Here is a 72,089-nt window from a genome sequence, read left to right on the forward strand (position 1 = left end):
TCTATGTGATGTACTTGTTGTCATGATTCGTCATGTTATGTTTTGAGATCCCTTTGTTGTATGTTGTTGGGATACTCTTGTTGTCGTCATGCATGTTTTTGCATTGAGATCCCTTTTATGCCACGTTGGTGGGATGCTCATCATGCATGAGTTTTATGTCATACTGATAGGAGTCTTTTGATTGAGAGTTCATGTAGCGGAACATCTCTTAGAGCCACTCCTGCATGAGGGCATTTTTCCTTGTATGATATCGACGTCACCTCTATGTACATCATCACTATTGACAACACTTAATGTAGTGGCCTACACCATCTTGACACTGGGGCCTGGAGACGTAGTCCCTCCTGCACGAACTCCGTTATCAACGGGTTATGTTTTTATGTCGCTGATGATTGTTATGCTCCTCTTCTTTTCCGCATGCTGATGTATTCATTCATTTTCTTTTAAAAATTCAATTTAACACATCACGAAAGTAAAAGGTCTTGGAAGGGTCCTTCGTCACAACCAGACCTAGATCAGACTGAGAGAAGTGTTGGATATTTTTTTTCTCTCTGTTGGGTAAGGTAGTTTGACACCCTGTTGTACTGAAGAATTGCTGAATAATAAAATCCTCGCTTGTTGCACCGATTTTCTCACATTGGGTTTTTCCAGGGACTGTTGTCCAAAATATCTGTGTCAATGTGTTGATTCATGTGCATGTGTTTGTTTCTGTATTATGGTGTGATATATGTAGAAAATTTTATTTTAATGTTTATTTAAGGAATTTCATAAATAACTTATTGGAAAATAAGTAGGTAAAATAAATTAGTTGTTGCAGTGATAGACTTTTCCCATGGTATCAGAGCAAGTTATCAGAGATAGGAAGGAAAATAAATTATGGGTTGATACCATGATGTAGAGCCATCTACGTTAGAAAAATTTTCAAAAAATTGCACAAGAGAAAGTGATTTAGTTTTCTCTATGTTGGCTTCCAGGTTGGAAGAAGAAGTGGCTTGTATTACTAGTTCTACATCATCAGAGGTATGGTATATAGACAGTGGAGCCTCTTGGCATATGAGGGGAATCTGGGAATGCTTCTCAGATTATTGGGAGGAGAAGATAAACTTTTAGATCACCATGGGGAACAAGGAAAAGTGTACTCCAGTAGGGACGGGTACCATAGCTTTTCAAAAGGAATTGGGAGAGCAGTTCCGTGCTAGCAATGTGCTGCATGTACTAGGATTGGGGATGAACTTACTTTCCATGTCACAACTTCAAGGAAAAGGCTATGACGTCTTCTTCGTCAAGGAGAAAGTATACGTCAAACACCCGAGCTGGAAAAAGAAAGTGCAGATCGGGATCAAAAGTAACAGGTTGTATAGGCTACAACTAGAATCACCAATGGCACTAATATGCAGTCATGGAGACAAAGATTTGAACGAACTATGGCACAGAAGAATGAGATAAATTCACCATGGCACTCTGAGAATTCTCAAGAGCACGGTAACAGGAGTTCCGGATCTTAGTATGGAACGAGATGATGTATGTAGAGGATGTGCTCTAGGAAAGTATGCTAAAGAAGCATCTCCTAGAAGTAAAAACAGTGCCAAGAGTGTACTAGGATTGATACACTAAGATATCTGTGGACCTATGTCCACTAAAGGTTTTAGTGGTGCCAAGTACTTCCTTACCTTCATTGATGACCACTCAAGGAAAACCTTATTTTTTGAAAACCAAGGACGAGGTTTTTTGTCGATTCAAAGAGTTCAAGGCTCTGGTGGAGAATCTGATTGGGAAGAAAATAAAAGTTTTGCACTCAGATAATGGTGGAGAGTATGTTGATAAGGACTTCACTGGTTTTTGCGCTATGGAGGGCATCAGAAGAGAGTGCACAACTCCTTACAATCTGGAGCAGAATGGAGTAGCAGAAAGGAAGAACGTGACTATTGTAGAAGTAGTTAGGGCCATGATGTATGATCCAGATATGCCAAAATTCCTGTGGGCGGAAGCATGCAACACAACAGTCTATGTTCAGAATAGGACTCCTCATCGGGCATTGGGCAAGATTACTCCAGAGAAAGTTTTCAAAGGGAAAACACTTGAAGTAACTCATTTCAGGATATTTGGGAGTTTAGCATATTGTCACGTACACGAGGAAAAGAGGAAAAAGCTGGATCGAATTATGGAAAAAGGATATCTAGTGGGATATAGAGAGAACACTAAGGCATACAAAATCTATGTTCCAGGGAGCAGGAAGGTAGTGGTTCGATGAGATGTGAAGTTCACGGAGGACAAGGCTTTCAGAAAATCTCGTGAAATGCATTCCGAGGAGCAGTCAAAAGAGGAGCCATTGATTAAACCTCTTCAACCAACAAAAGTAAATAATTATTCCTCGGGTCAGGAAGATTCACAGGATGAGGAGGAGGTAACAGAATCACTTTCTGGCAAAGGAAGAACTAGTAGGGAACTTTGTCAGATTTTGCGAGATGTAGAGGACTTCATCGGTGTGCCAAGAAACAGTAAGAGGGAGTGAAAACAACCATATAGATATTAGGTATTAGTGGCTCAGGATGGGGAGCCTGCTAGTTTCCAGGAGGCAACTCAACATTAGGCTTAGATAGATGTGATGGTAGAGGAGTACAACTCCATAATGGTGAACGATGTCTGGGAGGTTGTTCTAAGGCCTCAAGACAGATCAATGGTAGGTTCAAGATGGATCTACAAGATCAAATACGCTGCAGACGACAGTGTAGAGAAAGATAAAGCCAGGTTTGTGGCTAAGTGGTATGATCAGAAGGAATGGTTTGACTACGAAGAGACCTTCACCCCGGTAGCTAGGTATACATCTATTAGAACCGTGATATCTCTTACAAGACAGATGGGGTGGGAGATTCATCAGATGGATGTCGCAACAACATTTTTGAACTGGGTAATAGAAGAAGAGGTATACATTGAACAATTAGAGGGCTTTAAGACACATGAGAAGAAGTCTCATGTATGCAAGTTGAAGAAATCCTTGTATGGGATGAAACATGCACCTAGAGCATGGTATGGTCGAATTGATGTCTATTTGGAGAAGATAGGATTTTTCAAGAGTGACGTAGATCCAAATCTCTACTATCTGGTTGTAGAGAATAAGCCGCTAATCTTAGTATTGTATGTGGATGATCCCTTTCTTACAAGATCATCCAAGCTCATCGGGGACTGCAAGAAGAATATAGCCACAAAATTCGATATGAAGGATTTAGGACAAATGCATTATTTCCTAGGGTTGGAAGTTTGGCAGCAAAAAGAGAAATCTTCCTTAGGCAAGGGAGATATGCTATAGAAATCCTGAAGAGATTCATGATGGAGGACTGTAGAACCATGGATACTCCAATGATCACCAACTAGAAGAAGATTGATGCATCAGAAGACAATGATTTTGATCCCACCTTATACATGCAGCTCATAGGGTCCTTGATGTATCTGTTCAATACCAAGTGAGACATTTTCTACGCTATCAACATCCTCCATCAGTTGATGGTGGAACTGAAGAGGGCACACTGGGCAACAACCAAACATGTTCTCAGGTATTTACATGGAACAATCGATTATGGATTCTTGTACACCAGGACTAAGGATATCATATTGAGTGGATTTATTGATGTAGATTGGTCAGGAAGTTCAATGGACCAGAAAATTACCTCTGGGTACTGTTTCAACATTGGATCAGGAATGACCTCCTAGTGTAGTAGGAAACAAAAGTCCATGGCTCTGACCTCATTTGAGGCAGAATCTATTGCAGAAAGCACAACTTTGTGTGAGGCCATATGGCTTAGAAAACTGATTGTGAACCTATTCTGAAGAAAAATGGAGGTGACCAAGATCATGTGCGTTAATCAGAGTTGCATCAAGCTCTCTGAGAATCTAGTGTTTCTTGATTGGAAAGCATATTGATATCCGGTGTTACTTTGTTAGAGACTGTGTCCAACGAGAAGTTGTACAGTTGAGCTACACTCCTATAGGAGAACAGGTGGTAGACATCCTCGCCAAGGCCCTTGGAAGAACAAAGTTTGATTATTTTAGGGAAAATATGGGGATGATAAAGAATCCATTTTAGTAGCATAAATGGGGGTGATGTTGCAGTGCGATAACATTTAGCAGTAGCACGGTGTAACGTGGCAGAGGGAGTTGCAGTGAAAATGCAGTGTTGGAAGAAAGGACTAGCAGCATCAAGGATGCAGAGGGAGTTGTCATACATATGCAACAATCACAGTGGCTGGACCATGGGTAGTAGTACAGGATGTAACAGTGGAAAGGATGTTGGGAAGGGAGGCCTAGCATTAGTACAGGGACCAATGCTAGATGACCAGGGTGATACTTAGTGAGGAGTATTACTAGAGTACAGTCCTCGCTAAGAGGGAGTGTTGATTTGGGTAGCATCAGATGTGCTCTAGCCATGAAAATTGGTGGAGAGGCTAAAGCACATGAGATCTCCAAGACCCAGATATGGTTTGGGAAGATTCTAACTGGTTTTGGAGATACGAAAATAATTAATATTTTTAATGGAGTTCTTAAGTCTAAACTTAGGAAAATTAAAATATTAATGGGTATTAATATAAAACTGGGTTAGAAGGGTCCAAAAGTCATGGATCAAGCCAAATCTAATCTTAGCCATTGATTAGAGATTTAATCTCGACCGTTGATGGATCAACGAGAAAAGTATAAGAAGAGGCTTGAGGGTTAGTTGGAGAACACGCTGAGGAAGACCAGTCAGTTTGATTTTTGGAGCGGGGTTAGTTGAGAAATTCGAACTAGTGGTCTAGAGAGAAGCAGGATGTAGTAAGTATGGAACAGAGAGTCTGGAGCAGCACCAGAAGAACAACGCAGAGGTTGGAGAGGCAGACACAGAGGAAGCAATAGACTGCGCAGACACTAGAGGGCCTGCGTGGGTGACGCAGAGACGCCCAGTGCTGACGCAGAGAGGCAGGTACTGATGCAAAGTGCCAGGGAGATACACAGAGGTCAGCTAGGATGACGTTGAGACTAGGAGAAGTGCTAGAGAATTTTTTCTCTCTATTGGGTAAGCCAGTTTGGCACATTGTTGTACTGAAGAATTGTTGAATAATAAAATCCTCCCTTGCTACACGGATTTTCCCACATTGGTTTTTTCCGAGGACTGTTGTCCAAAATATCTGTGTCAATGTGTTGATTCTTGTGCATGTGTTTGTTTCTATATTATGGTGTGATATATGAAACAAAATTTATTTTAATATTTATTGAAGGAATTTCATAAATAACTTATTGGAAGATAAGTAGGTAAAATAAATCAGTTGTTGCAGTGATAGAATTTTCACACCTCCTTCATTTATTAATACAAAAAGCACTTTATTTTCCTATACTTGTGTCATGTTGATGCTTATGTATTTCAATTCCATTTGAATCATTGATTAGAGACATTATTTTATGCTATGTGGATATTGTAGTTCTCTTGCTTGTTTTAGTCATTTTGCAGGTTCCATTTATAACACTTGGAGTTAGAGTTGGAGCTTACAAGCAAGGAGAAGAGGATCGTTTACTACAAATTCCAGTTAGGTCTTTCTTCCATATTCTAGTTTCTCTAATGAAAACATAGATATTTTTTCTCCTATTGTTTCTTGATCAAGACATAAGATCTAGGGAGTTCACTTTTGTCTGCAGAAGAGAATTTTCCACATAAAAACTTGGCGAATCCATTGGGGACCGAGATTTCCCTTTAGTGGTTTCCTTGGCCTAGTCATTTTTAACCTTTCAAAGCGACCTAAATTGACTTGCTCAGACAATGATAGGCATTAGGAAAACATAATTTTGATGTTGGTAGGGTTTTTTGTATCGTCTTTTGAGGAAATTATCCCCAACACACTCTCTATTCTGAGACAGAGTAACCCAGCGCAACCTCTCTTCTCAGTAAGTGTAAAGGTTCACATTGGTGCCCATTATGCACATGCGATGGTCCTTTAGGATGTAAAAAATTGCATTTTTTATGCCTTGCTCTAAGTTCTGATTTGATATAGTGGATTTTGCTAAGTCTTTGAACTAGTCATTGTCTCTGTAAAGCCATCAATGTGTTTACATTTGAGTTTGATTGTATTTTGATGAGTGTTTTTTTGTTTTTTTCTTTCTTCTTGTTGATTAGGAGCTCAAAATATGCCAAAAGATCAAAGTGTCATAATCTTGATAAGCATAGCTTTAGATCAAAGAGCTCGTTATTCTGAATCCAATGGTGTGAACGACACTCAAATCTAATCTCGTATGTAGGAGTTAGAGAAAGTCAAAGTTCAGGTTTGACTTGTCCAGGTGGCAAGATTGGATGACATGCCAAAGGTTCCAGCGAATGGGGAAGAACCAAGTGGCAGGTCAACGTTAAAGAAACAACCCCCAGCAGTGCCGATATGCGATATCACATATCGCATATTGGAGGTATTACATAATCGACCCCCGATACAGATAGGGTTGGGATGTGATTGCAATCACACAACGCTTAATGTTAGGGTAATCAGCCCCTGGAGAAGTCAGTGTTGTGATGTGATATCACATATCACAATCACATAGTCGGGTTGCAATTTGCAATAATTGCATATCGCACAGTTAACCCACCGATATATATATATGTTACCAAGGTTAACTCGCCAATTGCGATGAAAGATATGTCACGAACATGATATGTTTTCTGAATTGTAGTTTATAACTCATCGGGTCCACTACATCATCATATCGCATGTCGCAATGCGTTAAGTCCTGTGTATAAAAATCACCCTCGACAATGGCGATTGCGATTGCGATATCCGACAAAGCTGCGGAATTGTAGCCTTTTCTGCCAGACCACCACTTTGTATGTGAACCCTCGACCTTAACGGTGAGATAGGCGGGAAAGATGGCGGGACCGCTGATTTTGGCAGAACTGCTAGTTTTAACTGCGGATAATGAATTTAACTGACAGTAAGCCAGATTTGGAGGAGAAATTGTGGAAAAACTGACATAAGTCATAACTAAGGAAATTTGCGACCAAATCGGATGAAAAAAGAGGTCAAATAGCCATTTTTGGACATTCTGAACTGATTGGGACAGGTTTTAAGATCAAAGGAGCACTTCTGCATAGGCTTTTTGAAAAGTGAAGCCTATGGGTGCCATGGTAAACTAGAGTGTTGATTCAATTTATGGAGTATTAAGATGGAGATGACCTTTCAGGGGTCTTTCAACCTCCACATGTTTTATGCAGCAGCCATTACAACAGTTTTGTAGCTTTATTTCTTCTTTGCTCTATATGTGTTTGGAGAAAGAGACTTGTTTAAGTGCTTCAAGTGGATTGTAGTACTGTTAATGCTCTTGGAAGTTCGAGTATGGGGCCTTGATTTGAGAGCCCTTATCTTACTGATTGTTTCATGGCTAAGTATAGGTGGTCGTGTGTTTAGAGTGAGAGTTCTTTGCAAAAGAATGTTTCCTTGAAGGGGAGACTAACCACTCTTTTTGTCAGCACACTTATGTACTCTTTATTACTGAATAATTTTGAGCATAAATAGAAGGGGTCATGCATTTCAAGCTGATCCAAGGAGATGTAGCTCAGGAGGGGTGAACTCCTTTGTCAATAGCTGGTGTATTATTGATTGATACATGCTTCCATTCACTGTTTTGGTTTCATGTTTTAAGTTTTCTTCATGAAACTAACTTAAGTAAACACACATAAAATTCAAGTTTTTACTTGCTATTTTGGAGTACAAACCTCACGCACATTTTTATATTCTGAATGGGGAATTATCAGAGAATTACTAATCTGATCCATTTCAGATCACTTGTCAATTAGGATTTTTGAACACTTGTCTTGATTGCCAATATTCTCAAGAATCTAGGTGTTCCCCTGAATATGGACTCACATAGAAGTCCGAAACGTTGGGTTTAATTAAAAACTCTAAATAGGTTATTCCATAATTTTTTGTTTTTATAGATAAAAGAATTTTTACATTAAAGTTGTAGTTTGTGTGAGTTCTTTTAGTCAATGATCTAACTTTGTTTTCATTTTCATTGCATTTGAAATTGAAAAGCAAAAGAAAAGAAAAAATTCCATTTTTGCATTGCATATAGGGTTTTTAAATTGCATTAGGATAGTACATTGAAAGATATGCTTAGGAATCTCTTGTTTGCTGCATCATTTATTGTTACATCATTTATTGTTTCTTCCTTCCTGTAGATATATCTTCATCGAAACGAAAGATTTTTTTCTCATACTAGTTGCATCATAGGGAATTCAGGTGAATTCGCATTGTGAGCCTTGAAATTGAAACATAATCGAAGATCAAATTTAAATTTTATTCAATTCACTTAAGGAGAAATTGGAACACTAACGACACACATAGAGTTCTAGGCTAGAGACATGTTCCAATGTATTTAAATGTAGGAGTTGTCGTTACTTGTTTGAGTTACATTAATGGGGTAGTCGGTATTCCACGTACATAAGTATATAATATCATTCTCCACATACCCTTAGGCATATCGGATGACACTCCATGTATGAAAAGTATATAAGAATACTTCCTATCGAATATGACACATTTGACAATACTACTAGGGATTGCGCTTCCACGTACCTCCGTGTATATTTTGGAAGTCCCCTATAGCATGCTATCCTACTATAGGTAACTGAGTCAATCACCTTGTCTACTGTGATACACCAAACACAATATTAAGGGAGATTTCTTGTGCGTACTGGAAACAATATATTGCAATTCACAATGACTTGGTAAACCCTTTTGCCTAGTTACCATTTTATATTATTTTTGTTTTTGTTCTAAAATCATTTAATCAATCACATAACAACATCCTCCCCTTGGAACAACTACTTAGTATATTTAGGTTGAGACTAATGGCAACAGTCCTAGAGTCTACCAGTTAAGGAATCCCCTCTGATGGGAATCTTGGTCCTTTTCTTCCTTTTTGAAAGATTGGTGCTCATTATATGGAAATTTTGTCCCTTCTTAGATTTACCATTGGTTTCCCAGTTTGGTTATTTTCAATCTCCTTGGTTCTAAATGTCCAAACTGCTCCTCAACCAAGTAGTCCTCCTCTTAAACAACATCAACCTCAAGTTGATCCTCACATTGACCCTTTGCCTTCTTCTCCTATTGTTTCTTCATCCCTTTCTTCCTCCTCGCCTGGTGAAAGTATTGATTCTAGTAACCAGGAAGCTAAGAAGAAGAAGAAAAGGATGAATAAGAAGAAGAAAAATAAGCAAGGGGGAACCATGAAAACATTTCCATTAGTGCAAATGATGTTGAGATTCCTTCCAACAAGCCTCGTAAAGTTAAATTCCCTTACATGATTTGTAAGGGTGATCACCTTCGTACATATTGTCCTAGTATTCCACAGGTGTTATAAGTGTGGTCCTCAGGCTCACATCAACCCTTTTCATCTGTCTCTGGAGATAATACTGGTGACAAACCATCAACTAGTGATAATAAGGTCCATAGAAAGAAGGGTAAATTTAGGTTTCCCTATAATTTATGTGAAGGGAATCATCCAATTCACCTTTTGCCTTGTTTGGATGAAGCTTCCAAACTGTTATAAACCCTTACTACTTCTCAACAACAACTTCCAATTGGTTACAAAAAAATTTCCACGAATCCTCCACTAGTTGATGAAGTAATTGACTTGAATCCATCTTCAGTCAATCCCACTCTCTCTAAATGTGAATCCCATGAGTCTGTTCTCAACCAACCATTGGTTGAGAAAGTAATTAACCCAATTTCACCTTCAGTCGATCATACTTTTCATGTAGAGAGTGACGTTCATACCACTCAGGTTCTTGTCGTTTCTTCTGATTCTACTAAAATAGGGGGAATTTATCCTATTTTCATGGAACTCCCTCCAAGTAATGAGGCCATCACATTTTTTTAGAATCAATTGAAAGAAACTCATATCCCTTCTTACATTCCCAACAATATCAAGGATACCTAAGCTATCAAAAAAAATCCTAGGACTGGACAACCTAGTATGGGTTATCCTAATTATCAAAACAATCCATATCAAGGTGGGATGTGAATGCTAGTTTCCCAACCCATCCTGTCCTATCTTGGATATCCCTTACTAGTAGTTAAACTTCCCCCACAAGGTTACTGAGAAAACTTAGGGTTCATTCTCCATTCACCAGGTGAATCCTGAGAAAAACCTAGTTAATATTGAGGAGACCATACCCCTTTGATATGTATTCCTTTCAGAGCATAATTCTCCCATCTGATGAGAACCTCTTGGAATCCATGGCCTATTGTAGGCCATGATCAAGCTACCTAAGCAGAGTTCATTTTCTTGTGTCAAGCTCGTTAAAAAATGAAACAATGTCCTTGTGCATAGTTCCTTTTCTTATGTTAAGCTTGTTAAAAAATGAAACAAGGTCCTTAAGAAATGTTCCTTTTCTTGTGTCAAGATCGTTAAAAGTGAAACAAGATCCCTTAGCAGAGTTCTTTTTCTTGTATCAAACTCTCTAAAAAATGAAGCAAGGTGCTATGATCACATTTCTTTTAATGTGTCAAGCTCGTTAAAAAATGAAACAAATCCCCCTCCAATTCAATTTTTTGAATAGATCTCGTAAATGTTGAGTCAGTGTTTCAAACGAACCTTCATTCCATCCGCCTGTTAGTAAACAATAGTATTCATAGGTGAATGAAATGAAGCTTGGGGGGCATGTACCTAGCATTGTGTTACTATGCAGGGGGCTTGAAAAGCAATCTCAAGAATGGTTTCCTCTATTTTAAGCTTGTGTAAAAATGAAACCAATTTCAAGAATAGTTTTTCTCATGTTTCAAACTTGAGTAAAAATGTAACCACTCATTCTTTATCCCTTGTGATTGCCATTTTTTATCAGCTTGTGTCTGCCAGATGAGCCTTGGTTACTCTATTTCCATCATCACCATCTGATTGGCTAATCATTCACTTTCACTTATTTTTTTACTCCTTCTTGAGGAATCTCTATGATGAGTGGTCTTATTAGCCTGCCTCTTGACCTCTACATGTTTTCAACAGTTCCATCATGAATGGAACTAATCAATACCCTTTATAACACTCGTTCACCTAGGTAGATCCTCTTTGAGCTCTTTTCAGACTCCCAAAACATGCAAATATTGTCGAGTGCTTATCTTTCCGAATTCGTTAAAGTAAATGAAAAGACATAAGGCTAGTACAAATTTAACCCTTTTTCGAATTGGGATAGAATATTTATGAAAAATGGGTACTTTAGTTGAACATGACTAAAAGGTTCTCCTGAGTATCGTTTTATGCCTTTTCAGACTTAAGAGAGTAAATCATCAAACAAAGTTGGACTTATCAAACATGACGAGATCGAACCACGCCTTCTCGGGTTTTTTTAAATATAGTTAGAAGGATTCATCTGAAGGATGAAGTTATAGATCAAGCATATGTTATCCTCCTCAAAGTTGTAAAAAATAAATAGGTAATAGCCAGAAATGGTTGGGAAATTGAGAAAATATGATACTAAACTTATTAATGGCAGTGAGTCGCTCTTTAACATGACACTCTTTCATTTCATATCTGTTATTTTTGGGTTGGAAAATATGCTTGTCTCTTTGGTTAATCACACCATGCTGAAATCCTTCATAATCAGTTTTGATTCAATGCTACTAACTCCATAAAGTGTCATCGATATGTTCAAGTGAAGTCCCTCAATTGACGTCTACTACAATGCCCTTAAGCCTTACTTCATGTTTGGCTCTCTTGAACCAGCTCTACATCACTACATTCTGTCTCAGATCTTGATACCTGTTTTGTGTCATCGATGTGGGATACATCAAGGCCCTCCTGCGACATGTCACTTCTTGTTAACATCAACTTATTATCTAGGAAGTTGATTTAGAAACTCCCTTTAGTGCCTTGGAACTTGCATTCCTTAATGTCAAGTTTCCTTGCTTTCGGAAATAGTTTCTCATCATTGGTCTTCAATCAGAAGATTCTGTGTGGTGTTCAACTCTAGCTCATTCATTCGTACCACATAAATTGTACTATATTAATTTGAGAGCCATTATCATTATCGACAGTTTCTCTCGCATTTGATAATGACTGACATCATTGGTCGGTAATCATATAGTGTCTTTCATGTTCGACTCCAACTCATTTATTCGCAGGGTTAGACTCATACTATCGAGTGATAAGGTAGAAGACCCCAGATCTAATTCCATCCATCTGGGATGTGATTTCAAGTTTCATTCAAGATTACAAAGTATGATAGATATGATCATTCAGACAGTCATCTGAGCATGGGTTCACACTCTATCATCCTTGGATGAGACTTATTGATTATTATCCATGTATATTAGCTTATATGCTGAGTATGGGTATGCCCTCCTAAAAAATGATATCATGATGATAATATTTATTTTAACAAATGATGATCTCAACCAATCTATTATTGATCCAAACTTGTCACAAGGTAAAGCACTTCAGACCTTAGCCACTGCTTTTGACTTTGTACTTTAGGGGGAAATCTGTTACAGGTCATTTTTTCGCAATCACTCAAAAGGCTTGAAAACTAGATCAATCAACATCATTAACACCTTTTCATTACCCCTTTGCAAAGCCCTAAGCATTACCAATCCAAAAATTCTGAGTTTATGGGCCAATCAACTCAAAAACTATGTTTTTGGCCCAAAACGCACCCTACACTTCAATCCATATGAATCTTCTCTTTACAAAAGCTTCTAAGGTGGTTTTAACCATTTTCTATTGATTGAGATATCGAATTTCTACTCTAGAGGTCTTATCTCTTATCCCTATAGCTTATCCTCCTTCATATGTGGATACAAGTCCTAGATTGGAAAAACCAAAACTAACCTATTGCTTCTAGATCATGCCACTAGATATAGGGAGTTCACTTTTGTCCACAGAAGAAAATTTTCCACATAATAACTCTCATCCTATTAAAGAGTATCAAACGTAGATCAACTGGTTATTTCAAATTCATAATGACTTATCAGGCATTAGAAGAGTACCAACCAACTTTATTAGTTGACTTGGTCTTAGTTAAAGATGATTTGAGTGTTTGAGTTTCAGATTTGCTAGACCTTTCTCATTAACTATGGGTTAGTAGGGATAAATGATTTTCAAAATAAGAGTATTCCTCACCTATTATCACCCTCAAGACATGTTTGTGGTAGGTGTTAAGGCCACAATGGCCTATGGTATATTGTCAACACATAATTGCCTAAAATATAACTTTGTTTGGCTTATTTATAGCTCATATGTTTTGTCCCTTTAGGAGGTCATCCCTATCTAAGTTCCACCTCCCATATCAAAAAATTATGTGTCAACGTTAATCAATTTAAAATTCAATGTTAACCTTTTTCACTATTCACTAAGTGGTTCTATGTGAGTTGAGGGTTTCATAGAATATAAATGAATGAACATTTAGTGCATATATCCTAGATTTCTTGAAATGAGATTTCAAATGAGCCACCATTTTTCCAAATTTTATTTGTATGCCTAGTCTATGAAAGGTGCAACTTGTACATCTTCTATGTGGCCAAATTCCACATTTATGACTTTCTAATAAGATTCTATTCTAAATTTGACATAGAGAGAAAATCAGTCATGGTGATAATCTAGGGCCATCTAAAACTCATCCATTGGCATATCACATTTTTAATACCTAGTTGTTGGGAATGATCTTTCAAAAGTTTGGGACTAGTTTTAGGGCAATAGTTTGGTAGTAAAGTCTTGTAGTTTAAAAGGTGTTAATAATGAGGACTAGAATAACAAATTAAAGTTTCCAATATGTATCTTACCTGAAGACCATTCCATTGACACCTAATTTACCCCATTATGGCATCTAATGGCCCACTTAGAGCTATCATGTGTATTTGAACTAGTTTTGAGGGTGTGGTCTAAGCATCTTGCATGGCAGAGTTTTAGTGGAGTTGAATCACCAGTTAATAGCTTCAAATTATCTTTGTGAGTTGACGTAGGTGTAAGATCCATTCAGAAATACAGATTTAGTGTCAGATCATCATGGAAAAAATTGAAGACCTAAATGGAATTGGGTTAGATTACTGATTTTGGAGTCAAGAAGGATTGCCAAGGCCTTTCCAAAGACATGCTCCATGTTTCAATATGACTTCATCTCACTTAGGTTTGACCTTGAGCTCCTTTGGTTTCCTTGCATGGAAAAGTCAAAAGTATTTATTACATTGTACATAAGTAGAGGGAAAGAACAATAATTAAAATAAGATTAAAAAAGGGAAAAATGGAAAAAGAAGAATAGGAAGAAGAGAACATGTAAGTATGTTACACATCCCTCACAAGCAAAAGAAAAATGACAAAAAGTGGGAAAATTTTGAGAAAAAACAAAAGGGATGTGTAATTTGAAATTTATCTAGGTAAGGAAGGATCTCTCTAGGGATAGTGCTAAAGAATTAGGTTTCATCACAACCCTTCAAAATTGCTTCTTCCTTCTTTGCTAGTGAAATTACAAAAAAAAATTGGTCTTGAATCCTTTCAAGACTAGTTATAAGTATATTTGTTGTTAGTATGTGGTATTTGTTTGGGAGATTTTGTGAATGTTTGAGCAAGGGTGGGGTTTTAAAAACCTCTCCTCCTTCTCCCTCCCCCCCATGGTCATATGAACTATAGGCCCCCATTTTCTCCTCTACCCATCATCTAACCCCATTCCTCATTCCTCGTCACATAACCCCCTCCAACAATCATTCTACTCTAAGTCCAAGCTAAAGGCTCAAGCCCCTCTCCATTCTCCATATCCCTGGCCATAAGGCATCTCCACCATAGTGTGGCCTTTTCTCCTCCAACTCTAAGCCATTTCATTGCTCAACATTGAACTTTCCATCCTCCCTAAAGCCATTAGGCTCCTCCCCTTTTGTTGTCATGGCTGAAAACTCCAACAATGCCACAATTGACCCCTCTTTCCATCATGGCTCACACCTCCAACCTATTATTGATCCTCCACAGGCCATCACCCACCCATCACCCCACCCACTATAGAACTTTCAACCCTCGATAGCCCTTGCACTCAGATCTCCACCCATGCTCTACCTCAAGTGGCGCATCCCCATCCCCTTTACACTATATTCAACTTGCGGTGCTCCTTGGTCACTATTGGACTACTTAATGGGTGATTGACCCCTTCTCCTCTGTCAATGTGCCCCATGAGATATCTTTCCACTTTTTTCCACTAACAAGATCAAAGTAAGGTGGTGGGGTGTCCTACCACCAAGGTGAGTTCATCGCCACTCCACCAAATTATCAACACAACAAAATATTACTAAAAATGTTGTTGTTATGAGTTTAAAGGATTTATTATCTATAATTTCGAACTATATGATGAAACTCATATATATATATTTTTTTAAAGAAATCAAAACTTTGAATTATATATATATATAGGAAGTAAGAGTTGATCATGGAAATTACAATATCTAGCTCCAATCCCAATTTGAGAGGCACAAAGTGAATCAATTAGATATTATATGAAAGGATAGAAAGCTATAAGAGGGGCAACATGCAACTAGGGAAATGATAAAAAACTATGGGTTTGCTATGAATTTTGGACTAGGATAAAGAAACTTTAAAACATATGGCTTTAATATCGAAACAAAAGTTCACTAAGAAAATCACAACATTTGGCTTTGATATGAATTTGGGAAAACCACTTCTATAAAAGAAAGAGTAACACACTAATTTATCCTTAAAATGGAAATATATATAAAAAATTATAACAAAACAAAATTTTATAATAAAATACAATTGAAAAATAATAACATAAGATCATATTAAAATTGTTTTGCACTATAAATATAAACATAAATACTTAATATAATTTATGTATTATGGAATGGAATATTTACAAAATGAAACCAAAACTCAAAACTTCAACTCCTCTTCTCCACAAATCACTCTTTGCACATTGAATATGCACTTGAAATCTTATAGTATCCCTCACTTCTATAAAATCAGTGTAACAACCCCAAGTTAAAAATCCATGTAATAAAGTTAATAAAGGAAAAATAATAACCAAGGTCATGGGACACTTATTTCAAGCTAAATGTTGGACAAAACATCCTAATGTGGGTGTTCATTTGGTTTATTATGGCTAAGGGAAATTGTCAAAGGCATTGGAAAGGAAAAGTGGCATTAATTGACATTTTATTTATGAAAATAATGGAAAACAGGAGAAAAGGAAGGTGAAAGGTCACATGTTGCATGTGAGGAGGAAAATTAAGGGAAAATAATCAAAATTGAAGAAAATAGAGGCCTCATTGATAAAAAGGCTTATGAGGATCAATTCACAACCTTTTTTTAGTTTAGTTTTGGAGCTCTCTCTCTATTCTGTGTACTCTCTCATACTTTTATACTATTAGAATATCCTTGGAGACTCTAACATTGGAGGAAGGAAGGCAAAGGAAGGACAATAAAGCAAAGAGAAGCAAAGATCAAGCAAGTAAGAGTGGGATAAAGCAACTACAACGAGATTACTTGCAGGTATCGAGTTGTATGTATGATTTCCTTGTCAGTTTTGGCATGCATGGTACATGCATGTGTGTTTGGTTCTCTTCTTGTCATTAGCATGGGATTTTCCAGGTGTGACAATGGTTTTCATACTCGCCTTTCCATTTCCAGATAGCCATGGTGTGATGGAGTTTCTCTTACTTGGTTGATCTGGTTTGCCAAATGGTTTCGAAACTGAGTGGGGTAGTTTTAGGAGGAAACACAAGCCCTAGGAATACATGGATCAGTGAAGGTGGGATTGCGGTAAAGCTTAATTGTGTGTACCCTCATTGGGTCTAGGAATCCTCAACCAGTGAATTTAGGGATTTATGGTAAATCCTAGAGGACAAAGACTAACAAATTCCTCATGGTTTAGGTGGAGAGATCTAGAGGCATCCATGCTTGTTTAGGGCCTATTGATCCCTGGATCAGTAATGGTGGGATTGAGGTAAATCCTTGTAGTGTATGTTTCTTGTTTGGGCCTAGAATCCCTAGGAGGGATTGTGGTAAATCCTAGTAGTATAGATGAAGGTTTGGGCCTAGGTATCCCTTGGTGGACTGCGGTAAAGCCTAAGGAAGCCCTGATTGTTTTGTTGTAAGTCACACGTTCATGCTTGGAATATGGCATGAGGGTAATTGGATGAAAGAAAGATTTGGTTTAGTCCAATCTATGGTCGGGTGGTAAATGGAAATCGCTGACTTGGTTGGCCTTTGCATATGTTAATAAGAGATATTTTACTCTTGTGTTCCATGTGTAAATGTACTTGTTAATATGTGGTTTTAATGATTGTTCTATCATTATTATTCTACTGGTTATATCATGGTTATAAGCATGGTTTATGACGAACTTAAGTTATGGATCTCATCTTGTTTTGTTTCGTAAATTAAATGTTAATGAATGCATGATCTAATAGATGATAATACCACTATTGTGAGAGGGCATTAAACATTCTTGATGATTCTCAGATAAGTATGAACTCCCTATCCTCAGGTGTGACTATATGACCTGTAGATTACATGTTCATGATGTGTTTGACGAAATGTCTGTCATCAATAGGCCTTTTCAGACCAAGTCCTTGTTCAAGTTTTGCATTATAGGCCTTGTCATCTTGTTATTTATCATTTATGAGAGTTTCATCAAATTATAGGGAGAGGCCTGAGTTCTGACCCTGAAAAATGGCTCATAATCTAGGGTCGCTCGCATAGAATTGCCTGAAAAAGGTTGTAGTCGTGTTGTAGCAGCTACAAACATCCTCCAATTTTTTCCTTAGATTCGTTTTGGAGCCTCCCTATAAACTATCCTTAGCAGCATGTATTTCACTACCCAGGTATTTATGCTTTCAATGGAGTTTCCTTGGCTTATCAGCTTGCATTCACTAACTTGTTTTCCTTTCATCCCCAAGGTGACTTCCCGTGACTTGGTCTTCAACCCGTTCTTGTGCTGACTTGGAGAATTACGAAGAAATGGAGGGAAACCAGCCTTGCTCTCCAGAATTACGCAATGCATCACGGTAGCCAGCTGCTCTCCAGAATTGCACAAAGCATGCAAGTTTCCCTCCATAAGAAAATTGCGCAGAACTGCACATCATTGGTTTTGCTCTTAGAATATGCGCAGTTCTGGCTAGCATCCTTTTTTTTAGTAAGGAAATGTTGTAGAGCTTGAGGGGCATCCAGAGCCACTCAACCCAAAAACTGCACAGAAGTCATCCCAGGGCTTGCTATCCATTTCATGTGCTCATAGGCTGACTGTTCCCTCTAGGACTGTGGAATATTGCCTTGCATGCATGGGAAACTTTTTCCCGAAAAAAGAAAAAAACAAAAAGCAAAAAACATCTATAGATTTTAGAGATCCATTTTTAGCAGCTTGGGGTTACAAGCAAAAGACGTCTTAGAAACCTCTCGCCAAGTGTTTCTTTTTCCTATATTTGTGGCATGCCCATCATAAGGCTCGATCTTGTCAAAACTATTTAATTGATGCTTCAAATCTCATTATTCACTTCGATCTTCAAGCTCTAGCATTCCCAACATATCTAGGAACCTTCAACACACTCAACACAACTTTTTCTGGGTAAGTCCGCTTTTCATGTCTTTTGCTGCTTTTCTATCGCTTTTTGTATTTTGATTTGTTTGAGTGTTGTTTGCTTGGTTTTTTTAAATGCTTGTTGTTTTTTTAATTTATGTTAGCTTGTAGAATCATGGTTTCGAGTTTTTCATTGCATTTCCTTGCTATCTCATGCATGACACTGTTTCTACACTAACAGTTGTCGTTGTGGTGACTCGCTTCACACACTTCATTGTTTTCCCATTACTCCTACACTCATTGATTGCATGCATGTTAATTCACTCATGTATGCACCCAGTTTCACACATGCATTCAGTCCTTATTGTTTTCAGCCGCTCGTTGGTGGGTTTGAGCTGCCTTCGCCTAGACCTTGCCTTTCCCGGCTTACACTGCGCATTTTTGGGATGGAAGGCCTTGCCTTTCTCCCAGAAATTACACAAAGATCGCCTCACACTATCCTCCTAGGCTGTGCTCTACGCAATTCTGAGAGGCAGTGCTTAGTTGGCCACCGGGATTATGCAATGCAATTTTCCCGAGTTATAGTCATGCTGACTGAAACTGCGCATTGCGTAGTTACAGTCCTTAGCAGGTCAAGATGGACTATTTTTTGCACAGTTTCAATAGTCAGTCAGCTCATTGGCAGTCTAGATTGTGCTTTACATAGTTCTGGGAGTTAGTCTCCTAGCCTCCCAGAGAAAATTGCACAAATTTTCCAATCAGTCACCCAGGTGTGTTGCATGTCGGTCCTCAAGTTGTTTTTGGTTTTCAACTGACATTTTTCTTTCCTTGACTGTCTCTCTATCTCTAGGTATCACAGGTGGTCATTAGTCTCTCAGAAGTATAGGTACAATGGCTTTTAAGGGAGCAGGGTCAAAGAACACCATTGAGAGCACAACTAGAGATGTGGTCAAGCAAGTGTCTATGAGATTTTCCATCTATGAAGACACTAGGTTGTTCATAGATAAGGAGATCAAGATCAAATGACATGACATCAATGATATCTTTTCAGGAACCTTTGAGGAGAATGTGGAGGACCGCAGAGTCTATGTCAACATACACAAGTTTGGCCTTTACTGGGTTGCATGCAGGTATCCCACATTTCCAGGAGCAAACATGATCCACTGGATTGTTTTGCATATTGATCCAGAAACAATGGTGTTGAGAAGTGTCAATGGAAAAGAACTTGCTACCTTCAGGGTAGAGATATTTTAGGAGATGTATCACTTGCCGTAGCTGCTGAACACAATGGATGCACCCTTCACCAATCCAAGTAGCAATGTAAACTCAAGAGACATCTTGAAGAGCTGGGTGAGAGAGCCATCTAACTTCAGGAAAACACCCAATGAGGCACACAAGACAAAGATGCTTCCGAATGCTTATCAGCTCTTGGTCATCTTCGCATGCCGCTTATACGACCAGGAAAGTACAAAAACCTTCCTGCAGAGTTGGGTGATGGTGTTGGATCAACCGGCGAACGAAGGAATACCTTTCAATTGGTATGACATGTTGGCTCTCGAGCTGAAGGGGAAAGTAACAGATTCTGGACATCTGCCCAAGGGTCAACAAGAAAAGTTATTAATGTCCTCCTACATTCTTGATGCAATTTGTGCCTGTCAGTAGTTCCCTGGCTTAGGTTGGGCATGGACACCTTCAGAAACCTCTGTGCACACCTATTGCAAGTTGTTCTCTAAGTGCAACTTCTATGGAGTTATACTACAGTTATCAGACCACTTCGTCACCCCAGTGTATAGGATGATCTTTGAGTAGGCTCTGCCTTTGCATGTCATAGGAAGCAAATTGGTATGCCTCACTGCGTGGCACCTTCATCTGGAAGTACAACAGGGAGAAGGCTCCACATGTGTTACCACAATTTTCCATGGACAAGTTGGTCATGCAAGAGGCTTCATACCACATCTCGATAGGGTTGTCAGTGAGATTGCACAGGAAGAAAAAGGTACCTTGGCCCGCTCTTCCTTTACAGATCGGGTTGTATGAAATCCAGAATCTCAAGCATGCTGAGGCCAAGATGGGGGAATTTAAGAGGTTCACCTTCAACACCAGAAGTTTCAATCCATATGACCCACATCTCTTAGTGGAACACCCTTGTGCGAGAGTGTAAAATCCTTGGATCCATGGGGCATGTCATTGATCTAAGGAAGACCCATGGAGATATTGCTATAAATCCTCAAGGCACGATGAACTAGTCAGAGTGGCTGTAGAGTTGTTAGCAGTGTACAAGGCAACAACATTTCATAGAAAAACAACATTAGCAGTAGCAGAGGGCAGTAGAATTACGCATGACAAAGGAAAAAGGAAGGTTGCTGATAGTGCAGAGACGGAGAAAATCTATAAGTTCAAGGTAGATCCATTTGTATTGAGAGACTCTTTTGAGATTGAGGCAAAGAAGCAACAACACAACAAAAGGATTGCGCAAAGACAAAGGGAGAAGTAGAGACTAGAGGAGGCAGAGAAGAAGTTGTAGGAGGTGAAGCAACAACTAAGGGAAGAACAAGAGCTGCACAGAAGGGAGAAGGGAGTCCAATAGGAACAAGAAAAATAGGAGGCACAACGTGAACACATTCATGAAACTACACCAATACATGTTATTGACTCATCACGGCTGGAAAATAACAAACAAGGTGAATAGTCATAGGATCGGGACTTTTCTTAGGAGATTGAACATATGTTGGAACGGATGGACACAGATGTGGTTAAGCTAGAGCAAGACCGGGATACAAACCTCATGCCTAAGGACTAAGAGGTCACTCCACCGGCTTCACCAGATCTGGGAGTAGAGAAAGGCTCGAGTGATCAAGGAGACACTAAGATCCTTGAGGACAATCTCGAAGAGAATGTGCACAACATATCCTTTAATGATTCATAACATAGAGTTGTGTAGTCATGTAGAGTGCCCACTCTGGATGTCCATGTATCTTCTGCGCATTTTCAGGAATGAGTGATTGTGTCTGATGTGTGAAAACAACCAATTGCATTGGCCGATGCTACAAAGGCATATGTCGAAGCCACCAACTCAAGTGTGAGATTCTTGATAGCTAAGAACGAGCGCATGGCTAAGGAATTGCAAGCAGCCAAGCAGGGAGAAGAGAAAGATACAACATCTGCCAAAGTAGAGTTGAAGAAAGCAATACTTGATGAAGTATCATCTCTCGAGATGATCATGCAGAAGTTGTGCTTCAGATTTGTCACTGTGCATAAGTTAGTTGTCCATCTTAATGGTTGGAAACAACGCTGTGCTAGGAGAGCAGCATCTTGACAAACATACACTATGCTGTCAATCACATGTAGATATGGGCAATGAGGTACAAGGGAACTCTGTTGTACTTGCATAAGATGATGAAGCCAAAGGTAGTGGATTTGAAGGCACGCATCCAGAGTTAGATTCAGAACTATGAGGAACTCCCACATCTCATCACCAGCATACAGGCTTCACATGCATGAGTGTTTAGGAGCATGGATGTCATTGTGCGCACACATTGGATCCCATCCATTGGCACACTCATCGAGGCGAAAGAAAAGAACCAAGTCCTATTGAAGCTGGACATGTACTTCGAGCAATTGATGTGCATAGCCACCAGCACAGTTTTCCAGATGAGTGCAGATACTATGCACCAATATGTCATTGGTCTGGCTTCACTCAAGACCAGATGCTTATGCTATATGATGAGTTGGACAGAGGTGCCAAATTAGTGTACCCAGATGCAACATAGGCAAGATTTTTCTTTCAGAAGGATGTCACCACGGAGTACGTGAACACCATAATAGGCTACCAAGCTTGACATCAGTTCGCCACCATCGATCACCAAGAGGATGTCGACGAGTTAGTCTTCCCACAACTGTCAAACTCTCAGTGATATATTGTATGGCTTACTCAAGCCCATTTTTGTCTCACATTGGTACATGTGCAGATTGTATTGTAAACATGTTGTAAAGTGAAAGACCAAGTGTCAATAACAGAATCTAAACAATCATGTGTAAGTTGAAGAGTCATGAGGGTATCTCAAGAGTCACAAGGGGGAATGTCAAGGGTCACCTCACCCTTTTCTATACATAGAACCTCGTAACTCATTATCCAAGCTTTGGGGGAGCCAAGCTTCCAATAGGTATAACTTAGAGAAAACTTGGAGTGTATTGTAATAAGTCTTGGCCTCTCTACAGTGCAGAGCGAGTACATATCTTTGGAGGAGCATACAACAGTGACTGTAACGTTCCACTATTGGGTCTAGTGGCTATCATGGTTGTATGTATGATTGGATCTTTCACTCTTTTAATATAACAAAGCCAACATGTTTCATGCATATATTGTTATTGTAGTTCGACTATCATGGTTACTCTAATGATGTATGTAGTTGTAATTTACACATGTATGTATGGACTATTCTGTATGTGTTTGTATGAATATTATCGAAGCGTGTTGTTGGTATAACTCATCACTTTGGATTGTCTTCTATCTTTCTTTCCATTTCATGATGTTTTTTAGCTCGTGTCTTCCCTTTCAAGTTGTGTGCTATCACAGGCTTCTAAGGGGCGCACTCTTCTCCCCTTCCATGTGTTAAAGCCTTTCTTTCACCTTCCCTAACTTGTTGCAAGGTCACACCCTTGCTTCCAACAAGGAAATCTTACTTACCTCTGCACGCAACCGCAGTCACTGCTGGGATTCCTACTCCAAACGGTTTAAGGTCTAGTTGGGACTTCTTATCAGGGAGATCCCTTGACATGTTGGCGGGTTGAGCACCGTCAACATTTATGGCACTAGAATGAGGACCATATGACAAGCTGAGTCCTCACCATTTGTTTTGAATCTTCGCACATCTATTATGGAGTTTGCTATAGTTAACCCTACACAATCTTTGTCAAACGTACATGCCTTTGAAGTCGAGAGGGTGTTCTTTGATGCTTTGTCAAAAATCACATATTATGGTGAAGGTGAAGTGTCTTGGACTGAGCACTTAGATGACTTCCATGCATTCATGTAGAATGCAGAAGGTTTTAATGAAATAGAGGTCTGTATGCTACTCACACACACACTTCGTGAATACCCATTGCTATGGTGTCGCACACTGCCTCCTATTGCGTGCACTCATTCAAACAATTCAGTGATCTAATAGAATTTGTTTTTCATCATTTTGATCCTAAAGCACTGGATTAAAAAATGTTACAATAATGGAAGGCCCTGCATGAATATCTACCAGAATTTTGGTAGCACTTTCGTCTTCTCTGTTTTGAAGCTCCGAATTTTCAGATGAAATTCCAATATCTTATTGAAAGATATGAGTATGTATGTATCAAACCACTTTGTCCAAAAGTGAAGAAAAATCTCAAACCCCACTCAGCATACTTCGGTGATGGAGTTGCACAATCTCAAGTGGACATAGTCGCTATCAAAAGTGACTGTCGACCTTCCCCTCATCAAACAACTCCACCTCCACAGAGTGATGTGGGAGAGCATGCACTCAAGTTTGTTCATTTGTCACATCCTCCCATCCTCACTAGTCTTAATTTATGCACAGATTTGGTTGGGAAGCCCATGGGTTGTCATTTGCACTTGTTACCTCAACCTCTATCCCCGCGTTCTGTTGATCCTCCATATTGCATTGTTTTGTGTTCTTCCATTCCGGACTCCACACTTGTTGTGAACAAGGATCAAGCTATTGATGGAGTTGATGTTGTACGACCAACCTGCGCTGTCATTTATGATGAGTATGACTGGGAATTTAAGCATGAACCCCCGTGGTGAAGGATGACTTCCTTCTGTCTGCACCTCCTTCGCTTTTTCCTGACATCTTTGGTGATCCTGCTATCTCTGATTTTCCTTGTGTAAATTCATTCCCGGATGCATCTATTTCTGATCTTTCGTAGAACACACCTGATGTCAGTCTATCATTTGATAATGGAGAGGACAAATCTTTCATTGAAAATCCACTCGATTTTTCATCTACTTTTTTCGGAAACAGAAAGGGTGAACATTTTTTCTTATCATCTACCCCTATGTATGATTCATCAGATCATGAGGATGTTGATGAAATCATTGATTTTTCTGATCGTAGCTGTCATGATCTCTTTACTCCTATATTCAATCACGATGTTGATTCAATCTCTGTTGATCCTTCAAAGCCACCTGTTTATGATGATCTATCTGTCGATGAAGTTGAAACCCCGCAGGCTGTCGAGGCACTTCAACCCGAGCTGATGGTTATGTCAGGCCCTCGCTGTCTTGATGATAGTTTCACTTTTGATTAGGAAATTGTTGAATCACCCAAGGCTCCTCATCAATCATCTGTATGCATTGAAGATCAATCCAATACACAGATTTTGCTTCCTCCACCTGAACCACATGATCTCATCGCTCATGCATTGGAGGAATCATACACTACAAGCACACTTGCAAGGCATAAGTTGTCTCTCTTTCTCATGTTTTATTATCTATCACAGTCAACAGAGTGCACGTGCTTATCGTTTGCACGCAGTGTATCACAACACCATGATAATTCCACAGAATGTTTGTCTTGTGATTTCACCCGTTTTTTTTTGTTTTGTTTCTGTGGACACATTTAAATGCGGAGTGTGTTGGTCTTCATTGTTATATCTTTCATGTTTACTAGTTCACTTAACTATTCTTTTCATGAACTATGCCTTCACAAACATGGGTCAACCAATGCACTGATGGCTACATTGGAAATATCACTTCATGTGAGCAGACCCATACATTGTTAGCTTAGGAATAGGAGTAGTGTTTGCTTTATGTATTGTTTTCTTGCATGCATGTTTTCTTTGTTTATTTGTTTTCTTTATTTCCTTCTTTGCTTACTTTATTTGCTTACACATTTGATTCTACTCTTTTCTTTATTATTTTTTTTGCCGGTTTACATCCATATGTTAGTTTTGCATGAAACCGTGTGCGGCTCTTAAGACAAGTAGGGTAAAGTATAGGAGGACTTGTATAGCTATCAAAACTTGGTTATATATTTTCCTCTCTCTTTATGTAGAACTTTTTGTCTCCAGTCAATGATACAACAATGGAAAATATGTTCTATTTGAAGTGAATCTTGATAAAAACACAACACTTGCACTCTAACTAGTACGACCTACTCTAGTCGGTTGTTTTTGGGTTACCCCTTGTCAGCTTAGTCAAGTAGAGTAAGGTGAGGGATAAAACCTTAACAAGTATGTCATAGGTATATATAACATACTTATATGAAGGAACAACCTCTTCTTCTCTTAATAAGTCGGGATCCCTCTTTTGCCTCCAAAATAAATAAGTGCCTATGCACAGTTCTTTGAAAAAATGAATAAATGAAAATTTTTGAATAAGGTGAAAGAAGAGAAAGACTTCCTATGTAGAGGGAAACTGACCAGTTTTGTTGGAAGCAGAGCGATTCTTGTTTTCCTGCATGACTCCACCGGGGTATTTTCCAGGGCTACTAGCAGTGGAGCTACACCAAAGATGAAACTTAAAATCTGACAATCATATTACTTGTGCACCAATATAACCCTCAACCCCAATCGAAACAAATAAGTTGACATGGCTTGGATGTGTGCTGACCAATCAAGAGCATGGAAAGTGCTACATATTTCACTCAAGCTAGTGTGGAAACCACAATGATCGAAGAATCAAACAATACTTCCAGAGGAGATAGAATTGCTTTTCATGAAACAAGGTCCATTCAGAGAGCTGGAGTTCTAGCAATGTGTCACTAATGTTTTAGCGGCTACAACTATCCTCCAAAATTTTTCCTTAGTGTTGTTTTGGAGCCTCCATACCAACCATCCTTAACATCATGTCTTGCACTGCCTAGGTACTTATTCTTTCAGTGGAGTTTCCTTGGATTATCAGCTTGTGTTCACTAAATTGTTTTTCTTTCACCCGCAGGTTGACTTCCCGTGACTTGGTCTTCAATCGGTTCTTGTGCTAACTTGGAGAATTGCACAAAAATGGAGGGAAACCAACCTTACTCTCCAGAATTGTGCAGTGCATCATGGTAGCCAAATACTCTCCAAAATTGCATAGAGCATGCAAGCTACCCTCCCTAAGAAAATTGCACAAAGCAGCCCATCACCAATCTTGCTCTTAGAATTTGTGCCGTTCTGGTTGGCAGCCTTGGCTTCCACCTAGAAATAATGCAGAGCTTGAGGGGTAGTGTTATAGATCCATTTGGGCACATAAAATACCAACATTCAAATCAATGTTTTAGGGCTCATCAAACCCTAATTTTAGTTGTTTCATGCCCTAAACAATCACCCCTTTGAATGCCTTTTTCCCAAACAATTTCTTGACTTGAAGACATCCAGAAATAACCTCTAGAGGGACCAACGTAGGTAAGACCTTGTAAAGGTGTGCTGCAAAGTAGTTGAGTCCACTGCCAGGGTGCTCTGCAGAACACTTAGGTTTCCTTTCACCTGCACTGGGCGAGAATGAGCGAAATTCACATAGGGTTTGGGGAATATTCTTATCTTTTGGAGTCATCTAGAAGGTTCCCTCACTTATCAACTCCTATGAGCTCGAAACTGGATGAGGAATGAGTTAAGGTGCATCCTATCCTCTCATCCCTTCCTCCGTGAAACTAATTCTAAGTATGGAAGGCCATTCAATGCCACCATTTATGACAAAACCTCCTTCATCTTCCTATAAATTGACCACTCATGTAAGTGATCAGGGGTTGGATTATGTTGAATTGTAAGGAGGTAATGTTGCTATGAGATTTGGATTTGAAGCAAGTATTGTAATGCTACAAGTTTGTCATACTTTTGATGTGATGTGGATGGGATCCAAGCTAGAGGAATGGATTTGAATCCGACACCAATGGTTGTAATTCCTTCTTCTATATAATAAAGTGTTTGAACCTTTTTCCCATATGTTTGTATTGTTTCATAATGCTTATATGTGTGAATTGCATCTGATTCCTTTCACTTATATGCAATAGATCGTATGATTTGATCGGTTCTTTGTTTTTTGTTGTGTTTGCAGGTTACTTCTCAAGCGTATTAAGTACGGGAAGGAGCGACATGATCGATACAAGGGAGATGAGAGGAAAGCGGAACTACAAGTAGGTCTTCTTATCTTCTCATCTTATATATTGCTTATAGGAAAAGTCTAAAACACTTTAAATTGTTGTTCTAGATACGACTACTTATCTAGGGAATTAGTATTTATCCGTAGATACCAAATTCTCCAAAACAAATTGGCAAACATACTGGGGAAGATCATCTTTCCTTGTAGCTTATCCACCTCCTAAGACATCCTTTTAGACCTTATTTGTGTTCATAGATTGTAATTCAACTCTCTACATTGAAAAATTGGTCAAAACTGTGTCAAATTGCCTCTTAAAATGGCTTACTGTCACCAACACAGGCTTGTGATGACACAGTGCGCTGCAGAGTACCCCTGGCTTAGGGACAGTGCTCTGAAGTGCACTTTCTCTCACTTTGGGCTGCGTTGATCCTCCTAGGATCAGTTTCCCACCTTTGGAAAGTGTCTTGTGCCAACTTTTCATTGTTTGTTTGTTTTTTGATTGATCAATGAATGTTATGTCTCAGGAAATAAGTTTCTATCTCCTGGTCTAGCCCAAATTTGATTGGATTGATTAATGTTTCTTAATTTTTTTCTTTGTCATTATCAATCAATAGTCAAAGTTAGAATATAGTTGATTAATCTCCATTCAAAAGAAACTATCGTAAATTCTTCTCTTCCTTTGAATTAGAACTGTCATAAAAGTCTTCGTTCTTATAAAATATTGATTGATTGTATGTGCATATTTCCTTTTGTTCATATTCACATTAAGGAAATCAAAAAGAAATACATGCATGTTGCATTGAAAAATTTTGTGTGTGTTCATAGGAATAGCGTAGAGAAATCGCATTTAGATTGTGCTATTTTCTCTTTGATTGAAAGAAATCTGATTGCTCTATCCCTAAGTAGCTAGGATTTTCATCGTTTAATTGAATGGAAAGAATGCTTATCATGATAGTTGCATTCCTAGGAATTTCAGAATACATCACATGGTGAACTTGAAAGGCAAATTCCTAAGCAAGATCAACTTAAAATTAACATCAATTTACCTAATGGAGCATTGTCATTAACGAGAAGATTTAGTGGTTCTAGGCTAGAGACGTGTTGTGACGTCATAAAACAAAACAGTTGTTGCTAACTTGTCTGCAATACATCCTGAGTGTGATACCTCATTCCACGTACGTGAGTATATCGTAGCTCGTCCACATACCTTCAGGTCTATAGGGCATTGTTACAATACATAAAGTATATGGAAATGCTCTCATTGTGCGGTTTTGCATTAGACATCGCTTATACGGACTAGGCCTCCACGTACCTTCAGGTATATATGGGAGGAAAACTCTAGGTTGCTATCCATCCTTAAGTAACTGAGTCAGCCGCCTTGTACGCTATGATACACTGAGCACAACATTCGGGGAGATTGCCTGCTCGTACTTCTTGGTTCGCTAGGAGGTATTCTGCAGTTCATAGTTGCTTGGTAAACATTTTTCCTAGTATACCCCTTTTTGTTTATTTCTTTTTTGATAATAAAATTAATCAGCAATCGTGGAGGAGCATCAACCATTACCCCATCATTCGTGGAGAACAATGAGAAAACCGCCTTTGCCACCTTAAGCTACACCTATTCGGTCAAAGCGGTCTCGCTTAACTAAGTCTAGTACATCAAGAACTAGTTATTCATCTGAATTACCTGAATCATCTATTTTGGTAAGTACTGAGACTCTAGTTACTCCAACCATTTTTGGTACATCTATTTCTGAAGGAGAAGTTTCACAATTACCTGAGGACATTAGCACTGATCCTAGTGAAACAGTAACCGAGGTTGTTCAACAACAAGTTGATCCTCAACTTGGAGTTGCTCAACAAGAAATTACTTCTGAACCTAAATTAGTTCAACTAGAAGTTAATCCAGAACCTATCCCAGTTCAAACATAAGTTACATCTGAACCTGAAGTTGTTCAGGAACCTCTTTCTGAAATTGTTGTTCATTTACCTAAACATCTGGACTTCGAATTTGAACATTCAGAAGTTGTTACTTTACCGGAAGACGATCAACCAGTTATCCCTCAGACATTAGTAACTATTGAAACTTCAACTTTATCAACACCAGAAATATTTTATGGACCAGACAGTGAAGTTCTTCCACCAGGTTTAATTGCTATAGAGGAAGAATTGGAAGAAGATTCTACACCTAGAACCCCATTCCACTTTGGAGCTGGGCTTTATCTTTACCCTCATACTCCTCATTTTATTGCTCTGTTTGATCCTACTTATTTTCAAGTACCCGTCGATTCTTTAGGACAACTTTTGGGTCAGTTAACTATGGTTGAAAAATCGTCAACATCCCAGACTGTATCATTTGATGCAATTGCGACAGAATCTTCTGTTGCAACCTCTTCAATGTTTTCTACCACACCTGAGTCACACCTATATGGTGAATTTTCCATCCTGGTTGGTTACCAATCTTTATCTGGAACCCAATCAAGGGTTTCTTCTACACCATGGTCATCACCATGTCCTCAACCGGAATTCTACCTAGTTCTTCTCTAATGGGAACTCAACAATTTGATCCTGCATATCAATATCAAGCTGGGAAATCTGGTCAACAAGGACCTATGTATCCATTAAATACTGGATTGCCACCATATGGAGAGAAATATGCTTATTCACCATATCCTCCTTATTCCGGAGGACATCATATGGCAATATCCCGCAGTGTTTAGGTCAAACTATAATTAGAGTTTGTCAATGGCAACCAAAAATGCCAGTTAAACCAAGGCTTGTGTATCCAACACAACCAATGCAAACTGTGCCAGCTATTCCTACTACACTTGTTGTTACGACTGTACCACAATCACAAGTTCAAACTATTGTATCTCAACTAGTACAAATTGGTCCTTCTACCTCACAACCACAAGTTTCAGGTCATGAAGTTCAAGTTTCTCAGGTTGTTGCACAACAACCACTTGTTTCCGGGGTTCAACAACAACCTCAGGTTAGTATACCCTTATCTGGACTGACCCAAGCTTACACTGGTATAGTTTATTCACAACCTAGCCAACCTTTCATTGCTAGGCAACAACAACCGTTAAATCAACAACAGTTGTACCAACAACAACAACAGTTGATTCAAAAACCATGGTAGCCTCAATTTCAACAACTCTAATTCCAGCAATTCCAACCCCAATTTGGACTTGCCCAACAGGCTCAACCTAGGTTTGGAAAATATCAAGCTTACCAAGGTCTTGGTCAACAAGGCTTTGCAGGTTATGGACAACCACAAATTCAAACTGGTTATCAACAACCACCTTATGCTAGATTTGTTCAACAACAACTCTACCAAGGTTACCAAATGCAGATGCCCTATGTTGGTATGCAAAGACCTATTACTCAGGCAATTCCATCATATCCTGGGTATGCTCAACCTAACTTGAATCGACATTTTCCATTTGTAGCAATTTTAGAATTACCAGATTTAAATCGGCTCACTAATGATCAAATATTATATGCACCTTGGTGGCCGATAATTCCGCATAAGTTACCTTCTAACATTCCGAAATTCAATGGAAATCCTGGAGAAGACCCATCAAATCATGTCATGACCTTTCATTTGTGGTGTTCATCAAACTCCTTAAATGATGATTTCGTTAGAATCCATCTTTTCCAAAGAACACTTATTGGTCCGACTACTAAATGGTACATCGAGTTACCAAGAGCTTCTTTCGACAAATTTACGACTCTAGCTACTACATTTTTGACCCACTTCTAGTTACCTATCAGATACGAGACTGAAACAGAACTCCTAACCAACTTTAAACAGACTACTTCTACCCATATATCAGATCATATTCATGAGTGGCGACGTCATCGTCGAATGGTTAAGACATATGTTCCCGATCAACTTTTAGCTGAGTGGTTCATAAAATCCTTGTTGTCATCAATCATCGATGATGTGGCAAAAGGTGGAGTCGTTATAGAAGAGAAAGTAATTGCTTGTGCCCAATACTTGGATTTGATTTACACACAATCCGACACGCTCCATGAAAAAATTCCCAATGCACCCCAACCAGCTTTCATTGTTCCTCCTCCATAATCAAGTAAGGACTCTCATGCCGGTGATGGTGTGATTGGTTCTTCAAGCATGCAAACAACAGGAAGACCATCTGGTCAAAATCTTTCCATTACCAATCAAACTACCAATGCATCAGAAAATACTCTCGCTTCCAAAATTAATGTTGTGTCATATGACAAAGGAAAAAATCAAAAGAAATTAGGAGGCAAGAAAAAGGGGAAAAACAAAAGGAAACAAGATAATCCCCCTCAAGAGAAATCATCTGATTCCTATACTTCAGCAAGGAAACCTTGTTATCCATGTCTAATCTGTAATGACGAGCATTTTACAAGAGATTGTCCACACTGCTCAGAGGTCTCTAAACTTTTAAAGACTTCAAACACATCTGCAGTGTTGACTGATCTGTTTCCAAACTCGGAGACACATTTGGTTGCAACAGACCATGCTTCCACATCCCAAGTACTCATGTTATCCATCACAAAGCCACAAAATGAAGCTTTGGTGTCAACGAGAAACAAAGTTTATGGAAATCCACTGTCATCATCGAATAATCAGGCCACTGATCAACCAAATCCTTCGACTTCGACTTCATTTGAAAATATTCTACGTATTGTACCAGAATTGACAATAAAAACACCAAAGGGAGTTGTGCATAAATCGACATTTAACCCTCGGGCTCGAGAAGCTCAGAACTATAACATAGTGGAAGATCTTGCTCAATCACCTTCTGCTATGTCAACACTTGAGGTGTTAGATAATTTTCCCTCCCAGAAATAGGCTTTACTATCAGCAATAGGCGGAGTAGATCCTTCAGATTCTAATCTTGTGGTTTTTAACCATGGGGGATATACACCACAGTTACCAGCGCAGTTAGCTTTCCTAATTCAAGTAAAATCTCTCAATAAGAATGTTCACCGAACTATTATTGATGAGGGGGCATATACTTGCATTATGTCAATGAGCTGCTGGAAAACACTTGGTTCACCACCATTGTCACGATCACCAACCACGTTAAAAGCTTTTTATGGAAGAACATATACTCCTTGTGGGATTTTGAGTAACCTGCAAATCGAACTAGGGGGCAAAACAATTACTGTTGAAGTTGAGGTAGTTGACGGACCCTCGATTACAACATTTTACTGGGAAGGCCATGGGTATATGCTATGGCTGCTGTTGTTTCCACGTACTTTCGTACTATTGCATTCCCTCATAAGGGTGGAATTATAGTCATCGATCAGCTAGCCTTCTTTTCCAATAGTTCACGGGCTACGGGAAGTATTCCGTTGGTACAAGGACCCACGTTGTCACTTCAAAGTGTTGGAGTAGGTCTCTTTAAAGATCCTTCCCTAATGGTTACTTTTACGCTACCGTCACCATTGGATTTGGCAGAAGTGGCAAGAGTAGAGACTTGCAATATGATTTCCTCCACCTCAACTGATTTAAGGAGGATTACCAACAGTTTTGAAGTTGATAGTAATATTGAGGTAATGCCGCTAAGCCCCATTGATTTAGCATTATAATCAATTTTTCAAGCTTGTGCGACAAATCCAAATCTGCACTCACCAATTGTATGGGTAGACCGTTCATTAGAATATGGTACTTCTTCAGATCCTTTCTCATGTATACATTCTACGGATGAAGTAATAATCCAATCAATGATGATAGGAGAAGAACCTTGGGAAGATTATCATCATCGTTCCCATATTCCAGATGACATCGAAGATTATTCAAGTGAACTAAACCACCCTTCAGTTGTTGATTTCCTTTCGAATTCAGTTTTCTTAGACACAGTAGAATCAGAGAAAAACCTGTCAACTATTGAAGAAATGATTTCTATTAATATTTTGACCAAGCCTAATATTTTAGAGAACATTCATGTGGCAAATCTTGTTCTCCATCAGAACTCAATAATTACCATACTCTCTTTCGTGAATTTAGAGATATCTTTACATGGTCTTACGAGGAGATGCTGGGCATTGACTCTAGTATTGTTGAACACGAAATCAAAATGTACCCTAATGTCAAGCCAGTTCGACAGTGGCTTCGACCTGTTCATCCAAAGAAAGTCATTGCAATTAAAGCAGAAGTTGAAAAACTTTTGCGGGCTGGTTTCATTTACCTTGTACCTCTTACTGACTGGGTTTCCAACCTTGTTCCTGTCATGAAGAAACAAGGGACTATTCGAGTGCGTCGATTATATGGATGTAAATCAGGCATGTCTAAAGGACAATTATCCTACTCCTTTTATCGACCAAATTATTGACGAATGTGCCGGATGCAAAATATTCTCATTTATGGATGGATTTTCCGGCTACAATCAAATCAATATCCACCCACAGGACCAATCAAAAACAACTTTTATTTGTCCATGGGACACATTTTCCTATAGGAAACTCCCATTCGGTTTGAAAAATGCAGGGGCCACATTTAAGAGGGAAATGAATTATGCCTTCCATGAGATCAAGCACATTGTTCAACCTTACCTTGATGATTTACTTTCTCATTCATGAAAGAAGACTGATCACCCGCAATACTTTTACGGTGTTGACACTACAAGATACAACTCAATCCACACAAATGTGTGTTTTGTGTTGGTTCTAGTCGATTGCTTGGATTTGTAGTGTCTAGAGAGGGGATTCGACTCGATCTGTTAAAGGTTTAGGCAATTCTGGATTTGTCTCCACCTTCAAGTCTTTTACAGTTATAGAGACTCCAAGGGAAAGCAAAATTTTTTAGGAGGTTCATTCCTAATTATGCTAGGATGGCTAAAGGTTTTACACATCTTTTGAAAAAGGAGACACCCTTCCATCGGGATCAGTTTGCGCAAGCTTCCTTTGATGCTCTTAAAGATACCTTGATTAGAGCTTCATTAATGTATCTCCAAATTACCAGAACGACTAATACCTGTATCTTGTCGTTGCAGATACAACCAATAGCATGGTTTTAGTCCAGGAAGAAAATGGGATTGAACATCCGATTTATTACTTGAGTCATAATCTCAATGATACAGAAAGTAAGTATTCTTATGTAGAAAAACTAGCTTTGGCAGCTGTGCAAGCTATTCAAAGATTTCGCCATTACATCTTGCTACAGAAAACAATTGTCATTTTAGATTGAAACCCTATGACATACATTTTGTCACGTCAATTTTTGGGGGGAAAATACTCAAAATGGATAGTTATTTTACAGGAATTTGATTTGGAATTCATCAAGTCCAAATCAAAGAAATCTCTAATTTTTGCAGAGTTACTTTGTGAGCTTCCCTCGACCTCCATTGATTTGACATATGAACCATTAATTTCGGATGAGTCTCTGTTTCTAATATCTTCATCTGACGCGTGGTATGGATATATACTGATCTATCTCCAGACCCAAACTTTTCGGCCTGATACCTCTTGCTCGCAACAATGACATATTCGTTACCAAGCCAAAGATCCGTTGATCATTGGAAACACTCTTTACCATCGTGGTATGGATATGGTTTTACGGAGGTGCCTCATGCATGAGGAAGCCGAGAAAGCATTGAATGATTACCATTCAGGTGCATGTGGTGGACACTTATCTAGATATGCAACTACACAGAGAATTCTTCGTGCTGGTTACTTCTGGCCAACTATATTCAAATATTGTATTATTGTTGTCAGAAGTTGTCACGCATGCCAGATATATGACCAAAAAATGAGATTACCACCTGCACCATTGCATCCGGTCGTTGCTGTTGGACCATTCACCAAATGGGGCATTGACTTTATGACATGTAACCCCACCTCGGTTGAGGGGCATGGGTATATTATAGTCGTCGTAGACTATTTTACCAAATTGGCTAAGGTGATGCCAATATTGAACAAAAGTGGTGAAACAGTTGCTCAATGAAGAAAGCACAACCTCACACTAATTGAAAACTTTTGGCTCTAGACACTCCAGTGCATATTGCATATAAGATCTGTTCGCCAGATGTAGTGTCACATTTCCAACCAATTTTGCGATTTTGAAGAGGATCGTTCTGAAAGGCAAATCACCTACATCCCTCATGTTTATTTTCCCATCCTTGCTAGGCTGTGTACCTGGCCAACAAAACTATCTAATATAATCTCTCACCGATTAACCTCCACGGGAAAATCCAGAAAAATGAGATGGGGGCATCTTGACTTGACAGTTTGATAAGAAAGTAAATATCATCAATGGTAATAGGGACCATCTTGTCCCTATTGTGAAAAGTTTTGTCTGTCGGATCCCATGCACGAACAAGGAATTGCAGTAGTTCTATTGCCTCATTCTAGACAACTTAAAGTATTTGAGTAACCCTGTTTTAGAGGGCCTCAACTGTACCTGGATTGTTTAGGGCAACCATGTCTTGTTCTTCATGCTCTCTTTCTCGCAATGTAATTGACATTTTGATCTGAGGAAATCTTGAAATACAATAATAAGCTTAATTAAGATCCTTTCCATGCAAAAAACAGGACAAATTTTGGAGCAAATATCTAAAACAAACTTGGGAAACTCGCCCAGCGAAGATCATGCATAGAGACAGTGCACTGTAGAGCATGAAACCCTCTATCTGGGTGCTCTTCAGCACATTTTTTGATGTGAAAGCTTGCGCTGATCCTAGGACAAAAAAATGAAACCCCAAGGGTCCCAAAAAACCCTAAAACTTGCATGAAATGACAAAAGAATGACTTGAAAAGAAAGTAGAGAGGTTAAGTTCCTACTTGGTCTGGATGGCTTGAGAAATGGTCCGCGGAATCTCTCACAATCAGCTAGTGAAGATCGAGGTAAAAACTAAGCTCATAGGACAAAACTGAATGGTAAGTTCCAAATGGTAAAAATGTCATGGTAAAAACTTGTTTTATGTTTATTTCATGTTCATTAATCGAGTAAACATTAGTATTTACCTATTTTTTCCTATGAAACATATATTTTTAATCCATTTGGTGGTGTTTTGAAGTAGGTTTTGCAATTGACTTACATAATTCAATGTGCTCAATTGTAAATTGTAGTTTTGACCACAGAGCACACGTTTATCTCTTTTTTGAGCTATGTTAGAAGTGAAAAAGGAACCCCCTTGGGGTCCTCTTTAAGCTCTTTTAAGACTTTCTAAACATGAAAAGATTGTTGAGCGCTTATCCTTTCCATCTCATTTATGGATTGGAAACAATATCTCTCTTGTATTATTTTACGCTTTTTCGGGCTTGAGAGATTAATTTACGAAAAAGAACTTGTGGAGTTTTCTTTTTGTCCCTTTTCAAACTCTCTAAACATGAAAAGGACCAAGTTATATTTTTCGTTAAACTTATAAAAACATCAAATAGCGACAAACTTGTCCATTTAGATAAGACCGAGTTTCACCTTCGCTAGACTCGTTAAAACTTCAAATAGTGATGGATTCGACCGAAGGGAGAAATTATACAACAAGAATATGTTATCTTCCTCAAGCTTGATAAAAATAAAGAGGTACTAGTCAGTAATGACTGGGGAAAATAGGGAAAAAGGGGAAAACCACTTTATGGTAGCAAGTGGCTCTTGAACATGACACTCTCACTCCATCATCGTGACTATCTGGGTTAGGTTATTACCTTGATGGTTATCACACCGTGGTCTATCATACTATCCATCACTTCGTTTTGGGTCAATTCTACCAATTCATTTTAGTGTCGTTGACATATTCAAGAAAAGTCATTTAGTCAAAATTCATCCTTTGCAACACTAATAACCTTCATTTTCATGATCGCCATTCCTGAACCTTGTGTCGTTAGTCAAATTCCATCTCTAAAAATCACTACACTTGTTTCGTGTCGTTGATGTGGGATACATCAAGGCCCTCTATGATGAGTCGCTTCTTATCGACATCAATACATTATCCAAGAAGTTGACTTAGAAACACCCTTCCAGTACCTTGAGGCGTGCATGCATCAATGGCAGGTTTCTCGCTTCTGGCGATAGGCATATATCAATGGCCTTTGACTGAAAGACTTTGTATGGTGTTCGACATCAAATCATCCATTCACACCATGTAGAATGTACTGCAGTACCTTGAGGATCATTATCATTATCGATGATTTCTCTCACATTTGTTAACAACTTACATCATTGGCTGGTAATCAGATGGTGTCTTCCCATGTTCAACTTCAGATCACATATTCACATGGTTAGACTCGTACTTGAGAAAACGATTGAACGAGATAGAAGACCCCAGATCTAGTTTCATCCATCCGGGCTATGATTTCAGGAGTACTAAATCATATGTACAATGGCTTTACATTGATGGTCATTCCAATCATGGGTCTATATCTGTAGACGACTGTTTATGTACATGTAATGAAAGTTTATAAGCTGAGCATGGGTATGCCTTCCCTCAACAATTCATGTAAAATCAAATATCATGATATATGTATTGTAATTGATGCAAGTCACCTTCCACTTTGATACCTCCTCATCACATCGTAAATCATTTCATTCGACATTGGCATTTTTCCGACTTCATGCTTTAGGGGCAGCTGTTACAGATCCATTTGGGCACATCAAATCCCAACATTCAGATTAGTGTTTTAGGGCTCATCAAACCCTAATTTCAGTTGTTTCATGCCCTAAAAAATTCACCCCTTTGAATGCCTCCTTCCCAGACAGTTTCATGACTTGAAGACATCCAGAAATAGCCTCTATAGGGACCAGCGCAGGTAAGCCCTTGTAAAGGTGCGCTGCAGAGTAGTTGAGTCCACTGCCAGGGTGCTCTGCAGAGCACTTAGGTTTCCTTTCACCTCCGTTGGGCGAGAATGAGCGAAATTCACATAGGGTTTTGGGAATATTCTTATCTTTTGGAGTCATCTAGAAGGTTCCCTCACTTATCAACTCCTATGAGCTCGAAAATGGATGAGGAATGGGTTAAGGTGCATCCTATCCTCTCATCCCTTCCTCCATGAAACTAATTCTAAGTATGGAAGGCCATTCAATGCCACCATTTATGACAAAACCTCCTTCATCTTCCTATAAATTGACCACTCATCTAAGTGATTAGGGGCTGGACAATGTTGAACTGTAAGGAGATAATGCTGCTATTAGATTTGGCTTCGAAGCAAGTATTGTAATGCTACAAGTTTGTCATACTTTGATGTGATGTGGATGGGATCCAAGCTGGAGGAATGGCTTTGAATCAGACACCAATGGTTGTAATTCCTTCTTCTATATAATAAAGTGTTTGAACCTTTTTCCCATATGTTTGTATTGTTTCATAATGCTTATATGTGTGAATTGTATCTGATTCCTTTCACTTATATGCAATAGATCATATGCTTTGATTGGTTCTTTGTTTTATGTTATGTTTGTAGGGTACTTCTCAAGCTTATTAAGTACGGAAAGGAGCGACAGGATCGATATAAGGGAGACGAGAGGAAAACAGAACTACAAGTAGGTCTTCTTGTCTTCTCATCTTATCTATTGCTTATAGGAAAAGTCTAAAACACTTTAAATTGTGGTTCTAGATACAACTACTTATCTAGGGTATTAGTATTTATCTGTAGATACCAAATTCTCCAAAATAGGCAGCCATAGCCACTCAGCCTAGAAATTGTGCATAAGTCATCCCAGGGCTCGCTGTCTTTTGCATGTGCTGATAGGTTGACCGATTCCCTCCAGGACTATGCAATCTTGCCTTTCATGCGTCAAAATATTTTTCCCGAAAAAAGAAAAAAGGCAAAAAACATCCCTAGATTTTAGGGATCTAATTTTAGCAACTGGGTGTAACATGCAAAAGTCATTTTAGAAACCTCTCGCCAAGTGTCACTTTTTCCTAGATTTGTGGCATGCTCGTATAAGCCTTGATCTTGTCAAAACTATTTATTCGACACTTCAGAGCTCATTCTTCACTTCGATCTTGGAGCTTTGGCATTCCCAACTTATCTAGGAATCTTCGACACACTCAACACAAATTTTTCTGGGTAAGTCCGCTTTTCTGTCACTTTTTGTATTTTTGTTTGTGTGAGTGTTGTTTGCTTGGTTCTTTTGAATGATTTTTGTCGTTTTAATGCATGTTAGCTTGTAGAAGCATGGTTTCAAGTTTTTCATTGCATTTCCTTGTTGTCGCATGGATGACATTGTTTCTACACTAACGGTCGCCATTGCGGCGACTCGCTTCACACACTTTTTTCCCATTTTATTGAATCCTACACTCACTGATTGCATGCATGTTCATTCACTCATGCCTGTACCCGGTTTCTCACATGCATTCAGTCCTTCCTATTTTCAGTCACCCGTCGGCGGGTCTGAGCTGCCTTCGCCCGGACCTTCCCTTGCCCAACTTGCACTACACATTTTTGGGATTGAATGCCTTGCATTTCTCCCATAAATTATGTAGAGCTTGCCTCGCACTGGCATCCTAGGCTATCCTCTGCAAAATTCTAAGAGGCACTACCTTAGTTGGCCCCCGAGAATGTGCAATGCAATTTTATCGGGTTGCAGTCATGATGACTGAAACTACACATTGCATAGTTCTAGTCCTCAGCAGGCCAAGTTGGACTATGATCTGTGTAGTTTCAGTAGTCAATCAGCTCACTGGAAGTCTGGACTGTGCTCTGCGTAATTCTGGCAGTCAGTGTCCCAGCTTTCTAGAGAAAAATGCGCAAATTTTCCAGTGAGTCACCCAAGTGTGTTGCATGTCAGTCCTCAAGTTGCTTTTGGTTTTCAATTGAGATTTTGCTTGCCATGAGTGTCGCGCTGTCTCTAGGTATCATATGTGTTCATCAGTCTCTCAACAGTACATGTAAAATGGCTTCTAAGAGAGCAGGGTCAAAGGACACCATTGAGAGCGCAACTGGAGATGTAGTCGAGAAAGCGTCTATGAGCTTGCCCATCTATGAAGACACTAAGTTGTTCATTGACAAGGAGATTAAGATCAAATGGCATGACATCAATGATTTCTTTTCAGGCACCTTTGAGGAGAATATAAAGGACCGCAGAGTCTATGTCAACATACACAAGTCTAGCTTGTATCAGGTTGCATGCAAGTATCCCGCATTTGCAGGCGCGAACATGATCCACTAGATTGTCTTGCATATTGATCTAGGGACAATAGTGTTGAGGAATTTCATTGGAACAAAACTTGCTACCTTTAGGGAAGATAAATTTCAGGAGATGTATCACTTGCCGCAGCTAGTGAACACAATGGATGCACTCTTCACCAATCCTAGCAACAGTGCAAACTCAAGAGACATCTTGAAGAATTGGGGTGAGAGGCATCTAAGTTCAGGAAAACACCCAACTAGGTATATAAGACAAAGATACTACCGAAGGCTTATCAATTCTTCGTCATCTTCACATTCCACTTATGTGGCCAGGAAAGTACAGAAACCTTCCCGCGGAGTTGGGTGATCATGTTGGATCAACTAGTGAATGAAGGAAGACCTTTAAATTGGTCTGACATGTTGGCGCTCTAGCTGAAGGGGCAAGTAACATATGCCTGACATCTGCCCAAGGGTCAGCAAACAAAGCTATTCATGGCTGCCTACATTATTGATGCAATTTGTGTCCGTCAGCAATTCCCTGGCTTGGGTTGGGCATGGACACCCTCAAAAATCTCTGTGCACACCTATTCCAGGTTGTTCTTCGAGTGCAACTTCTGTGGAGTTATATACAACTATCAGACCACTTTGTCACCCCAGTGTACATGATGATATTTGAGTAGGATTCACCTTGCATGTCACATGAAGTGATGGAGGCATTGGTTAACATAGAAGATTGGTATGCCTCACTGCTTGGTACCTTCATTTGGATGTATAGCAAGGAGAAGGCTCCGCATGTGTTACCAAACTTTTCCATGGACAAGCTGATCATGCAAGAGGTTGCATACCATATCTCAACTGGGTTGTTAGCGAGACTGCACATCAAGAAGAAGTCACCTTGGCTTGATCTTCCTTTGCGGATCAGATTGTATGAAATCTAGAATCTCAAGCATGCTAAGGCCAAGATGAAGGAATTCAAGAGGTTCACCTTCAACATCATAATTTTCAATCCATATGACTCGCATCGCTTAGTGGAAGACCATTGTGCGAGAGTGTATCATCCTTAGATCCACAGGGCATGCCATTGGTCTAAGAAAGACCCATGGAGATATTACTATAACTCCTCAAGGCTCAATGAACTAGTCAGAGTGGTTAGCAGCGCACAAGGAAACAACATCTATGTTGGTTTGTGTTATATTCTTTCCATGACTAACCTATGTAGTGAACCGAGGGGTTAGAGGGGGGCGGGTAGCCCCCCTCTATGGGGTCTGGGGCAATGCCCCGGGAATTTCTTTTTTGGACCCTATATTAGGTTGGGCGGACCTACCTATGGTTTTTCGGTCCATGGTTTTGGACGTGATGGTTTTCGATCCATGGTACTAGATGCTTTGACATGTATAAATATGTATTGTAACATTGAAAGGAATATAATGAAAAATCAAGCTGGTAGTCCCTGTTTTGGGATCCAGGAGAAAATCTTCGTGTATATGTGTTTTATGTGTTATGCTCTCGCATTGTCTATTTTCTGTGTTTTAGAATTCGTATGCTGGTAATTTTTGTACGGGGTTAAAACCTACATTTGGTATCAGAGCTGTTTTGGCTTCAAGGGGACGCCTTTGTTGCTAAGGGGTTTCGCTCGGGCCTGTGGTAGACCCTGTTTAGTGGGAGATCTGCGGGATCGATTCTGGTGGTGAAAGAAGATGCGAGCAATGGAAAGATAGATATCAATAAATTTAATGGTCAGAGTTTTGAGTTATGGAAACTCAAGATGGAGGATCTGTTGGTGGATAAAGATCAGTGGACCACAGTAGATTCGAGTACTAAACCAATGGGAGTGTCTGATGAAGAATGGAAGAAGTTGGATCGGAAGGCAAAGAGCACAATACGATTGTGTGTCTCAGATTCAGTATTGCTGAATGTATCAGGGGAAGCTACGACGAAGGCTTTGTGGGACAAGTTATGGAATTTTTACCAATCTATGTCTCTGGTGAATAAATTGTTCCTACGGAAAAAGTTGTATAACCTGAGGATGAAAGATGGAGACTTGGTGATAGAGCATTTGAATGCATTTAATACTGTGATAAGTCAGTTATCATCTCTTGATATCAAAATTTCAGATGAAGATAAGTGCATTAGTTTGTTGTGTTCTCTACTAGATTCGTCGGATAGTTTGGTTATTTCAATAGGTAGCAATGCAACTGCCTTGCAATTTGATGAAATAGTCTCATCCTTGCTGATGGAGGAGATGAGACAGAAAAATATGGAGAGACAGAATGGTGATGCCTTGTTTATACGAGTGGGAGATCCAAATGTAGATGGAGATCTAAATCTCCAGGAAAACCTGTAAAGGTGGTGTGTTGGAAATGCGGAAAGGAAGGGCACTACAAAAGGGACTATAAATCTAAAACTCTTGACAAAGGAAAGGGATCTGATGATGCTTCTCTTGTAGAGGTGAAAACTGCCTCAAATGAAGGTGAGGATGTGTACTTGGCTTCTTCAAGTACACATGTAGATCATGAGGGATGGTTGATTGACTCAGGTGCATCCTTTCACTTCACTCCCCATAGAGAGTGGTTCTGTGAGTATGAGAAATATGATGGTGGTGATGTATTCTTGGGGGATGATAGGAATGCTAGAATCGTTGGTCGCGGAAAAGTAAAGTTGAAGTTGCAAGGTGGAAGGGTTAGAACACTTTCGGGTGTTCTACATATTCCTGCATTGGCTAGAAATCTGATTTCTGTAAGCAAGATGGATGATGCAGGTGTAAAAACAGTGTTCGAGAAGGATACCTACAAGCTAGTTCAGGGAGCACTGGTATTGATGTGGGGAGTTCGGATTGGAACTCTCTACAAGCTGCAAGGTAGCACTATTGTTGATGGATGCAACAGTTTTGTGGTTCTTGAAAGTGGAGCGGAAAATCTAGTGGTCTCTGGAGAGAAGACCATGTTGTGTGGCATCAAAGGCTTAGACATATTGGAGAGAAGGGCCTTCGAATACTTCATGGTAAAGGTATGGTAAAAGGTATGAGTAGTAGCTCTCTAGATTTTTACTTCTGTGAAAATTGTGTATATGGGAAGTAGAATCGGGTGAGTTTCCCCTCTGGTGGTAAGAGGGCGAAACATATATTAGAGCTTGTGCACAGTGATGTGTTTGTACCTGTGAAGGTCCCATCACTGGGTAAGTCTGTGTACTATGTATCATTTATAGATGACTTCTCAAGGAATACATGGATATATTTCCTTAAGAAGAAATCTGAAGTCTTTGACAGGTATAAAGAATTTAAGGCTCTGGTGGAAAACCAGACAGAGAAGAAGATAAAGGTGCTGAGGAAAGATAACGTTGGAGAGTTTTGCAGTCAGGAATTTGAAGAATTCTGTAAGAAGTGTGGTATAGCACGGAAGAAGACTACTCCATATACACCTTAGCAAAATGGAGTTGTATAAAGAAGGAACAAGACGTTGATGGAAATGGCAAGAAGCATGCTCAGTGGTGCCGGGTTAGGACAGGAATTCTGGGCAGAGGCGGTGGAGACAACATGTTACCTGGTCAATAGATCACCTTCATCAACGTTGGAGAATAAGACTCCATAAAAGGTGTGGACTAGTAAGAAACCCTCTCTTTCACATCTGAGGGTATTTGGATGTGATGCATATGTACATGTTCTAAAGGAGAAACGAACCAAGTTGGATAGTAAATCTGAAAATTGCATATTTATTGGGTATAAGGATGGTTTAAAGGGTTATAAGATTTGGAACTCGGTAACAAGGAAGGTTGCGTATAGCTGAGATGTGGTGTTCAGAGAGGTGAAAGATGTTATTAAACATGAAGTCCAACCAAAGGAACCTGAGAAGATAGAGTTTGAACTAAAGGAGGAAGAATCAGACTCTACAGTAGAGGAGGAATCAAAAGATGAAGAGCCACAAACTACGGGTGTAAGAAGATCAATTCAAGAAAGAAGCCAGTCAGAAAGGTATAGTCCATCTGCTTTCTGTTCAAATTTTGCTTTATCTATTACTGATGATGATCCCAGAACTGTGAAGGAAGCAATAGATTCAGAGGATGGAAAACTCTAGAAAGAGGCCATGGTTGATGAAATGGCATATTTGCACAAAAATGAGGCTTGGGATCTGGTGGAGTTGCTGGATGGAAGGAAACCCATTGATAACAAATGGGTATTCAAGAAGAAGACAAATGCAGAAGGAAAGGAGGAGAAATACAAAGCTCGATTGGTAGCAAAAGGTTATTCCCAGGTGCCAGGAATTGATTTTGGTGATATTTTTTCTCCTATTGCCAAGGTAACTTCTATTATATTACTTTTATCTGTTTTTGCTGCTTTTGATTTTGAGGTAGAACAGATGGATGTGAAGACAATGTTTCTTCATGGGGATCTGAAAGAGGAGATATACATGAAGCAACCTGAAGGCTTTGCGGTGAAGGGTAAGAAAGAACTGGTATGAAAGTTAAAGAAGTCTCTATATGGGTTAAAACAGTCACCAAAGATGTGGTATCAGAAATTTGATACATTTATACGGGGACTTGGCTTCACCAGAAGCAAAGCAGATCACTATGTGTATTTTAAATTAATTGGTGACTGTGTTATTTATCTGGTCTTGTATGTGGATGATATGTTGCTGGTTGGAAATGACAAATAAATTATCTAGGATTTGAAGACCTAATTGTCCTCCAAATTTGACATGAAAGATCTTGGTGCTACAAACTCTATTTTGGGCATGGAAATTAAAAGAGATCAGGCAAAGAGGAAGATTTGGTTCAACCAGAGGAAGTATGTTGAGACAATACTGCATAGGTTTAATATGCAGGATAGTAAATCGGTTAAGGTTCCTATTCCTGTAGGTGTAAAGCTATCTGCTGCATAGTGTCCCAAGACACAAGAAGAGGAAGAGGATATGTCACGTGTTCCATATGCAAGTGCAGTCGGTAGCCTGATGTATGCGATGGTATGTGCTAGACCAGACATTGCACATGCAGTGGGAGTATTGAGCAGGTTTATGTCAAAACCAGAGAAGGAGCACTGGACAATAGTGAAGTGGGTTTTTAGGTATTTGCATGGCACTAGTGATTATGGTTTGTGCTACCAAGGAAGAACATGATTGGACAGAGTGTTGGATATTCGTGGCTTTGTTGATGCAGACTCAGTTGGAGATTTGGATCAGAGAAGATCTACAAGTGGGTATGTGTTTAACCGATTTGGAGGTGCAGTCAGTTGGATGAGTAAGAAACAATCTGTAGTGGAACTATCAACTACAGAGGCAGAATACATGGAAGCCACTCATGCAAGCAAGGAAGCAGTTTGGTTGCAGAGATTGTGTTCAAGTATGGGGTTAGTACAGGGAGCTATAAGGATAGACTGTGACAACCAAAGTGAAATTTTCTTGGCAAAGAACCCTGCTTATCATTCAAAGACAAAGCACATTGATGTTTAGTATCACTTTGTGAGGGATATGATAGAAGACAAAAGGGTGTTGCTGGTAAAGGTGGACACTTTGAAGAATACTGCAGATGCATTGACAAAATCTGTGAGCTCTGAGAAGTTCTCCTGGTGTAGAGAAACAATGGGTGTTTCAAGACTGGAAAAATGACTAAGCTCCTATGGCCCCCTATGGAAAGAAAACAACAAGTGGGAGAATGTTGGGTTGTGTTATATTCTTTCCACGACTAACCTATATTAGTTTGGGCAGACCTACCTATGTTTTTCGGTCCATGGTTTTGGACGTGATGGTTTTTCGGTCCATGGTATTGGATGCTTCGGCATGTATAAATATGTATTGTAACATTGAAAGGAATATAATGAAAAATCAAGCTGGTAGTCCCGATTTTGGGATCCAGGGGAAAATCTCCGTGTATATGTGTTTTATGTGTTATGCTATCACATTGTTTATTTTCTGTGTTTTAGAATTCGTATGTAGGTAATTTCTGTACGGGGTTAAAACCTACAATATGGGAGGACATGCGTTGAAGCAATGCTCCAAAAAACTCTGATGTAGGTGAATATTTCTTCCCCAAACCATCTGGCTACTGGCAAGATATCTACTTCAGCCTCTTTAGAAAACCTAGGGGCGGTTCTGTTGTACACTTCTCTATGAATGGGTAGCATAACCCCTTGACAGGTTTTATAAAAATAGGGGTGGAATTGAGATTCCCACAAAAATTTATGGTATATATGGATGGGAAGTGGGTTCTGTACAGTCCATTTCCATCCCATATTGGGAAATTGAGAACAAAAATAGGTTGCATCCATAAAAAAAGCACTAATGAACAAAGGGGGAAAAATTCTTAAGAAAAACTTCTTTTCCTTCTATATTCTATAATGGTCTTTTCCAAATTTTCTGATAAAATTTGAGCCCAGTTCATAATTGTTGCATTGACTGTTGCATCTATTAACGAGAGCCATTCCATGGAAAGCTTGGTGCTATCGGGTCTACCGAATAACCTACATATCATTTCTACTATGAAAATATGAGGGGGAGAAATGGATGTCGTTGAGTACATACCAGTTTTATCTCATTTGAGCTTGCCTTCGCTTGATTTCCAAGTCTATGTGATGTCTGATGGGTCCTCATTTTCTTTGGCGAATTACTCAAGGAATTGTTTGTTGTAGAGATTTTGCGGCTCTGATAACTGGTACATTAGTCGTAGGTTGTCTGTTGAGAAAGACCCCATGACCTCTTGCCTATGATTCTTGAAGGTTCTGTTTGTGATGTCTACCTCACCAATTACCCATTTGACCATATCTATGTATGGCATTATCTTTCGTCTCGCAAGTATTTGGTGTAGGAATGAACATGTTGTTTTGAAATAAGAGGCATCAGATGACTCCTTATCATCTTTCATGGCCTTTGTTAATAGTGGCTTGGGATTCTTTTCTTATAACAAGTTATACATGGACTCCCATGTCGAAGTTCCTTTGTCCTTACTACATTTGGTATCAGAGAAAAGTGGCACCATTTCTGATTTCTTGGATGCAGTCGCATTTCGCTTCTTCACCATTGTTTCTAACGATGTTCTTTGTAGAGTTTTCTTGAAATTGAGCAAAATGAAAGTTATTGGATAAACACAAGCGAGAATGACAGTGAGAATAAATGATATAGTAAACCTCAAAAAGGTGACAAGAAAGGAGCTTTTAATCAAAACGCATATGAAAAGATATTGTATCACGTTGAGCTGCTCTTTAATATAAATGCCATTAAATTTATTAAATAGCCACTAATGTCTCTTATCGTTGCCTTTATTACTCATTAAACTACCACATCGCAAACGGGAAATAAGAACTTTAAGGTGGCGGGTTTAAACTGCGAGAACACCGATTTTTGCGATTGCGATAAGATTATCGCAAATCACACTATCGCAATTTTGGTTGTGCAATTTCCTAGAGTTTTTAATATTCTAGATGATGCGAGATGCAAGATAAGAAGCATATTCTTTATCGTTTAGAGTGTAGTTTGCCCAAATGAGTAATTATTTCATAAAGTTATTTTCACTACATGTCAGAAATAACTTACAATTTATAACATTTTCTTCTATTGGGTCCGAGTTTTATCGCACTTCGCAAGCTTGTGCAATTCATAATAATGGGATTTTAAGTAAATTGATGCGATGCAAAAAGATTGACTCGTTCTATCGCAACATCGCATTTCGCATGTTATGACATGCTTTATGAGTTGCGTCCTTTGTGAACGTCGATATGCGATCGCGATAACACTTCATTTGATAGGAAATTCCTTAAGTCTTAGTTTTGAATGAAAAGTCTAATGATGTCTAAGTTAAATGCGGTGATTCATTCTATTGCAATTTGTGGATTTGGTTTGTAAATTAACCCTTCAATGCATTTGGTCCATCAGTATGTGAGAAGGTGAAAATTTCTAGTCTTAGACGGTTTCGAATTGATAGCTTGATTTATTTCTAAAAGTTCAAAAGAAAGCACCTAAGTGCTAATTTTTTCTTGGAGGGTTTTTTACTAAAGGGTCCCCATTTACTAATAGAACATTAGCTATTAAATCAATAAAATGGGGGTTTTGTTGAATAGCACAACAGAAATCCATGCAATCTAATCAAGTCTCTGATGAAAACTTGTGCTACATCACTAACTGAGAATGTAGACTTCGCTGGAATGAAGTGCGCAACCTTTTTCAACCCATCCACAAAAACAATGATGGAATCGTGTTGTCTCACTGTCCTCAGCAACCTGTGATAAAATCCATAGAAATGACCTTCCATTTCCATTCTAGAGTCGTGATCATCTATAGAAGTCCACTTGGATGCTTATACTTTTCCTTCACCCACTGACAATAAAAACACCTAGCCACAAACTCTGCTACATCCTTCTTCAAATTCGGCGAATAATAGAATTTCTTCATTATTGTCAGCAGCTTTTGATATCCTGGGTGACTTGAATATGGTTTCACTTGAAATTTCCTCAAGATCACCTTGTTGAGCTCACTGTTGTCTAGCACATATATCATGTATCTAAACCTGACCAATCCATTTGCTATAAGACAATAGTCCATGTCCTTTGCAGCTGCACCTGTACCTGCACCTATACCACTACTTGTACATGTACCTGTATTCTGCTGCAACTTGTGCACAATCTCCATATACTTGACATCTTGCTGACCTGCCTGTAAGATCCAATCATGTAATTCTATCCCATAGGAGCCCATAGCTTCTAAGTGATTTACATGTATCTGCCTGCTAAGAGCATCTTCCACCCTGTTCTCCTTTCCTTTGATGTCCCTGATCTCGAAGTCAACCTCACTAATCGTGGCCAACGATATAGCTTTCCTGGCATTCAAATTCAGCTAGTCAAATGAGTATCACAACCCACTGTAATCACTCATTAATACAAATCTCCTACCAAGAAGATAGTGCCTCCACATCTTCAACACATGTATGATTGTTGCCAACTCAAGATCATGTGTGGGGTAGTTATGGTTGTGTTCATTCAGTTTCCATAACTCATAACACACCACCTTTCCTTCCTTCATAATGACACTGAGTCCTCTTTTTCAATAATTTGTGCATACTATAGACTCTTTGTATGGATCTGCAATATTTAACGTTGGTGTATGTGTCAACAAATGCTTGAGCTGCTCAAAACTAGCCTCACACTCCTCTGTCGATTCAAACATCTTACCCTTCCTATGCAATGATGTAATAGGATAAGCTATCTGCGATACGTTCCTGATGAACCTCCTATAATAGCCTGCAATCCCCATGAAATATCTCACCTCATCCACATTCCTAGGAGGTACCCACTCCATGATAACTCTTATCTTTTCTAGATCTACTGTTATGCCCTCCTTGGAGACAACATGCCCCAAGTACTGTACCTTCATCTAAACGAACTTTCACTTGTCGAGCTTAGCATATAACTAATTCTATCTCAATAACCTCAGCACTGTTGCCAAATGCTCGATATGCTCTTCCTCACTTTTTAGAATATACCAATATGTCATCAATGAACACAATAACAAACTTATCCAAATATAGACGCAACGCACTATTCATCAAGCACATAAATGTAGCTAGATCATTAGCCAAACTTAATGGAACTACAACAAACTTATAATTCCCATAACTGGTCTGAAAAGTTGTCTTGTAAATGTCCTCTTTTTTGATGCATACCTGATGATATCTAGATCTCAAATCAATCTTCGAGAACACTGTTTCTCCCTTCAACTGATCGAACAAGTCATCAATCCTCGGTAACGAGTACTTGTTATTGATGGTCACTTTGTTCAATTGCCTATAGTCAATGCATAATCTTAGAGTATCATCCTTCTTCTTTACAAACAATATTGGTGCACCCCAAGGTGATACACTTGGTCTAATTTATCCCTTGTCCAACATTTCCTTCAACTGCAACTTCAACTCTACCAAATCAGGTATTCTCATCTTGTAAGGTGTTTTTGATCCTAGCGATACCCCTGGCACCAACTCAATAGAAAAGTATACTTCCTTGTGAGGTGGAAACTCTGAAATATCTTTGGGAAACACACCCTGAAACTACTATAAAACTGGGTACCTACTCAAAACATATGAATCCTCAATTTCCTTACCTTTTTCACTAGAGATATATATGGAAAATAACACACACAATTGTTGTGGGGAAAAATGCCTATGCAGGACGATCCTATCCACCTAAGGTGTGACAGTGCCTTAGCAACAAACAGAGACAGCTATTCTGGTTTCTTCCTTTATGGAATGTGAAAGAGGAGAGATCAATGGACTTACAGGTGTCTTCCGTTTGTCCCTTGATCCAGATCCTCTTCTCTTTGGGTGTTCACAGCTACTTGCCTCCTCGCAAGACCACAAGAGAACAGCTACTTGCCTTCCTGCAAGATCACAAGAGAACAGCTACTCGCGACAAGAGAACAACTACTTGAGACAAGAGAAGAACACTACACAAAGATAGATATTCATATTCATAATTGATTCAGGATTAGAAATAAACCAAATACACTAATGCAATCATACATCAAAGATACATCAGCATATAGGAGAAAACCAAGATAGCTTTATTGATAAATAACAAGGTTCAGGAAGAGATACAACCCAGAGGGCTCCAATCCAGCATCTTCTTCCCAGCAGAATAGAATTCCTATCTTCACCTCCCTTCAAAGCATTAAGCACCCATTGATTCCAGTCTCAAACCAACAACAATTCTTTGCAATAACAAAATTCCAGCCTCTAGATCTCATGGAGGAGAGATCCATATATAGATGTTTTGGAGAGAGGATGAGTCAGCCTGAGATCTGACTAGTGTCCTCTCCCTCTATCAATTCTTGATTCCACTTGGAGGTTCTTTCTTCCACTCGGAGATTTGGAACCTCTTACTTATCACTAGTCGAATTCCTTGAGGCAAGTGTCATTTTGGAAGCTTCCTGGGTTCTGACACCTTGAGGAATGAGTCTGCCACATGTCCAAACTTGCTCAGCGCAGGTAGCTAGTGTTGGAGTTGAAATTCAACGCAGGTAGACAGTGGAGCCACTGACATTCAGCGCAGATGGTCAGTGGAGCAGTTGACATGATCCTGAATTGACTTGTTTTTTAGTAGTTTCAGGTGGAGAACTTCTGTGAATTGCTGTGGTTAGTTAGCCTTGTTCCTCTAGGGGTAGGAACAACATGTTTAGGGACTTTGGATCCCTTAGATTATGGACATTTCATGCTCCATGCTGTAAGGCACAAAAATGTCTATAACAGTTGCCCCCTAAAGTATGACGCCGTTTATCGGGTGAAATGCTTTATCCAGGAGGGTCCGAAGTTCATCCATTTGTTGGGAGGAGACCTGTAATAAGATACAATACAATACATTATTTTTCATACTGCTTTCATGATCTAGCTGAGGCGGGCATTCCCATGCTCAGCTTTATAAGTTCATTTCTGTACATAGAACAGACAATCGTCTGATGGTAGACTGATAATTTTGGTGAAACTATCATCCTTTGAGTAGGATGATCATCTGCTGCAATGATGTACATGTCAAATGTCTTTATATTTCCTGAATATATATCGCAGCCCGGATGGATGAAACTAGATCTGGGGTCTTCAAAATCGTTCGATCTTCACTCTAAGTACAAGTCGATCCATGTGAGAATTGTTCTGAAGTCGAACATGGAAAGACATCGCTTGATTAACGGTCAATGATGTAAACCGTTAACAAGCGCGAGAGGAATCATCGATAATGATAATGACCCTCAAGGTACTGCAGTACAATTCACGTGGTGTGAATAAAGGACTTGGCGTCGAACACCACGCAAAATATTCTGGTCGAAGGTCATTGATGTATACCTGTCGCCAGAAGTGAGAAACTTGCCATTAAGGCATGCAAGCTTCAAAGTACTGAAGGAGTTGTTCCTAGATCAACTTCTTGGATAATGAGCTGATGTCGATAAGAAGCGATCCGTCAGAGGGCCTTAATGAATCCCACATCAGTGACACGGAACGGAGCTAATGATTTTGATGGAGGTGAAAACGATCTGTGACATATGATTCAGGGTGGCGGTCATGAATGGATGGAGGATAATGTATGGCAGTGGATGGGACCCGGTTGACTCTTTCTGAATGACTTCTCTTGAACATATGGCGACACTGATGCGATGGATCGGTAGCATTACCCAAAATATGGATGGTATGGCGAGACCATGGTGATGTGACCGGTGAATGACACAACCCAACCCGATTGTGGTACGGAGGAAAAGTGTCATGTTCAAGAGTGACTTGCTACCATCAAAGTTTTCTTTAGTTTTCTCCCAATTTTTCCCCAGTCATTGATGACCAGTACCTCTTTATTTTGTCAAGCTTGAGGAGGATAACATATGCTTGTTCTATAACCTGCCCTTCGGGCAAGCCCATCGCTATGTTTTAACGAGCCTAGCGATAGTGAAACTCGTTCTCGTCTAAAGACAAGTTTGTCGCTATTTAGTGAATTTAACGAGTCTAACGACAAGGATAACTCGGTCCTTTTCATTTTTAGAGAGTCTGAAAAGATACATAAATTTAACTCCAAAATTCCTTTTTCATCATCTAATCCCTTAAGTCCGAAAAATTATAAAACAATACAGAAGGGATGAGTTTTCGATAGTTTTAACGAGCCGAACAAAACAAGCGCTCGATCTTTTTGTGCAATAATCCCTCAGGTCCAAAAATATTAAAATCTAGAGGAGGGATAGATCTTCCGGTCGCTTTAACGAGCTGGAAGGCCAAAACTCGGCAATATTTTCATATTTTACGAGTCAGTTGAAAAGAGCGTAAAGAAGACTCGTCTTTTGAGGAACGAGTGATAAACAGGGTTAGCAGCTGATTCCAAGTATAGGTTGGAATTTTCCAATCACGGCAGTGTCACAAGGATGGCTAGGTGAAATCACTCTTCGCAGTTGTTCCTCAAAATGGGTAAACAATCAGATGGAGGTGAACGATCGGCCAAACGAAAAGTGGAGGTGACAGTGCAAACACGACCAAGGCTTTAATGGCTGATGAGGTTTACATTCACAGTGGTTATTTACCGGGTGGTGCTTATGTTTATTTTTTAACGAGCATGAAGTCCGCGTTAAAACTGCTCAAACTTATGTTTATTTTTTAACGAGCATGAACTATGTGCTAAAACTGCTCGGATCTTGCGTTTATTTTTTAACGAGCATGAACTTTGTGCTAAAACTGCTCGTTTATATGGTCAAACTTTGATTTTTTACCATAACTAGTTTTGCTCTTTTCAAAGATAGTACTGCATTCTCAATTGCTGCATCAAACTTAGTTAGAAATGAATAACATTTATTTGAAAATGAGATTAAAACCCTAATATTTCGCTTTGAACTACGTAAAAAGCAATTAAAAAGTGTTTTTACCTCTCATTTTACCATTTCATTTGAACTTGGTTTGTTGGAGCTTTGGAGGTGCCTCTTCCCCCTTGATTTTCACCAGCTGATTTCAGGAGATTTTGTGGACGATTCTCGGCGCCGTCAGGACCAGGTAGGAGCTAAACCCTAGCTCTTTCTTTTCATGGTTTCATTTTTCCATTCTGTGCCTGTTTCCTTGTCTTCCTGAGCACCTGGGGTTTTTCTAGGGCGCCCTGCCATCAACGCAGGTGGTCCATTCGAAACCTGCGTTGAATGTCAAGCTGCCTTAAGGCAGTTTGACCTTCAACGTAGGTAGAACACTTGCTACCTGCGTTGGGCACAGAAAACTGGTTCTGTTGCATAGTTTTTGATGAAATTTCGCCAGTTTCTCATCAAATCCAGGATCTTACTCATTCTCTTGTTTGTTTTGCAGGGACTTTTGAGCAAAATGTCCCTTACATGGCGAGAATGAGAACATGAAGAAGAGGATATGATTGCCCTCCATGATCCTGTCACGGTGAACGCACTGCGGAACTGTGGCCTGCTGAAGTTCTTCCGTATCTCTAGCATGAGAGCACAGATCTCCTTACTGCAGTATATGCTTGATGCTTGGGATCCTATCAACCAAGTATTCCAGATTAGGGGTAAATCCATCCCCTTGACCATCGTAGACATTTACTTCTTGACTGGGTTGTCAAGGCGGGGTGCCCCCATTTCTTTGTCAGGTTCGGCCCGAGGGAATGACTCCGTGAGAGATTATGTCCGTCAGTATTGCAAGGAAGGTTCCCAGCCGAGCAAAGACGGCAAGGTTGTTATCCGTGAGATTACTGACAGGTCTCTCAGGTCCATTCTGTATACTATTGGTAGGATGGCCGGTAGTGCATCTCTTCATGTTGCCAACAGATCTTATGTACAGCACGCCTTGGAGTGTCTCCAACCGAAAGTATTCAACTGGTGTGATGCAGTACTTGTTCAGATGAAAAGTCAATTGACCAAGGTAAAGGACGAGAAGCTGAAGAACTTTGGATTTGGTTCTGTTTTGACTGCCTTTGCCTTGGAGAAAATACCACTGATGCAGCCTCAGTATATTGCACTCGACTTGCCTTCTCCGACCGAGCCACGCATGCAGAGATGGGTTGACCACATGTATATGCATGTTGGTCAATCTCAGATTACTTTCACTGATACCTTCTTTAGGTAGTTCGAGCGTCAGGAGATGGTCTATTCCGAGTATCCATATGTTGGCATGGATTTCCGAGGTGATCCGGATTTGGTGTTACCGGATGGCGAACAGTGGGGCGCTATTGGTAAAAATCTTCGACCATATCACTGTTTACTGTTTTTATTCATAATGTTTCTGTGCTTTACTCTATCAAGACTTTAATCAAACTCTCATGTGCATTGCAGATGTTGGTCCTGTTCGCCCAGCAGTTTGCCCGAGAACGCCAGTCGCTGCCCCAGCAGGGGAGCCTGCTGGGAGGGTTATTCTTCGTGACCTTGACGTGGCCGAGACCCTTACAACTGTGCAGGAGCAGGTTGAGAGCCTTACTCTCGGTATTCCGCATGTACGGATCGACAAGTTACCTTTACAGTTGCAGCGGCATACTACTGGTGTGCCTAGACGATGGACTCGTCTCTTGCGCATGATTGCACAGGCTGTGATGTGCTATCATGAGCATCACTAGGCTAGGGTGCCCCCTAGCATTTTTGAGTTTTTGGGTCACGCGACCAATTTTTGTCTTGGTTACAGAACATTATGTGTAAACGATAAACAACTTTTATATATATATTTTGATTTTCGAGGTTTATTCTGGTTGAGTAATATGATCCACTTGTACAACATTGATGATGCACTTCTTTTATAAATGTCGCAAATGTCTATCTAACACATAGTTTGCTAATGAGTCAGTTAATTTGTTTAAGTTCCTGGAAATATGTTGGTATTGAAGTAAATCAAACTGTCTTTCCAAAATCTTAACCCTTAGAAACATACGATAAATAGCTGGGTTGCGGACAGAGTATATACCATTGAGTTGTAGTATCACGAGTTGTGAGTCTAGCCTGACGATCAGTCGACGTATACCATGGGTGATGGCATCAGAGAGGAGTTCTATCAACACGCTATACTTAGCGATATTATTCGTTGATTTCCCAATACACAAACCTCTGTAACTCACTAACTCGCCGCTTGGATCAAAAATGGCCCAGGCCGCGGAGGACAGGTTCCGTGAACTACGACTCGCTCCGTCAGCATATCCCACACATGTCTCAGAAAGGTTCGACATCTACAATAAATGAAAAAAGGTGGATTACTCGACCGAAACAAACACTTTAGCAAAAACAAAATACAACAAAAGCACACAGGTTACTATTTAAGCATAGTAACGCTTAAGGTACAACCCATTGCGAGGTTGCGCCAGTGGAATTCCGTCGTAATCCATTAACTCGTAGGCTCCTTTTGTTAACACCCGTTTAACAATATAGGGGTCCATCCATAAGGAATTAAATTTACCTGCTCCCAATTTGTCGGATTCTTGGTCATAAAGCAAGACCAAGTCACCTTCGGAGAAGACACGGGGTTTAACATTTTTGTCGAACTGCGCCTTGACTCGTTTCTTATGGGCTTCGTTAGCCAACGCGGCGTCACGACGGGTTTCATCCAATTGGATTAGTTCCAAGAAACGTGCCTCTTCTTCTGAAGTTTCGGGGAGGAGATCAATTTCGAGTTTAAGAGACGAAATTTCACACTGGACTGGTAAGACTACCTCCAGGCCATACACCAGTTGGAAAGGTGTGAACCCAGTCGCATTCTTTACCGATGTTCAGTAAGCCCACAAGGCTGAGTACAGGATTAGGTGCCACCTTCTTTTGTGAACCCCGATCATCCTTTGCAACATACGCTTCAGGACCTTGTTGATTGCTTCAACTTGTCTGTTGGCTTGCGGATAATACGGGGTAGAGGTGTCGTGAGATAGCCCTAGCTTGGCAGCTAATTCAACCATCATGTGATTGCGAAAATGCGATCCATGATCTGTAACTATAGCATGTGGTATGCCAAACCTGGCGACTACATGATTGAAAAAGAAAAGGGCAGTTGTTTCACCAGTGTTATCCAATGTAGGCATCGCCTCGGCCCATTTGGTAAAATAGTCAACGGCGACTATAATATACCCATGCCCCCCGGTCGAGGTGGGGTTACATTGCATGAAATCGATGCCCCATTTGGCGAAAGGCCCAACAGCAAATATTAGCTGCAAAGGTGCGGGTGGTCTTCTGGTTTTGCTATCAAAAATTTGACAAGCATGGCAACTTCTGACTGCGATTATGCAATCTTTGAACATGGTTGGCCAGAAGTATCCTGCTCGTAAGATCTTTTGTGTTGTTGCATATCCAGATTGATGCCCCCCACACGCGCCTGAATGACACTCATTTAGGGCTTTTTCGGCCTCCTCATGGGTAAGGCACCTCCTCAGAACTGTATCGATACCACAACGGTAAAGTGTATCACCGACGATCATGTAGTCTTTAGATTGGTATCGTATACGTTTCTGTTCAGAGTGAGAGGTGTTAGGCCTGAACTTTTGGGTTTGGAGATAAATTATGATATCTCCGTACCACTCATTGCTTGTTGATATCAGAAACAAATTCTCGTCCACGATTGATTCTTCGGATGTTTCATCGTTGGACGACGATGGGAGATCGCATAATAATTCTGCGAAAACTAGAGCTTTCTTTGATTTGGATTTTACAAATTCCAGATCAAACTCTTGAAGGATCGCTATCCATTTTGAATATTTGCCCCCCAGCAACTGTCGCGACAGTATATAAGTCATGGGGTTGCAATCTGACAAAATGGTAGTTTTCCGAAAGAGGACATAATGTCGAAATCTTTGAATCGCTTGAATAGCTGCAAGCGCTAGTTTTTCAACATAAGAATACTTGCTTTCTATATCATTCAAGTTTTTACTTAAATAATATATAGGATGTTCAACTCCATCGACTTTTTAACTAAAACCATCGCAATGGTCGTATCCGTTGCAGCCAGATACAGGTTAAAATCTCTTTGATAGTCCGGGGCATACATTAATGATGCTCTTACTAGAGAATCTTTCAGAGCGTCAAAGGAAGCTTGCGCCACCTGATCCCAGACAAAAGGTACATCCTTTTTCAAAATGCGAGTATAACCTTTAGCAAGTTCTGCGTAATTTGGAATGAACCTCCTCAGAAAGTTTGCTTTCCCTTGGAGTTTCTGAATCTGAAGCAAATTTGAAGGTGGAGGCAAATTAATGATTGCCTGAACCTTGCAAGGGTCGAGACGAATCCCATCCTTAGAGACTACAAAGCCAAGTAAACGACCAGAACCGACGCAAAACACACATTTGTGTGGGTTGAGTCTTATCTTGTAGTGTCGGCAACGTATAAATATCGCTCTTAAATGCTGCGGATGATCAGTCCGCTTTCGCGAATGAGCCGGAAGGTCATCGAGATATGGTTGAACGATGTTCTTGATGTCATGGAAGGCATAATTCATTGCCCTCTGAAACGTCACCCTTGCGTTCTTTAAACCAAAGGGTAATTTTCGATAAGCGAATGTGCCCCACAGACAAATAAATGCAGTATTTGACTGGTCCTGTGGGCGGATATTTATTTGATTATACCCGGAAAATCCATCCATAAATGAAAAGGTTTCACATCCGGCGCATTCATCAATTATCTGGTCGATGAAGGGTGTAGGGTAGTTGTCCTTCGGACAAGCTTGGTTTACATCCCTATAGTCGACACACACTCTAATCGTCCCTTGTTGCTTCATAACAGGGACAATATTCGATACCCAATCGGTTAGAGGAACCGGGTAGATGAAACCAGCATGGAGAAGCTTTTCAACTTCTGCCTTAATGGCAGCGGCTTTCTTGGGGTGCACCTGCCGAAGACGTTGTCTTACTGGTTTGACATCAGGATATATCTTAATTTCATGTTCAACGATACTCGAGTCAATGCCTGGCATTTCATCATATGACCAAGCAAAGACATCTCTGAACTCACGAAAAAGAGCGTTATATATTTCCAGTTCTGAAGGGGAACAACCTTTGCCGACGTAAATATTCTCTACAACATTTGTTTTAGTCGAGATATTTATGGCTATAGTCTCTTCAATATTTGATAAGTTTCGCTCGGAATCCACCGTATTTACAGTATTTGATAGGAATTCAAAGACTGAAGGGTGATAGAGGTCATGTTGAGTATCTTCTTCATATTCTGGAAGAATGGAACGATGGTGGTGATCATTCCATGGTGCCCCCTCAATCAACATTGATTGTAAGATCCCTTCGTCAGTCCCATGCACTTTCGACCAAGGATCTAATGAGGTACCATAGTCTCTAGATCTATCTACCCAAACGCTTGACGAGCGTTGATTTGGGTTTGCCTCCCATGCCCGAAACATTGATTGCTACAATATTTCTATTGGGCTTGGGGGCAAAACCATGGCATGATCCATGTCGATATCATCTTCTGCGACCTTCGTGGAAGATATCATGTTGCAGGTTGCTACTAACGCTATATTTCCTATATAGATGGGAGGCGGAAGCGCGAAAGTTCCCATCAATGTGGGGTCTTTCAGTAGGCCTACTCCGATATCTTGAAGCGAATGGTTGCTCTCATGGATCATGGGAATGCTTCCAGTAACTTGTGAACCATTAGGGAGGAAGTTCTATTGGTCGACGACCGTAATCCCTCCTTGAAAAGGGAATGCAATCTTCCTAAAATAAGTCGACACTACAGCTGCCATGGTGTATATCCATGGTCTTCCCAGTAGGATGTTATAGTCAAGATTCCCATCGATGACTTCAACATCTATTTCCACTGTTTTTCCCCCTAGTTCAACCTTCAAGTTATTTAGGATACCGTACGGGGTGTACGTCCTTCCGTCGAATGCTTTTAGTGTTGTCGATGATCGCGACAAGGTTGGAGACCCTAGAGTTTTCCAGCAACTCATCGACATGATACATGTAGATGCCCCCTCATCAATAATCGTTCGGTGAACAGTTTTGTTGAGGGCTTTCACTTGAATAAGGAAAGCTAGTTGAGCTGGCAACTGAGGATCGTATCCTTTGTGGTCGAAGGATACAAGATTGGAATCCTTAGGATCAACCCCACCAATAGCTGATAACAACGCCTGCCTTTGGGATGGGAAATTTTGTAGTGCTTCAAGAGTCGACATAGCGGATGGCGATTGGGCCAAATCTTCCAATATGTTATAATGTTGCGCCGCTCTGGCGCGAGGATTAAATGTCGACTTGTGTACTACTCCCTTCGGCGGTTTTATTGTTAATTCAGGAATGATGGGTGGTACAACTTCTGTCGAAGTTGTTGTCGAACTACTTGGTTGATCTTTACCTTTTTCGTTCGACAGCTGCGGATTCCCGTAATCTTTATTCCTTGTCGAAATCAAAGCATCATTTTGCTGCTTGGAGATCGACAACATTAGCACTTGCGACGGGGAAGCATTACCACTTTCAACCAGATTTTGACCTTGATTGGGAAACGGATCAGTTAACACAGCTGAGGTGTGTGAACTTTTGAAGAACTTTTTGAGCTCAGCTTTGTAAGGACAATATTGTGTCCAATGATCCTCATCACATATAAAACATGGACTTTTTGGTTTCCCTTTCTTAGGAGGGCTTGAAGAAGTTTTTCCAGGGGACGACTCACCCTGTTTCTTCTTCTTCCCTTTGTTTTGCTTATTCTTGCTTCCTGGTTGATTGGTTTCTTTGCCTCTATCTCCTGATACGGCATTTACTTCCGAAGCAAGAATTTCTTCTTTTGCATTTTGATCTAAATTATTACGGGCTTTCTTGGATGAAGCCTTTGTCGACTTTGCGTTTGTTGTGCCAATCACACCGTCGCCGGCATGAGAGTCACTATTTGATTTAGGAGGAGGAGGAATTGAAAATTCCGGTCTAGGGGCGTCAGGTATTTTGTCGTAGAGCGTGCCAGACTGAGTATATACTAAGTCTAGATATTGTGCACGAGCAATAACCTGCTCCTCTATTACGACTCCCCCCTTGGCCACATCTTCCGTTATAGCAGGAAGTAATGACTTTATAAACCATTCAGCTAATAGTTGATCAGGAACGTAAGTCTTTACCATCCTGCGACGACGACGCCACTCATGTATATGATCGGATATATGAGTAGTCGTTGTCTACTTGAAGTTGGTTAAGATTTCTGTTCCCGTTTCATACCTTATCGGTAATTGAAAATGGGTTAAGAAAGTCGTGGCTAGGGAACTGAAATTGTCGAAAGAGGCTCTAGGTAATTCAATATACCATTTAGCCGCTGGACCTATCAATGTCCTCTGAAAAAGGCGAAGCCTTATCGAATCATCGTTCAGGGTCTTCGATGAACACCACAGATGAAAAGTCATCACGTGATTCGACGGGTCTTCGCCTGGATTTCCATTGAATTTAGGAATGTCCGATGGAAGCTTGTGAGGAATCGCTGGCCACCAAGGGGCATAATAAATTGGATCGTTTGTTAATCGATGTAAATCCAGTAATTCTAAAGTTGCCACGAATGGTAACTGTTGATTCAGGTTAGGTGAGGCGTACCCAAGATACGATGGAATTGCCTGAGCAGTAGGCCTTTGCATACCAGCATAATGTAATTGATGTTGGTATGACTGATACGGTTGGTGGACTTGACCACTGTAAAGCGGTTGGTTTTGACCGTTTTGAATATACGGTTGTCCACTGTTCGCAAAGATCTGCTGCTCAGAACCTTGGTACACTTGCTGGAATTGTGGTTGTTGGTATTGCACCAGCCACGGTTGTGAAGCCATGTTCTGTTGTGCTATACTAACCGATGGACCAAGATGTGGGGTAATTGTACCCGTTTGGACCTGTGTCGCCCCACCAGTTGGCGATTGTGGTTGTGTCACAGGGTCAAGGGGCTGTTGCATTACAACCTGAGAAATCTGAGGTTGACACACGACAGGCATCGTTTGAACTTGTGACACTGTTACAATAGCTAGCGTTGTCGGGATGTTCGACACAGGTACACATTGTTGCATAGAATACACAACTCTTGGCTGTTGGGGTAGCATAAGTACCCAACCACTTGTCGTAATTCCAGTATAACCTGAATACTGTTGAGAACTGCCATATGGATATCCTCCCGGAGGGGGTAATGAAAGGGCATACTGCCCCCCATACGGTAGCAATCCGGAACTCAAGGGGATTGTTTGCCCTTGGGGACTAGATGGCCCAAATTGACCTCCATAGGGATCAATTTGTCGAGTCTCAACATAAGAGTTACCGAATATTACTCCGGAGGAACAAACTGGAACAGACCACACTGTCGAAATAGTCCCTGGGTGGACTCCTTCTAGCGGTTGCGAGCTAGTTGGGACAGATGGTACACCGGCAAACATCGTCGGAGTGACGGCAGGGAGTTCTGCTGTCGCTGTGTCATTTGACACAGTCCTAGATGTCGACGGTTGCTCAAACATTTTGAGTCTATCCAATAGATTGCCTAGCGATTCTACAGGAACTTCCACTAGTGATGGACTAACTTCTGATGTAGAAGGAAATAAAGTGACCCCTACTCCAAAATGGGTTGGAGTACTTGCTTGCGGGTCTTCTACAATTTCCTCTATCGCAATCAAACCAGGTGGAAGAGGAAGACCGTCAGGTCCGTAAAATATTTCTGGTGCCGAAGAAGGGGTTGATTCGACAGCGACAGTTGTTTGAGGAACAAGACTCTCTGGACCGGCTACAGATGGAACTGGTTCAGTAACACAAGTATTTGTTCTCATACTAGGATCAGTGTTACTGTCCCTCTGTGGCTGTTGAACTTCTTCAATAGAGGCAGGGTTTCCAGAAATGTTTGGAGTAATCGGAATCTCAGATGTTGTCGGAACACTTGTTCTAACTTTGATAGGAGATTTCGAACTGGTTAAACGAGTTCGCTTTGTCTGTACTATTTTCGATTCCGGAGACAAAGACAGTTGACTCGTAAGCCTCCGCGGACGACGAGGTTTCAATTGACTTTCTTCCACGATTGCGGATTACTCGATCAACTAAAATAAAAAAAGGGGAAAGTGTGTTTCCGAATTGAATGAATTTATTAGACGCTTTAGACACAACTTGCTTTTTCACTTTTAAAGAGTCGAGAAAAAGCTAAAGATGACTCTAGTCTCCTTCGATGTCTTAACGAGCCCGAAGTGACAAATGCTCGGATGGACTTTTTCTGTTATAGAGTCTGAAAAAGGCCAAAAGAAACTGCTCTGGAGTTCTAGGCAGAGGGTGTGCCAAACTTTTCGCAAAACCGCAGAATACTTTTTAAGGTACGGGCGGTCGATCTTCGTGAATGTTGTGTTCACTGCATTGCGATCAGTAGGGCGGCCGACACGGCTTCCTAAGGATAAAGGATATATGCCTATAGGGGTCTCCCAATATATACGCGACGGTACGTGGGAGCACAATCCGTACTAGCGGTATCGTCCCTCAGGAGGAATCACCCACCTTCCACGAGATCGACAGTCACTAGGCTTAACGACGTCGGAACACGTCTCTAGCCTAGACCTCTATGTTGTGCGTTATGTTGCAAAGCGTTGTTAGGTTCATTCAGTTTATTTTAAGTTGATCTTTTTAGAAGTTCGCCTTTCAGGATCACCACGAGATGTATGGCACAATTCCTAAATGCAGTCTAAGATGATAAGCAAGCTTTATAATCTTTTCAACTTTGAAAATCCTAGCTACTAAGGGAAAAGAAAGACACCATCTTTTCTCAAAGAGCAATCAGCACACTCTAATGCACTCTTTCTAAATCAAGCATGCAAACTTATCAAAATGCAAATGCACAATGCAGGTGTTTGTTTTCCGCTTTCTTAGTATTGATGCCTACAAAGAAAGCTTTTTGTACAACTTTGAATTTGCTTTTAAATGACAAGTACAAACAAGTTTACTTTTTCGAAATCAACAAGGGTAGAAGAGATTACAACACTTTGCGATTTTTGAAATGAATACTTGTTTCGACACTCAAAAGAGACAAACTCAAACCAATAAGCAAAAGCAAATGTATAATCAACTGCAAACAGCCAATGAACTCTCTCCTAAGATCGAAATCAACAGATCTGGATCAAGGGCTATAGGATGATTATTTCACTCATGCAAAGGAAGACTGTGAATGACGTAAAACACATAAAAGCACTCACAGTCTTTTTGTACAAAAGGAGGCGGAATCTAAGCAAAGAAAAGGAGTTATCAGACTGGTACCTATGCTGGTTAAAGGCTGCAAAAAACAGAGATCAAAACAGGGCAACAAAGAGCAGAGAACCCCAGCTGCACAAGGCCAAACTGGTTCAGCGCAACCTCAACACTGTGGACTTGACATTCAGTGCAGGTAGCCTTCACGGGACCTGCGTTGAAATGCAGACTGCCTTCACAGTGTCTGCGCTGAAGGAGAAACTCTTGTTTCTCACTGGGTTCTGGGTCACAGATTGCTCAAAAATCAACAGTTTCAGGCCAAATCAGAAACACAAGCAAGGTATAATCAGAGGGATGCTTTGAGAGGGTACTAAGATCTATCACAAAGGATCATCAAGTCATTTGTGAGTCCATTGTTCAGATCATAGACAAAATCCAGTGAAGGATCAAGGCAGCAACTGTCTACTTTGCAGAAGCAGTTCGATTGTTGTTGTTGAGTCTATGAAACAAACAATGATGTAAACACAAATAAAATGACTAAAACAAATTTCCCCAGCGGAGTCGCCAATTTGTTGTGGGGAAAAATGCCTATGCAGGACGATCCTATCCACCTAAGGTGTGACAGTGCCTTAGCAACAAACAGAGACAGCTATTCTGGTTTCTTCCTTTATGAAATGTGAAAGAGGAGAGATCAATGGACTTACCGGTGTCTTCCGTTTGTCCCTCGATCCAGATCCTCTTCTCTTTGGGTGTTCACAGCTACTTGCCTCCTCGCAAGACCACAAGAGAACAGCTACTTGCCTTCCTGCAAGATCACAAGAGAACAACTACTTGCCTTCCTGCAAGATCACAAGAGAACAGTTACTTGCGACAAGAGAACAGCGACTTGAGACAAGAGAAGAACACTACACAAAGACAGATATTCATATTCATAATTGATTCAGGATTAGAAATAAACCAAATACACTAATGCAATCATATATCAAAGATACATCAGCATATACGAGAAAACCAAGATAGCTTTATTGATAAATAACAAGGTTCAGGAAGAGATACAACCCAGAGGGATCCAATCCAGCATCTCCTTGCCAGCAGAATGGAATTCCTATCTTCACCTCCCTTCAAAGCATTAAGCACCCAATGATTCCAGTCTCAAACCAACAACAATTCTTTGCAATAACAAAATTCCAGCCTCTAGATCTCATGGAGGAGAGATCCATATATAGATGTTTTGGAGAGAGGATGAGTCAGCTTGAGATCTTACTAGTGTCCTCTCCCTCTATCAGTTCTTGATTCCACTTGGAGGTTCTTGCTTCCACTTGGAGATTTGGAACCTCTTACTCATCACTAGTCGAATTCCTTGAGGCAAGTGTCATTTTGGAAGCTTCCTGGGTTCTGACACCTTGAGGAATGAATCTGCCACATGTCCAAACTCGCTCAGCGCAGGTAGCTAGTGTTGGAGTTGACATTCAACGCAGGTAGACACTGTAGCCACTGACATTCAGCGCAGATGGTCAGTGGAGCAGTTGACATGATCCTGAATTGACTTGTTTTTTAGCAGTTTCAGGTGGAGAACTTCTGTGAATTGTTGTGGTTAGTTAGCCTTGTTCCTCTAGGGGTAGGAACAACATGTTTAGGGACTTTGGATCCCTTAGATTATGGACATTTCATGCTCCATGTTGTAAGGCACAAAAATGTCTATAAAAACAATTTTCTGTGACTATATTTTTCCTGCATAGTTGTCACCATCCTAACCGATGTGCCTTTCTTCTTTCCCTGTAAGACTCTTGGTTCCCCATTTCAATTCACACACTCAATGGATTTGTCATAAAAATCCACTGTGGTCCTATGAGGGCACAACAAATCCATGTCCAACAACATATTGTATGATCCCAATGGTAATACATTGAAATGAGTTACGATAGGCATACCATTCAAATCAAATGCACAAATTCTTACCCAATGGTGAACTCGCTTCTTTGTACCTATAGCCAGCTCCACTAACTAAGACTTTGCATGCACTTCTTTATTTAAACCACACTTATCCACCAGGTCAAGACTAACATAACTATAATTATATCCATGGTCAATCAAAATAGAAACAACTTGATCACAAAGCTTACCATCCATCTCAATGATAGATGCCTAATGGTATGCCTGTGTGTTATCCAGTGCTGCATAGATACAAGGAATGCTTTGAAGAACATCCCTAACAGTCTATGCCTCATGTCCACTATATATCTTAGGCCTACCACCCTGATTCTATGGACAATCTTTCCTAAGGTGTTCCTTACCACATTTCCAACACTCCAACCGTCTAATACCATCACCTCTATGTTGTTTTTGTGACCCATGTCCATGTCTAGATGCATTGAACTTTTTTTGTGGTGCCACAATTTATCTCTCTTCTGAATTGTGAGGCCTTTCCCTTTTCAGATGCCATTTAACCTTACCTTTATCCTTATCCTTCCCTTTCCATCCTTGTTGAGATTCATTCTTACGCTTTGATTGTTCATAGAAATGCTTCAATTTTCCAATAACCTCCTCAAGTGACCGATGCTCATCATACTCAATCTAATAGCTATATGATAATGGAAAACCACTCACAAGTCGTTGAACCTTAGCCTTCTCATATTTAAGATATAGCACATACCTCAATAGCTCCAGGAACTTAGTTGTATACTCCTCATCTGTCATTGATCCCATCCTTAGCTCATGTAATTCTTTGGCCTTATTGTCATAGTACCTTTATGATAAGTGCTTCTTCCTGAAAATCCTCTTGAACTCATGCCAAGTCAAGTCATATTTCTTGATGTCTCTGACCTGCTTCACATATTCCCACCAGAAGTCTTATTTACCTCTCAGGCTGGAGATAACTACTTTGGCCTTCATGTTATTTGTGTAATTATGCAATTCAAAGAAATTCTTCATCCCAAGTATCCAAGCCTCTGCATCTTCCAGATTCTCCACATCTACATCAAAATTAGGTGGATTTTCTTTCTTAAATTAATATGGAAAGTATCTCCTATCACTCCTCCTGTAAGGATGATAATGATGACGATCATGAATCCTATCCAAACCAAAACTAGAATAATTCTTGTGTCCATCACCTCTCCTATATGTAGTGCCCAACAACCTACCATCTCTAACTGTGTCATCTCTATCTAACCTGTGACCACCATGAGACCTACTTCCATATGCCCCATTAGTTATGTCCTCCTATCTATGGTTCATACAAAGTGGCCCTTGTCGCTGCAATTTTGACAAACTCTGAAGGAGTATTGCATTAACCTCTGCTTGTTTCTCTTGTGCCTACATGATTTTGTCATTGTCCACCTTACAACTCCTTATCTCTTCCTTCAAGCTTCTCAATCTTTCTACTAAGTCAAAAGAGTTCCCAACACCACAATTCTCATCTGACTCATAGGGAGAATCTTTTTAGTCTACCATTTTGCTAGTCATTTTGATCTCTTTCATGCAAGACACACGATGCCAGCCTACTATGAGGCTACTATGTCAACCTACTATGAGGCATATTATGTCAGCCTACTATGAGGCTACTATGATGGGATTCAACCTCCTATGTGACCTTAATAAAGTGTAATCGATGAAAACAAAACATACAAACCTTCCACACCAACATGAGGACTCCTAGGAACCATCCCAACCTTTCCAGCAACCAACCCCTCGGTCGCACTGAGCTTTTACACCAATTAACTCCCGGAATCTCCCATGATATGGGCATGCCAACATCTAGAAGGCTTTGGATGCTCCCACAACATGGCATTCCAACATCTAGGGACTATTTTTCTTAGTGTTGTGTCAGCGTCGCCGAGTTTTGAGCCACTTTTTTAGGCCCGAAGCCTAGTTCATTACCCAGAATTAAATGAAACCTTTAGAACAGAAAGATAACAAGGTAGTGATGATACAAATGAATTTACTTGAACAAGGGATTTAATGGAACCCAACTAGACATGACAGACATTTTTTCAAACATATCACAAATATGTAATCTACGAGTGTAAACAACATATTTAAGCATAGGGGTCTCCTAATTACCTGAGAATCACTGAGAAGCATTGTTCCCTTATATCATTAGATTCATTATCATATATTAGGTCATAGATACTTTCTTCATTCATTTACAAATCAAAACATGTGGAAAGTCATACATCATCATTGTCATAACACATGCTTATAACTAGTATAATAACAACAGAAATATCAAGGATACATCATCCATAAAATCCACATATAAACCAGTACATTTTTACATGAGATATCAAGAAGAGAACCTCTTATTAATGAATGCAAAATCCAACCTAGAATGGTACTACCACATTCCACCCAACCATAGAATGGTTGAGGTAAATCTCTCTTCAACCATTCACCCCCGTGCCATATTCCAAGAATAAATGTGGGACTCAAACCAAAAGAACCAACTAGGGCATCCTAAGGCTAAATCACCTGATCTGAAAATCACCTTATGAGTGATCTCAATTAATTAATAATTGAATGAAGGTATTACAGACTCATGTGTTGGTGTGTGTCTATGTTATTTAGGTAACAGATCAATCAGATTGCAAATACACAGACACTTGAAATGGAAAACAACATAGAAACACAGTAAGCAAATACAAGAACACAAGAAATTAATAAGGAGTTCACCCTATCCTCCAGGGCTACATCTCCGATCCAGCTCTCAGTGGTGGCCTTCTTTTATTGTGTCTTGAAGCAAATAATTACAGTGAAGGAGCTCGATATGAGTCTCCTGAAACAGAATTTTCTTGGCAAGGTGGTTCTTGGATTCCCCTAGCCAGTAGAGGGCACAAACTCTTTTCCTTACCAGATCTTGACATTTATGGTCTTTAATGGAAGGAGCCCAATGTGGTACTTAGTCCTGACATATCCTCTAACGGATGGCTTGAGTCTCTCAAGCTCTCTGGTGCTCGACGTTGCCTTTGGTCAGCTCGGCCCTCTGTCTTCTTTCTGCTTTTTGCTTCAGTGTCTTTTGTTTGTTTTCTCTATCTTCTTCCTTTTCTTCTCCCTTCGGTCTTCTGTGTCCCCTTCGGTGTCCTCTGTTCTATCTGTTCATGGCTTTAAAGCCATTTGATCTCATGGTTGTTCGATTCACCTTCCACCTTCGTTGGATTGACTGCTGCAGCTTCGCTTGGAGTTCCCTGTCTCGGTGTCATCATCAGGCTCACAGGGAGTGGTCACTTGTCTTCCAACGAACTGCGCCAGCTTTTTCCTTGTTGGTTTGATTCTTCAGTTACGTCGTGGAATGAGTCATCTGCCACCTTAGCGGTCAAATCAGACATCAAACTTCTCTCTCTCGCGGCTTAATCCCCTGTCAATTTTGGCTTTCCCATCAAGCGCGATCTTAGCTGTTAGATCTGGAGCCCCCAGATCTGACGCCATTCGCTCATTTCGCGCGGTTCACTTGCTCGACCGTTAGCGCATGATGAGCGGCAGTTTTCTCTCTCCTTAGCTTGCCACACATCGGGCGTTGAGTGGAATCGCTCCTTTTTTGCCAAATGTTGTTACCGCCCATGGGTGCCCCCGATAAATACCGCCGGTTTTTGGAGCGTGGGTCCCGCCTTTGTCTTTAGCCTTTTCCCCACGATTTTTCCAGCTCCCATGCGACTGAGCGCTCAGGGCCTCTCCTTCTCCAGGGGTTTTGCCCAGCAATCCAGGCTTCCTAGGGGCAAGTTTTTCCTCCTGCACAGTCTCCATGGGCCTTGGTCAGCGCGATTTGACCAAGGTCCTCGTTGTTCCACGCTGGTTGCCAACTGCCGCTGTTCAGAGGTGTTTCTGATCGCTCCATGCTCTTTGAATTTGAATTTTTGTCCTGATTTGATACAGTCATGGTTCTCTAATAATTCTTCATGGATCCAATTCGGATCATCACCTCACCCTCATTAATAGAAACTAGGATTTCAACCGTAATCCATCCCAGATCACTAGGTCAACACAATAAATGTGGAATAATAGGATTTACCATGATCTCCACCAGATCACTATGCCAAACATGCATGGACGCCACCGAATTTCACCACCTACACCATGAGGAAATTTCCTATCTCCTAGTCTCTTAGGCTTTACCACAATCCACACTGGATCACTAGGCCCTAAACTGAGACCCACTTTCCAGGCTTTACTGCATATCCCATCCTGGAATTACTAGGCTTGGTGGAAAGCACCCACCTCTAGGATTTTTAGTATATCTTGCCATTCACCAGTCGAGGATTCCTAGGCTCACAGAGGCAACACAAAATCCGGCTTTACCGAAACCCACAATCTGGTTCAAGGGTTACTAGGCCATGTGTTATATCATTCAAAGATACACCTCACTCAGTTTCGAACCCATCCGAAAATCCAGCTCAACCAAAACATGAGAACCCCATCACACCATGCATATCCAGAAATGGAAAGACTAGGCTGAAAACACTGTCACACCTTGCAAAACCCATGCCATAATAGAAAAATAACCACATGCAATATCGTGCATGCCAAATATAGCAAGGAAAACACACATGAAAATCGATACCTGCAAAGAATAATGATGTAGCCGCTTGATCTTGCTCTTCCTTTCTTGCTCCTTCCTTCATCTTACCTTTTTTTCCTTTTTTGATCCAATGCCAAATTTCTCCAAGAAAACTCTAAGTGAACAAGAGTGAGAGAGACTCGAGAGAATAATGCAAGAGCTCCAAATTTGAACTCACAAAAAGTTACCAACTGATCCTTAGAAGCCTTTTTATCAATTAGGCCTCTATTTTCTCCATTTTCCATTATTTTCCTTCATTTTTCTCCTCACATGGAACCTTTGACCTTTGACCATCCTTTTCTCCTAATTTCCATTATTTTCATAAATAAATGTGCCAAAAATTTCATTTTTCCTTTCCAAAGCCTTAGTCATTGTCTTTGCCAATTTCCTTAGCAATAATAAACCAATGAATACCCACACTAGGATTTCTTGCCCAACATTCAGCTTGGAATAAGTGTTCCATCAACCGTGGTTATTATTTTGCCTTTATTAACTTTTATTACATGGAATTTTTACCAGGGTTATTACACTCTATATACAAAAAATATATATGGACTCACAAGAACTAGGGTAGACATGATGACCTCTTTAATTTGTTTTAATGCCTACCCCCTTTCATTATCCCATCTAAAATTGCATCTTTCTTTAGTAATTTTCATATGGACTTGACTATTTCTAAAAAATTGGGGATAAATCCTCTGATAAAATTTATCTTCCTGATGAAAGATCGCACCACCTTTCTATGTCTAGTAAGAGAAACCTTCTTGATTGCAATAAATTTGGATGGATCAACTTGGATGCCATCCTTAAAAATAACATGCTCCAATAATTTTCCGCATTATACACTGAAAATCAACTTTGGATTCAAAGATATCCCATATTCCTTGTACCTTCCAGAAACCTACCACAAGTGACAAACATGGGAACTCTGGTCTTTTAAAAATACAGTGAGATCATCTTAGTATATTTCGATGATCTTTCCAATGAGATCTCTAATTGTGAAGTCCCTGGCCCTATGAAAGGTGGATTTTGCATTGAGTGATCCAAAGGGCATCTTGATATGTTCAAGTGTTCCCCTTAGTGTAGTGAAGGTATTATTTTGTTGATATTTTTTCTTAACAAACACTTATTGTATCCTAATAAACCATCAAAGTTGAAAGTGTTTAAACAACTGTAACTCCCTCTAATTATTTTTCCATGTTTGGGAGGGAGTAATTGTTCTTGAGAGATAATTCAAGCTTGGAAGTTCTACGCAAAGCCTATTCTTGCAATTTTTATTTCTTTCAACTACCAATTTTGCAACCCTAAATAAATTCCTAGTCGATGCAATAATCTTGGT

Source organism: Pinus tabuliformis, chromosome 1_1 (genome assembly GCF_031772625.1).
Source record: "Pinus tabuliformis cultivar Carrire ecotype Pingquan chromosome 1_1, CPIR1, whole genome shotgun sequence".
Classification (NCBI taxonomy): Eukaryota; Viridiplantae; Streptophyta; class Pinopsida; order Pinales; family Pinaceae; genus Pinus; species Pinus tabuliformis.